Source organism: Ambystoma mexicanum, chromosome 6q (assembly GCF_040938575.1).
Source record: "Ambystoma mexicanum isolate Mex_15411 chromosome 6q, UKY_AmexF1_1, whole genome shotgun sequence".
NCBI lineage: Eukaryota > Metazoa > Chordata > Amphibia > Caudata > Ambystomatidae > Ambystoma > Ambystoma mexicanum.
The window spans coordinates 811,498,160-811,570,248 of NC_090937.1; the positions used below are offsets into that span (position 1 = coordinate 811,498,160).

Consider the following 72,089-nt stretch of genomic DNA (forward strand, 5'->3'; position numbering starts at 1 on the left):
ATAGGAAGCACCATTCGACAACGCAAGACAAGAATCAGCGCACATATTAGAACAATTCAAAATAATGATCTAAAATCACCCATAGCTATGCACTTTTTGGTAGCCCACAAACCAGAACAGTTGAAAGATCCCAGGTTCTTCCGCATCGAAAAACTATGTCCCCCCCTCAAGGGGGCAACATAGAACAACTTCTCAGAAAACGAGAAGCGAAATGGATCTGTAAAACAGACTCCTGCCATTCTGCTTTGAATTCTGATCAGGAGCTGTTTCATTTTCTGTAAAAAACAGCAAGCATTAAGAGCATTGCTTACATTTTGACTTGACTACTCCTCTTTTGTACACAGGATATACTTCTGTTAAACAATGTACAAACATAATTTTTTGATTTTTGTATATAATATTATCATTATGTTACACCATGTTGACCTCTATCTAAGTTCAGCTTTTTTGAACATTCATTCCACAATGGTCTTTCTAGCAAACATGTAATCGCGTCTCATTCTGTTAAGCAACATTTAAGAATTATCACACTGTTAATCCCAGCCCATGTCCTTGCAGCATCAGTTCACTGGTAAGTGCGAAATCGATAGGGAATCCTTCCTGCCAAACTGGTTTGACTGGAATTCCTGGGCCTCAGCCAGGCTGATTGAAGTCTTTTTCGGGGAAAAGAGCATAATATACATAGCAGACCCTCCACCCACATACACAATTGTGGTTCTGTGCGAGCCACGGAATTATTTATCATTCAGTTTTCAAATGGCATTTTCCTGCTTTGCAAAGCAGATTTACTGTGTGTTTATTTTCTTTCATGTTAATTTCACAAATGCGGTTTCTTCTGCACACAGCTACTTTTGAATTAACTTTCTGGAAGGCTTTTAAAGATACGGTCAGTTTCTGGACACAAAGATATGCTGCAAAGAGTTTCTTTGTAATTGACACGAGGCAAGAGAGAGAGCCACGCTATTGCTTTCCTTTGCAGTAATTTGTGTGCGCTGGTTCATTTTAAAAGTAAATCATAGCCGTGTGGACTTAAACAGAATTCTTTGCTCTTCATGGACTTTATTAATGAAACGAATGCCATTCTGAGAAGCACTGCCTTTCTTTATGGCAATCAGATGAAATGCACATGCAGGGCTGTGTTTAATGGAGCAAAACTTTGTGGTGTTGAAATGAAAGGAGGAACAAAGTGCAATGTCGTCTTGAATGCAGGTCATTTGCTTGATTTGACTTGATTTGACTTGAATGCAGGTCATTTGCTTGATTTGAAGCAAAACGAACGCAGCCATTCTTTGGAGTGGCAGTGTTCAAAAATCTGCAACACATGTGCCAAGAAGAACACAACACAGCTGTTTTTGTGTAAATGTTGAAATGCGGTTTTGTGATTAAGGGAATTTCTTTTGGGGCTGGTAAATGTACCCCACAACATTGAATGTGGCAAAAATAGGGGGAAGGTCTATGTTGTAAATACTATATATATATATTGGTAAAGGGACTTTATGGCTAAGTTGCAGTAATAAAAACCCATGAAATTCAATGAAAAACTTTGTTAAAGGGACGTTATGGTTAAGTTGCACTAATAAAAACCTATGAAATTCAGTAAAAAAACATTGTTAAAAGGAGGTTATGGTTACAAGTAAAATCGAAAAACCCCTGAAATTCACCAGTTATGGTAATCTAAGCAACCATAACTCGCGCAACCACCATGCACTGCTAAGACTAACACCCAGGACATCAAAGATGACATCACAAATATCATTGATTGTCAAATAATAAAACACTGGCACATTTGCAAAACCATGCTTGTAGGTCCTTGCCAATGCTCCTTACGCAAGTTTGCTGGAAATCCATCCATGGTTTAGTTTTCCAAAAGTGTCAAATGTATGCACATACAATCGTCATATAACCTTGCCCCACTTGACAAAATCCATTCAGACTTCACGAAAACATCTAAATCTAGATCTATAATCTTTTTGCAAACCTTTTTGTAGATTTGTCAAATGGCACCACATTTATAACCCTTTACAATGTTTTGGGACCCCCTTCTAATTTTGCTCCCTCTTGACAGAATCTCACCAAACATTGCATACTCACCCAGAATCAGCTCAGACATATACATGCAAAATTTCATGCAGTTCCATTACGTGGCGCCAAAGTTATAAGCCATCCAAGAACTTCATTTCACCAACCCTGTAATGCTGAGGTGTTTGTGGACTTTCGCTGCAAAAAACACCTGTTTTTTTGCTTCTTGCAGCCATATCCCATCCCATCCTCATCACCCCTCACCTCCCCAGAGATTATTTGATAAGTTTGACAAGTGCAATGTTGTGTTTTTTAGCATGTTTTTACTGCGATGTTCACGGACACTGGCAGATGTCCGTGAATTCAAGATGGCGGGCGTTTCCAAAAATCTGACGCACTTCACGCTTTTCACCATCCAATCAGCGAACACGTTGCATGTCCGCGGACATGGTGCAAGCCGATTAGCCAATCAGGACACAGTCCGCAGAGCGAACAGGGAAGTGTGTTCGCGGAGCAGACATAGATATCTCACATTTTTATGGTCTACTTTTTTTTTCATTTTTCACCAAATTTACAAAAGCACGCTTTCGGGACCAAGCCGCTGCTCCTGCCACAAATTTGGTGAAAATCTGTCAAGCGGTTTGGGTTGTAGGCGTGAGCAAAGTTTTTCCCCATTCAGTCTATGAGAAAAAAAGACATTTTGCGACCCCCCTATAACTTTGCCCCCCTTGGACCAAACCTCACCAAAGTTTATAAAACAATTCAGAGTGGGCCATATACTATTTTTTGCAAAGTTTGGTGAGGATTCGTCCAGGGAGAGCAAAGTTATAAGCTGCCCAAAACGTGCTCTTCCTATGTATATATACAGCCACTACTGTATATATACAGGCCAAAAAGAAGAGTGTGTATTAAGCTCCAAGATGGAGCAGAAATGAGATACATTTATTAAAAATTGTAAAGGAAGGCGCACACAGAAGAATTAAAGAAGTGCACATGTGTATGTGGTTATAGTATGTTAGTATAAAGCTTTCATTGTATTTGAACTTGTAGATATAAAACTATAATAAAAAATCAAGGAAAGAATTTACAGAAAATGTTGGCTGTTTTAGAGCTATGGAAGATGTACCAGAGTGAGAAAGAAGATCCAGCGGAGTAGGAGTGGATGCTTAATCAGCAAAAAGGGATGAATAAAATGCCTCGGCTCCCCTTTCCCCTTAAAACAAGAGTGTAGACACAGAGGAAAAGGGATTTTACCCTTTAAAGGAATTGAAAGCAGCAGTTGGGTATGTTAATTCGACATCAGCGCCCCCGCCCCCCCGTTTATAACAGTGAGGACAATGTGGAAGAGAGTTAAAACAGAGAATGCAAATATACCTTGACACGCGATGAAAGTAAACAGCGTGATTAGAGGAAGGACAGGCAAGATAGACAGATGAAGACAGAGGAAGAAGCAAGGAAGCAGAAAGAAATAAAGGATAACACTAAGGGAATAACAATAGTACAAAACGAATGGATGAGAGGACAGATATTACTCAAGCTGTATGATAAGGGCATTGATGAGGTTCGAGAAAGAGAAGAGAATGAAGAGCGGGTAAAGAAAGAAAAGGAAGAAGAGAGAGCTTATATAGAAGAGAACAAAAGAGAGTGTAAGTGAAGGGAAGAACAAAGAAGGTATGAGATAAGGAAAGAAAAGTGGAGACTAGAAGACAAGAGATGAGGAGGTAGAAGCATAAAAGAATGAAAGAACATAGGTTGCAAAGAAGACGAGGGAAAGATGAATTAAGAGAGATGAGGAGAAGGGAAGAAGAAATTAACAGAAGTGGAAGACTAAAAGATGACATAGAGCATAGTGCCGATCAAAGCACAAGAACAACCTGAGAGAGAGAGTCACAAAAGCCTTGCAGGGTGCTGCAAGGAATACCAAGAATACCAACATGGGCTGATGAACCCAAGAGAATTTAGAAGGATCTTGTTTGAAGAAAACTGGAGATAGGTCAGATGATGTCATAACAGACAAGCATAGAATACTGTCTTTAAGTAGACTAGATCTTTATGATGCAGAAACAGATGACAGTCATACAAGCTGAGGCATAATAATGTCAGATGAAGAAAGGGAAGAAAATTAAAGAGCGCGAAGGAGAGCGCATGCACATTTTCAAAATTATTGAGTGTAGAAAAAGGGGTAAATTTGTCCCATTTAGAGGACCCCAAAGAAAGAACATCAGAATCAACTCTATATACTGAGCGACCACAAGCACGATCACACAGTCAGGGGGTGTATCCTTTCCTTATGTAAGCAGTTTAAGGTCACTAGCAGGAGAGAGACAAGCGGGCAAGACTAACCCCCACCTGGAAGATAAGAAATGTCGATGAATGCAAAAATTAGGAGGTTTCAGAATAGAAGAGGCTCATTGCCATCAAGAAAATCAATGAGGTTGCATGGAATAATAATTGTGCATTATGATTTGTGTTTTCCTCCTGATTATTATGACATGTGGATATATTATAAGAAACAATACAGACATGGGGGATGACAATGACACATTTACTATTGCACCTAAGGAAATCACAAATAGCATGTTTTATAATCTTGCTGGGCATTTATTTTGATTTAAAATGGATGGTGGGGAAGATCATGAAGATATAAATATGTATCTTGATAATTCGGCTCATTTAAAGAATAGCCTATGGTATCAGCACATGAAGAAGGTGGGAAGAAGTAGGTCATATAAAAGCTGCTATGTGTGTTCCCTTATACCATATGCTTTGGGAACCTCTAAAATATTCATAGCAACAGAAGTTTTAGCGACAAGGGTACATTGCCTGAGACACCTTGCACATTGGCTAAGCAGAGGACAGTTCCAAGGCAGAACAGCATCCATACTGTGTGTGAATAAAGCAATATCTCAAAGAGAACATATTATGTACAAGACCCTCATCACGAGTTTGGCTGTAGCCCTTAAATGAGGTGGTAACGGTATTACAGCCGCATTTAAGGGCTGGCCCTATCACGAGTTGGGTGCTAAATCGACTGTTTTACCTCCAGCTTTTTTCTGGAGGTGAAAATCCCTGTTTTCGGCTGTATTACAGCCGGCTGTATTAGCCCGCACAATTAGCGCCGAAAATTCCCCATTGGATCCAATGGACCCAATCAGGAATAGGGATTTACTGTTAAGGCCCAACTCGTGATCCGGTGGTAATACCACCAGACTGGTCGGTGTTAGGGCTATTACAGCCGGGAATACAGCCCAACTCGTGATGAGGCCCAAGACAATGCATCAAATAATAAAATATGTACAGTCTGGAATAAATAGATAAGGAATCAAGATTGAAGAAAATAAAATGTTACAATGCAGTGATAAGAATGGGAAGCAAGTAAGAGAATGCTGTTAAAGTGGTCAACTACAAATTAAAGGAACAGTGCTTACTCCTGAAGGATTGGTTGTGTACAAAGCAACGGCAATGGGAAGTACTTGTTGCAAATGCAGAAAAGGAATGCAAAAACCAATGGCCTAAGATTGCAAGATTGTTGACATGGGTCGATGATGAGTGGGGACCATTGCAGCTATTACCCCTGAAGAATGCGTCTTTATGCTTTAGAATTAACGGGAAAGTTGGAAAAAATGCAAGTGTGGCTGAGTTTTTAATGTACCAGACATGAAGGAAGGAACAGAAGTCCTGATGGACCATTACTGGGCCTGTGGATCAAGAGCATATTTTATTAATACATAATTTGCTTATATTTAAATTGGTTTAATTATTTCTATTTTGTTGTCCTGAAAGGGGAGGGAGGTTGTTTGGAATGAATATTATTAGATTGGTGGTCCCAGATCTACTCAATAAATATAAAATGTGTGGCCTGGTTTGGGGTGTGTGGAACTTTCCCCCAAATCGGATGTCATCCGATTAAAACTGAGCATGCTAACATTGTTTAGTCAAAATACTTGTAGTGAAAGTTTGTGGTGAGGCACACTGGAGCAAAAACCTTAAGAGTTTTTATGAGCCAGGAAATTACATTGAATGGGTGTAAATGAATGTGCCAATATTTCATGATGGACGAGACCAAATTCTGATTACAGAGACAAAATCTTATAATTTACACTATTTACAGTTAAATTCCTGCCAGGAATTCAGACTGCAGTAAATGCTAAGTGGGTACAGATAACCAAATGGGAACTGCTGCAAACGATCAATACGACAATAAAAGGATTTAAAGCAGTCAGAGAAGAGTTGAGGGCAATCAGGCTCATGGCCCTCTAGAACAGTTATGTCCTTGACTTAATTACAGCAATGGAACGAGGTGTGTGCACCAAGATCGGGCATTCTTGATGTACATTTACACCTGCCCATGATGAAGAGAATGGGACTTTGACAGAAGCAATAACAATGTTGTCAAAATTGCACACATCATTGGTGGATGTGGTAGCCAAGACCCGGGAGGGTGGCTGGTTTTCATCTCTGTTTTCATGGATTCCAACTTGGTTGGCAAACTGCTTCAACTTACTCGGAGCAGTACTATTGTTGGCATTGCTAAGATTTTGTCTCATAAGGATCATCTTGGGGCAATGCTAGAAGACAGCCAAGAAAGCTATTGAGATGAAGATCATGATTTATATAGACACTGGAACTGGTGAGCAAATGCAAAATGAGGAAAGTACCCATGAGAATATGAAGACAAGTACCCTTCCACATCCAGGAACGAAGTTCTAGTACCCTAAGGAGCATAAAGAATATGTAGGATGATGGATATTCTGGCCACCATCAAGAGATTGCTGCCGCATGACGTAGAGTGTGGATGAACATATAAAGAATGCAGGTCATCTGATGAGGATGGCAAAGATATGGGCCCCAAAGAAACAACAGTATAAAGAGATGAGAAAGGAAAATGGCGAGAAGAATGTGGTGGAGAACACAACCTGAGGGGGGAATGTAGAAGAGCAGTTGGATGCATTTTCCCTAACTCCTGCCCCCTACCCACCATCATACTGGAACGGCAGGAGAAGTGACCCATATGGAACTCCATGTGTTATGCTTATACTGCATCAAGTGTACGAGAGACAATATGCACTCAGACAACCGTATCGAAGGTACCCTTGACCTGAAAGTGTGGAAGGATGTCAGCACGCATCATTGGACATCCTGGAATGCTGAGTGAAATCTGATGTGGGTAGAGTGATGTCATAAAGAAGAGGTTGGTTTGTTATTGTAATAATGCTGGGAGAATTATTTAATCTCTAGAAATTTACAAGACAGTCATTGCGAAATAACAGTGTTTCAGGCAGGTGAATTCCAATTGCTTTGCTTTGTTTGACTTAACAGGGAAATATGTATTGCAAACATACTTTAGAAAATTTGAGATTCAGAATAGTATTGGCTTTTACTTCTTGACAGCAGCAGCTTTCAAACACTGCCGGACTGTTTACTACTAAAGTGTGTTGTGTGGATGCAGCGAGATAAAGCACTCGCAATTACTTTTGCTTTGGCACACACTTTGTAAAAGGGAAGCTACACTTCCAAAGATATTTGCGCAGCATATATTGAAACGTCAGGTGCTTCAGCACCGGCGCTTCAGTGGCAAGCCAGTCTGTGCCAGTTTGCGGAGGTCCTCGCCGTCATTGACGTTTGAGGCCCAGAATCTCTCATTTTCCCCTGTCGCGGAAGAAGACGTACAGTAGAAGTAAGTCATGGGGTACCTAAAGAAATTGAAGCTCCTGATAGAAATGGAAAGACTGCAAAGCCTGGGCATGGTTCAGCAGTGTGTACAAAAAGTAGTGGGGGAATTTAATGTTTTGTTTTCAGATGGCAATATATCAAACACATTATGCCACACAACGTTCACCACAGGCAGTAAAAATTCAGCTCAGATCGAGACAGAGGAGGCCAATATTAATTAGCTCCTGGAACAAGGAACAAATATACCAAATCTAAAATTGAATCCAAAAAGAGTCAGAGACACGATTAGGGTCACACAAGTAGAGGACTCACCAAACAAAGGAAGTAATAGCCCAGAGATAAAAATGTGTTTACTCAACACTAGGTCCATAAATAATCATGCACATTGCATACACAACTATATTAGCGAGGAAAACATTGACATTCTATGCCTGACTGAAACGTGGCTGCAGGACCCAAGTGGCCCACCATTGACACAGCGGTACCCGAAGGCTTCACAATTCTTTGGAAGAATAGAGAGCAAGGGCAAGGTGGGGGAGGGGAGGCAGCAGTCATAGAGAGAAATAACATACATATGTTTCCATCGCCCATTCAATGCCAGAGATGCAAAATCCTCCTCCTCAATCGTACCCCTACAAATAATAGCTGTATCATCATCATTGTGTTATACAGACCTCCCTTGCTGTTCTCCGACTTCAACAATGAAATCATCCAATTGTTAAACAACTTGAAAGACCTAACACAGGAACCCTACTATTAGGGGACTTTAATAGATGGAGAGGAAAGGACAAAGACAAAGAAGCACTGACATTCGACAAAGGTCTAAATGCCATCGATTTCATAGTTATCAACAAAGAACCCACTACATCGAAAGGTAACCAGTTCTGTGAATACAAAATCAAAATATCGAGGCTGAGTACCCCAAAAGGAAATACACTGAACACGGGTTACAAAGGAACATACAAAGTACTTTATTTTATACTGAATCCAGTTATAAAAACAGACCAAAATCAGATAGCTATCGGCCCTCAGTACAACACAGCGAACTCCAGCGTTGTTCAGTGTGTTCAGTGAGAGACGCTGTACATTAGAATGCCTTGGCTTTTTATACACTTTGTGAGCACGATGTCCAGCCCCACTTCGGGTTAATGTTCCACTTAATACATCACCGATCTAGGGTTCATGCCAAGTCTCAAACAACCGCATATAACTGGTTTGCTTTTAATACATGTATCAACAAGCCTAAACAGCAACTGTGTAATCTGGGATGTTCCATGTTAGTCTTTTTAAACATTAATACAATGTGGTTAAACAAGTGTTCTATGTTCAGCATTTGAATACATTGTTTTTATAGTATACTCGTGGATTAGTTTCTTTACACGAGTAATCCCTTACACACAAGTCAACGAACGGCAAGGTCTCAGTTCACGACATCAACAAGTGGCCTGCAGGCATGTTACATATTAGCTATGTACAGAGGTCAAGACGGCCATGTTGTATTTTGGAATGACATCGTCCACCATTTTAACTCACAGGGTGACTTTTACAAAGCGAATCCTAAAATGGCGGATTGGCCTAAAATGGCGGCTTACATTGATTTAAGGTCAGGACCTTGCAACACAGATTCTTTCGCAAGCGACTTTCGAGCAGCTTGGCATAGGCCAATATACATATATTTATTGCAATAGGAGGCACGATATAATTTCTCTTTTGACAAACCCTCCTTTTGGCCTATGCCAAGTGCTAAAACTACTTTGGATCTCCTTGCAAATAACTCCATGCATCATCGTCCATGCACCCCGAATCACTGTCGGAAATATCTATAGCCATTAGGTAATTTGCTAAAATTTCTTTCAACAAATATTCTTTGGATGTTTTATCTGGGGCATACACTTTATGTCCTATTGAACCTATCGCTTGTGCGCAACATCCCCCAAGCATCGAACACATACCAGGCAGACACTGAATACAGCAACAAAGAAACAACAGGATTCCCAAAATAATTAGCAAGACCGAAAGTACCTTCCAACCCCAAGATCGCAAGAAGTCCCATAACCAAGCACTTAGATCCCAGTTTCCCTCGGGAACATGCACTTCGGAACTAAGGACGTGCAGATTCTGTATTGCCTTGAAGATAGTTGGGGAGGAATCTGGTAGGAAAACACAGCAAGAGGACCCCACTAATTTACACACTCCACCACGCTCAGCCAGAATGACGTCTAATGCCATTCGGTTTTGAAGTGCTACTAGTCTTTTCGCCTTCTGTTCTAAAGTCATATTAAAGAGTATGTCCGTGGTCCGGTTGATGGTTCTCTCCAGTACTCTCGCTAGTTTTCTGATATCTTCTGAATTAGCTATCTGCCCCTAAAATGGCACAACTGATTTAGCTATATCTCCCAAGATTTGTTCTGGTGTGTCACCATTCTCGTCCCGCCGTGGACGAGCCTTTGAAACTTCTCTTGTACTAGCTATAAACACCCCAGGTAACAGGATTCCTAAAGAGCATGTTCCCTGCCAATCCTTAGGCAACCATGGGAATGCTACATTACCACAGACAAAGTAGACAGGTTCGCCTACATATATAGGTGTTAAGAAAGGAAGAAGGCAATGAATATGGCAAGAGAAATGTGCAGGGAATCGCACAGTGAACAACTTTGAATCTAACAACGTGCATACAATACCCAAGACTCGTGTATACTAAAACCCAGGAGTGCAAATAGAGTGAAACAATAATACCAATATATGAAAAGGGATGTGGGGTAAGCACTTAGAACCTCCTTATGACTGAAAGGAAAGTCGGCAAACTCCTTACCCACTATGCTATTACAGATACTGACAGCGCTAAACCCACGAACCCAGTTGATCAAACAGGGACCCAGAAGGCTATAACAGCAATGGGTTGAGGATAACTAAATACATAAGACCCAAGTCAAGGAGCAAGTAGGAATTGTGATTATAGAATAGTGAGGAAAACAAAAGGCATTCACACAGGGACTAGTTACAACAGCACCCCACACCTAATAAATGCAGAAGTGCAATGGAAAACAGGGAATGGATCCCAATAGAAAATAAGGATCAGGAGCAGGGAAAATGATATCACAAAAGGAAACCTTTCCCACCCATCCAAGGAGAAAAGGCAGGAAGCTAAATCTAAAAAGGGAAAGACTAATGCATCAAGTTTTTCAGTAGCAAAGGACAGCATCAAAGAAACAGAGAACACAGGCAAATTGGGCTGCATCAAAGGGTAAAGCACAGAGAAAGGCTGCCTGCAGACAGAGGAAGACAGAAAGGGAAATCCAGAAAGCAGAAATCAATTAAGCACATGAATCCGAAATCCAGGGCAGTGGAACAAGAAACAGAAACTAGGAACTAGGCACAAAAGCTAGGAGCAAGGAACAAGGGACCAGTCACAACAGGAACACTGCAACAATGACCAGCGCTGGACTGAAGCAAACTGAGGCTTTTAAAGCTGCTTAACGAGCACACCCCTCAGGTGTGCCGCCTGCTGCACCTGCAGCCACAAGTGTTGCCTATCCTCCACCCAACCATGTCCTGCAAGGGAGGAGGTGAAGCAGTGAGCCAGGCATTCTGGGAAACATAGTCATTTGATTAAAGTAGCATGCTGGCTGCCAAAAACCTGGAATGGATCCGGAAGGGAAGTAACTTGGAAAATAAGGTTTTAGCGCTCCCAATTCATCACAACACTGTAGCATAAGGTTCGGAGGAAATGTCCAGTAGAGAATAAACCCCAAAACATGCCCCCAAGTGGCGGGAACGGGAGCGAAGGGAGCGAGCCGTGACAGTATACCCCCTCCCACGGCCGACTCCAGGCGATCGTCGCCCGCACAAAACATCTTCCTTCCATGACAGGAGTGCTTTGTCTTCGGAGGTGACGGAAACGATGACCCGCGGGCAAAAGCAGAAGGACTGGAATGAATAGAATCAGGCCGCAGTCTAGAAGAGCCATAGGCAGGTTTTCGGTGAGGAAGAGACTCATGGGTCGAAGAAAGGCATGATGGACTTGCAGGACCCGAAGCAGAGTTGGAAGGTCCAGGAAGCTCAGACACTGGGAGCCAACACTCATACATCATTGAGGAGGGAGGCAGGCTGGTGCAACATGCTTTAGACAATGGTAGATGCTCTGGTAGCCTCCCTGCCGAGAGCGGAGACACAGGAGGTGAGAAAATAGCAGGTTTCAGGAAATGTTCATGTTCAGAAAAAGAAGGTGGCGGCCGAGGTAGAGGTTCGGATCTTCTCCCGTCATCCATCAGGGTAAAGGCCTGTGGTTGAGGGTGACCAAGGTTCGACTGCATCTGTTCCACGCCTTCGGGGCCTGGAAGTCCAATGGGTTGTACGAGGCTGGCACTCCTGGTGTCAGTCATGTAGCCACCTTGTTGCACGTGGGATACAACCGCAGGGACGTTTGGCATACCGATGGGAGTGATAGACGCAGTACTTGGTACATCAGGCACACTCGCAGCAGGAGCAATAACAGGCACATCTTGAACTGCAGCAGTCATACCCTTCCTTTGGCTACTTGCACCCGACTGGTGCTGCAGCTGGGGGGCCGTGCCTGTCCCCTCCCTCAGGCTCATGTGGGATCCGGCAACAAGAAAGCTGTCAAGCGGCTGATCCAAACCGGCCCCCAAATGCGAACCGCCCAGCCCGCTATCCTAGTCGGCTACTTGTTCAGTGACTGGGCCATGGCGGATGGTATCCGTCTCCCTCTCGTAAAACTCCAGGTAAGTCCAACGGCCTTGCATGTAAGGCCCTCCCGAGTCGTGATCCAGCTTGATGTTTCTGAAGAGAGAGCTGGCAGAAGTCTCAGACTCAGATGTTGCATATTCGGGAGGCGCTAATGCTACAGTCAAGCAGTTGGGAGAATCAACTTGTGTAAAAGGCAGGCATTCTGGTGATCCCCCTGAAGCATAAGAAGGGCAGGCTGGACGTTCATCCGTAATAAATGGTTGGGATTCAGGAGGTAACTCTGAAGTAGAAGAATATGCAACATGATCAGACAGAGTAGACAGGTGCACCTCCGATATTGGCAGCGAGGCTGAGCAGGATACAGGTCTCTCATGAACTGAAGTCAAACTAGCAGTAGGCTCTGGGACTGAAGACATGCACTCAGGATGTGCTACCAAAGGCTCCATGGCTGAAGGATAATCCGCTGGATGAGTCACTGTAGCTGAAAACAGGCATGCCTGAGGAAATTCTGAGGCTAAGGGCATGCAAGCTGGAGCCGTCTCGTTAGCTGAAGACAAACTTGTCAAGGTCTTTGGCTCTGACCACATACATGGTGAAGGCTCTTGAGTGACTGGCAGACATAGCAATTGTTCATTGATTGAAGACAGGTGTGTCAACGATGACTGCAGAGCCGTGGACTGGATAATCGAAGAGTCAATGGTTGTAGGAGGACAGACTGAAGTCCCAGAAGTCGACAGACACATTTGTGGCTCAGGAATGGAAAGCACCTTTAGGGCGGTTGACTCCTTGGCACCAGTAACCAAAGACTGAGCTGTACCCATGCCGTCCCTCTCCTTAGTGGATGACACAGAGTCTCTTCCTTTGAAGAAGTCAAAATCAACCAGAGGAATCACCATAGTAAAGTCTCTGTTAATCAGGATTTCGTCAAATGTCCATTCCTCTGTCTTAGCTTCTGAAAGTGGCATATTAACAATCAACAGTTCAGGAATCGCCTCCCGGATCTTTGGTTCAGTATACTGTGGAATGAGTCCATCAAAACAAGAATTCTGTACTGTCTTTGACTGTTCGTTGTGACAAAAATTGGCAGAAGGAGGAGCGAACACAGAGGTAGCATCGTTTTCCACATCAGCTTGAATGTCTGCTTCAGTCTCAGCAGCTAGATCAAGGGCAGAACCTAAGCCTACAGTAGTGACTGATTCTGTGTATGCCACCATTGTGGATTGTGTTTGGAAATCAGAAGCATGTATGTGTTCAAGCTCAGAATTATGACAAACTGCTACACAGGAAATCTTAGGTAAAGGAGTGGCTTGTAAATCTTCAGCTAACAGCAATTCCTGACAAACGGTAGAACAATTGTCAGAACCTGTGCCCTGAATAAGTGCTGTGCTAGAAAAAAGACTTTCACTCCCAATAGATTTTACATATTGACAAGTATCATGACCTACAAAAATCTCCGCACTCAGGGACTGAACAGTATTCACTTCATCAACGGATAAAGTTTGAGGTGTATTCAGAAAAGACTGTAAGGTTTTATTCTCCTCTAGTAAAGTAATGTATTCTTGTTTTAACTGCTCAAATTCAGCTTTTAGCATGTCCCGCCTTAACTGTACATCCCCATCAGTAGGCACAGGGGAAGGCATGGTGGCATCAGGGCTGCATCCTGCCCTAGCCATCCGGATGTGCACTGATTGTACATTGTCATTTACTGCTTGCAGGTTTTGTAATCTATACTCTCTCTTACCGACTTGGTCTGTGTTTCCCTTAAGCAGACTATTGACATCAGACCTCTTGGCATTAGGGACTACAGTAAATACTTGTGCAGAGGAGTAAGCTGTAGACTGAGGGCTGAAAACAGAAGATATGCAAGGAACCCCTCCATTCTTTATGTTTGAATCATGAAACTGTTCAATCTGAGATAAAGCACAACCGGAATCATGGGGTTCAACAACAGAGGTACTCGTGTGTAATAAATCTAGCAGTGTGTTGTTTTCTGCTGCTAAGGCTTGTGCGGACATAGAATCTGGATCAAAATTAAAGACAGAACTAGGATCAGGCAATGTACGATGGGCCATCCTGTGGGAAAAATACTTTGCACGTAAATACCCATTCGTGACAAGGAGTTCATTTAAGTCAGGATCAGTGATTTGATTGTCACAGGTAAAGGTAAGGGAAGCTTTCTGTACAAACTTGTTAGTGGCCTTGCTGCCTTTCTTTCTTAAACTGGCCATATTCAAACGGGAATAACGGCTGGTCATTCTGTTAAGAAAGGAAGAAGGCAATGAATATGGCAAGAGAAATGTGCAGGGAATCGCACAGTGAACAACTTTGAATCTAACAACGTGCATACAATACCCAAGACTTGTGTATACTAAAACCCAGGAGTGCAAATAGAGTGAAACAATAATACCAATATATGAAAAGGGATGTGGGGTAAGCACTTAGAACCTCCTTATGACTGAAAGGAAAGTCGGCAAACTCCTTACCCACTATGCTATTACAGATACTGACAGCGCTAAGCCCACAAACCCAGTTGATCAAACAGGGACCCAGAAGGCTATAACAGCAATGGGTGGAGGATAACTAAATACATAAGACCCAAGTCAAGGAGCAAGTAGGAATTGTGATTATAGAATAGTGAGGAAAACAAAAGGCATTCACACAGGGACTAGTTACAACAGCACCCCACACCTAATAAATGCAGAAGTGCAATGGAAAACATGGAATGGATCCCAATAGAAAGTAAGGATCAGGAGCAGGGAAAATGATATCACAAAAGGAAACCTTTCCCACCCATCCAAGGAGAAAAGGCAGGAAGCTAAATCTAAAAAGGGAAAGACTAATGCATCAAGTTTTTCAGTAGCAAAGGACAGCATCAAAGAAACAGAGAACACAGGCAAATTGGGCTGCATCAAAGGGTAAGGCACAGAGAAAGGCTGCCTGCAGACAGAGGAAGACAGAAAGGGAAATCCAGAAAGCAGAAATCAATTAAGCACATGAATCCGAAATCCAGGGCAGAGGAACAAGAAACAGGAACTAGGAACTAGGCACAAAAGCTAGGAGCAAGGAACAAGGGACCAGTCACAACAGGAACACTGCAACAATGACCAGCGCTGGACTGAAGCAAACTGAGGCTTTTAAAGCTGCTTAACGAGCACACCCCTCAGGTGTGCCACCTGCTGCACCTGCAGCCACAGGTGTTGCCTATCCTCCACCCAACCTTTTCCTGCAAGGGAGGAGGTGAAGCAGTGAGCCAGGCATTCTGGGAAGCATAGTCATTTGATTAAAGTAGCATACTGGCTGCCAAAAACCTGGAATGGATCCGGAAGGGAAGTAACTTGGAAAATAAGGTTTTAGCGCTCCCAATTCATCACAACACTGTAGCATAAGGTTCGGAGGAAATGTCCAGTAGGGAATAAACCCCAAAACATGCCCCCAAGTGGTGGGAACGGGAGCGAAGGGAGCGAGCCGTGACAATAGGTCTGTTTTCCCCAGTCAAATTTGCAACGTTGGCACAACCTAGAAAATTTCCCATTGACTGAGTTCCATTCCTCTGTATGCAAAAAGAAACTCAATCGGGGCTATGATTAACAGTGTAAGAAGGAGGCATGGCATCCTTATTGCCTATTGGAGCCATTTTAAAGGAAATCTAAGATTGGAAGGGATGAGACAGTCTGTCGGAAGGCCTAATAGAAGCAACGTTAGGTGTACTCCTGTTTGCAAAAAGCGCGCATCCGAGGGGAGTCAAAACACGTTTCTCAAAACTATTCAAATTGGTGCCATCAAAGTTCCCCGAGATGCTATCATTCCATGGGCCAAAGAACAGTGCTCTAAGAGAAGCACAGCAAGCAGTTGTCAAAGGTAAAGGATGATTATACTAGGGGTGTACCGAACTTCGGCTTCGAGTAAGTATTCGGCCGAAATTCGGCTAAAAAGTAATTATTCGGTTTCGGCCGAATGTATACTTGAAGCCTTACTCGAAGCCGAAGTTAACACACCATAAATTCCTGCACTGAAAAGACATGCTCCCATATTAAAGCAACATGTTTGCCTTGGATGCAGAGCTTAAACACAGCAGTTGCTGCACAAACCATATGAGCCACTAGATGGCAGTCGAGTTGCACACAAAAGAACGTGCATTGCGTGAAAAACCGAGCTGCTAGGACTATGAGCATGAACAGTGTTTATATCGCGTCCCTCCTGTTGCCAATCCAGTCACTTTTAAAATATGGATTTTATGCACAACTCGCTTAGAAGCGCCTAGGAGCAAGGCCACATTGATTTCTCCAAGGCACCTCCTGCACCTGGGAAATCGGATCGGAGGGCTGAGGAACATCTCTCTCACTCTAAACAGGAGTCACATGCAACCAGTTAACATTGCTTTGCTAAGTGGGGCGGGACGGGCATGGTAAAGGAGGGGAGGGACACTTTGGATTTCAATGGGCTGGGAGGATATCAGAATCCTCAGGAGGTTGTTGTGCTGGGGGGGAGGGGGGAGAGATGGGTCTCAGTCTCATTGCACTGCATAACACCTCAGGGCTTCAGGCTCCTGATAGGCGCTGTGTTCACAGTGACTATCGCCCCCCTGCAGGTGTGCCCACTAACAGCTAATGCCGCCCCCGCCTCAACGGCGCTGGGCAGGCAATGATTAATGGCATCTCTTTGTGTGGCTGTACAAAGAAGTGGCCCCTTAAGCTTGTGTTGCTGGCTGCATTGTTAGCCTACTGAACGTTCTTCAGTGAATGCAGGCTTGCTCTGCTAACAAGGCTGCAAAGTAAATGTGCACAATGCTGCATCTCTGTGGAGGGGGGTTGACTTGCCATTGTCCTAACAGAATTATGACTAGATGTGAAAAGATATTTCTTCATAGAAGATAATGGGCCTCATTACACGGACGGCGGTAAGGGTTAACGGTCACCGTTAATGGCAACGGTGACCGTTAACCCTTACCGCCGTACTACGAGGTCCCTTTGCGGGTTGGAGGATTTAACGCCTGCTTCTTGCAGGCGTTAAAATCCAACCCGCTAAGGGACCTCGGAGCTAATTACGGCACCGCAAAATTGCGGTGCCGTAATTAGCGCCTTCCCCATTTCCATAGAGCCCTATGGGGCAGAAATGGGAAGGGGGAAGGGCAATGGCGGAAAGGGGATTTACCGCCCCTCCAACCTTGGAATGGGGCGGTAAATCCCCTTTCCGCCAAGGCGGTGCCGGTATTTTACCGGCATGAGCCATGGCGCTAATAGCGCCATGGCTCACCGCCTACCGTGTAATGATATCTTTGAAAGGGAAAGAATGGCAAGTCACCCTTGTAAAGGTTTAATGAAAGGTCTGTTTGTTGCAAGTACCTTGGAACAATGGGCCTGTGAAAGAAAGTTCTCATTGGGACAATTTATAAGCGCTATGATATGATATGGCATTTATAACGCGCCCATACACAAGTGTTTGTATACACTGTGCATGTCCTTCACTGAAGTCGTGTTAAAACAAGCATTGGCAAATCCAACAGCTTTTATATGCCTAGTTACTCGCACCATTTTGCACCTGCAACCATCAATAGCCAGTTAATAACACTACGACGGTGCAGGGCAAGAGCCTTTCCCATGCCTACACAAAAGCCAAAACGACTATTCGGCTCACTATTCGGCTCACTATTCGGCTCCGGCCGGATAGTAAATTTACTATTCGGTATTCGGCCGGATAGTAAATTTACTATTCGGTACACCCCTAGAATATACCAACCTAGCCCCTTTTCCCTGTGTTGCGGTAAATGTGAGCAGACTCAACAGTTAGACTTATTAAAAATGGCATGCGTAGAGTTCATGATAAGCAGTAGAGTGTTATTGTGGTACCTTTGTCTATGCTGAGAGTCCCTAGGGGATAGAGTATGCAAATGTACAAAGGAAGTAGGAACAATAGGTATACTTTCAGTAGGTAACAAAAGTTCTAAAGAATGAGTTTCCTCAAGGTACCACAATCTTAAGGTAGCGACTATTAAAAACCCAAATATCATTATAAAAATACAGCAATACATTTTCGGGGCTCAGGCATTTTGTCCATTGTCCCGGTTGGTCACCCCCTTATTTACAAGTCCCATACGAGCGGTAGCGGTAGCAGGCATTGTAGTCTTCAAATGGATACCCCAATGTTCGTTGCTGGTGACCTCCCGGTCGAGCGACTTCTTAGTCCTTCCACAACCCTAGCCAACAGAATCCCCTTTCTCAAATTTGGGCAAAAACAAGCCCTCGATTATCCTTTTCTTCTTCAAATGCACAGCCGAACCGTGCCGTAAGTCTATCAGATGCACAGCAAAACCGTGCCGTAAGTCTATTTTCTTTGATGCAGATTGTACCTTACTTTCCCCGTTACTGATTGATCCGGAAACAATATGTCATCACTTCCTGCTGGAAGCAACGTGTCGGAAACAAGTGAAGATCCCGAATTTGAAATAGCAGTTTCCAGATGCAAAACTTTTGGAGAGTGTGGAGACAAAATGACAACTTCCCCAAGCCTCACGGGCTCAGAGAGATTCTCTGACACACTCTCAGTGCTACTTACTGCTTTGGGATTGTTGGTTGCAGTATCAGGGAGGGGTTCTGTTTCTTCTGTAATGTGTGGCACTGTGTGAGGAAGTTTCTTGACGGAGGATGCATGGATCCAGTTCTTTCTCCCAGAGACCCGCACCGCTGTCTGGGTGACCAACAGGACTTGGAACAGCCTATGCCAGCGAGGCCCAAGGCAGGAAGAGTGCTCAAATGCTTTGACGAGCACCTAGCTTCCAGGCCGTATGCTGTGTCCCGGGCCCTCGTATCGCACAGGTAGAGCTTCTGGTACCTGGTGATAAATCAAATACCGGTTTTTAGTCAACTGGCTGTAATAATCTGAAAGTAATATATTTTCAACATTTCTCAATGAATTACATTTAGGAAGGTTCCAAATATTGGTAGGTCTCCCCATTACCACCTCAAATGGAGAGAGCCCAGTCTTAGTTTGAGGGGTTGTACGCATGGATAACAACACGATCGGTAAGGTGTCCGGCCATTTTAGTTTGGTGCCGGCACACATCTTAGCGAGCTTGTTCTTAATGATACCGTTGTGTCTTTCTACTAGTCCGGCGCTCTGAGCATGTCTGGCCGAATGGAACCGTTTGTCAATTCGTAATGCCGTACGTATCTGCAGAATTACAGCAGCGACAAAATGTGGAGCATTGTCCGACCAGATAACTCTTGGTAGCCCGAACCGCGGGAAGTATTCCCTTAACATGATTTTGCAGTAGTCATGGCTGTAGCATCTTTAACAGGGAAAGCCTCAACCCATTTACTAAAAGCGCAGATAGCCACTAGCACATATTTTTTATTATCACATCGTTCCATTTCAATAAAGCCAAAGTGGATCACTTCGAAGGGGACAGAGGGTGGCCCAAAACTTCCCCTTGGAGTTACTGTCCCCTTTCCCACATTGTGTTGTAGGCAAATCATGCAATCCTGGACCTAGCACTTGGGCAATTTTTGAAATTTTGTCATTTACCCAAACTTTCTCTAACATTATTGTCATCTTCTGGGCACATACATGCGTAGGACAAGGGGCCATGATGACCATCATCATTACATACGCGTCAGGGAGTAGCCATTTCCCTTCCACCATATCCACCCAACACCCATCATCATCAAGTTTCCCCAAGCCTTCAGCCCACCTTTTGGATTCTTCTAACGTGGCATCAGCTTGGATATCCCGTACAGACCCAACACCCTCATCCATTGCATAAGCATTTACAATCTTCCTTGAAACGTACATCTCCGTAAGGAGATCAGTAGCAGTTTGTTTAGCTATCTGATCAGCGAAAGCATTCCCTTTCCCTATATCAGTATTCAGTAAAAACTAAAAACAAGCATTTTCAAATAAGCAAATATTTAGGATCTGACTAAGCAACCCTGATGTCTCGTAAAATGTGTGTACCTCTGTTGTCTAAATGTACGTGCCCCGGATCCGGCAGGCTTTCGGTGCGAAAAAAAAAAGAAGCTATACGAGGACATACTGAAACAATATGAAAATACTGAAGAGCAACGTTGTAACTGAAGTGATAAGAGAACCACATATGAATCAATAAAGTAATCATGAATGTAAAAGAAGACAAAGTAACTGGCTGACCAACAATTATAAATACACAGTAATGCAAGCATGATAAGAAACATAGAAGCTTGCTATAGAGGAATATGTAATGTGGCTAGGACGGCCATAATTGGAAAATGGATGCAGGCTTGGGTTAAGATTCAAATCAACTACCTCAGAAACAGATCAGGATTGCAAAGTCTGGAGATGCTGGAAGAACAGCTTTGTATGCAAATGAAAGAGGAGTCTATGTTGGCTTGGGATCAAGGATGCTATTTTTAAGTAACTATAAGCACGAAGGGAGGCATACAGATAAACCATGGACGAGACATATTTTTCTTAGATTAAAGAAGAAAACATTGGCAAGAGCCAGATATTGGACAATTAAAAGTGTATGATGTCTGTTAGGACAGTTTTTTCTGAAGTTAAAGTAAGGGCTCAGTAAAACCATTCAACTGAGGCAGTACAAGAATCCTCTCTAAGTATAAGGATGTACCACCTGAGTTCGGGTGGCGTAGACAGAGCAGCCAGGCTTATTTTAGGAGGGAGAGAGGGCTGTAAAATAGGTACAAATGAAATTGTAATACAAATGGTCCAAAGAAACACCGAAACACTATGTATTGTAAACATAATTGGTTTATTTAAATACAAGTAGGCGCAGATAAATATTGGGGGAAATAAGTACTATCACATTATATATAACCACAATTAAAAAAACACAACCGCTATGCTTGAAGGTTCACAGACCAAAGCATATAACATAATCTGGAACACCTAAAAGTAAAACCAGGGTAGTAAACCCTATCAGTTGACACTCAGCAAGAAATCACATAGTCATATCAACTGGACAATATACTTTTCTGATCTAGTGAAACACAGATTGTAGGAACAGTATAAACCTATAACTCTGATTCAGGGTAACACAGTTATTCTAGGGGAGTTGGACCTTGGGGTGTAATGAACAGTGGCTTTTCAGTTCAAGGACTAAGGGAAGCAATAACTCTAATGTATTTTAGCATAACACAGTTATACTAAAGGCAAGTAAAACCTATACACTTTTTACAGGAACTATAAGCAACTTAAAGGCAAGTCTAAACCTAAGACTCCTTTTGTGTCTGTCTACAATAGACCAGGGAAAGCAAAACCCATTTTTACACTTCATGAATGACTCAAAGTTATTCTAGGTGGGTAAAACCTAATGCAGACATATTCTGAACAGGCTACCAGCAAGTCAGGGGAAGCAAGACCCAGTTGGGGACACTCATACATGTATCCTAACAGTAATCATGAAGTGAAACCAAGTACATTACTTTTGGGAAGAGGTACAACCAAATCACAGGTGAGTAAGTAAACCTTATATATACTTTTCAGAATAGTGTAACACACATTCAAGGTTAGTAAGAACTTTTGTAACTGTGCACTCTCAGAGTTACAGTTACCAACCAACTTTGTTTTACAGGTAAGTAACTTTTAAACACGCATTCTCTATTCAAGGCAAAAGGCCCAATCCTTTAATACTCTTTCCCCTGTTCTTGGAGCATGAGTGTTCTTATTTGCAGACAGAGGGTCACTAGGGTCTACTGTCCAACAGGCAGTGTCAGGATAGGTTCTTAGGTAGAAAAAGTCAGTGTTCCTAAGGAAGACTGTTCAAAAAGGTGAGTATTTTACATTAGAGTTTGTTCAGGGTCCAGGTGCTTCACAGAAGACACCCTGGGAGGATTCCAGAAGGGTCTGGGTGTACTGGATGAGTGGCCTCCCAATACAGAAACACCCCAAAACTGCACCGGAATCACAAGAGTCTTAAGGTAAGTAAATACCCAAGCCAGCACAGTATCTCAGCACAGAAGAGGATTTTGCAGCAGGAGGACTTCAGGATCTACAGCCAAAAACTGGTTGGTGGATTCCTTGCTGTGGTGATTGAAAACAGGACCTTGGAAGGGAATTTGCAGCAAGGATCAACAGGGAAGGCACTAGGCAAGGTTTTCCTTGTGTCTGGATGCGGCTCTGTGGATTTGGCACCTTTTTCAGGAGCACAAAAGAAGACAGAATATCCCAGGTCGGATTCTCATTGTTTGCAAGGTCCAGCACTCAGGTGAGGGGAATATCCACACTGGAATCGTGTCTCTGGAGATCCATCAGGATGTCCACAAAGTTTCAGCGAGATTTGGAATTCGGAAGATTGTGCACCGCACAATGGCTCGAGTTCCCAGGCTATTGGGGTATTGCAGCCCTGCAAGGTCGAAGCAGTCGCAGCATGGCGTGGGATGGCTCAAACTGCTGGTCTTCTTGAGTCTAGTGCATCTCACTAGGCTCTGGATTGGGGTTGTTGTTCTCGGAATCCCAAGGTTGAATGGAAGGAAGGGCTACAGCAGGCTCCGGTTACACAGCAGGCTCTCCGGTCGCTGGAAATCGCTTTAGCCGTGAATTCTTCATCTTCCTCTTTGATTTAGGTTCCAATGGTCGACTGCTTTTCAGCTTCAAGGTTAAAACATTTTTTCTGCAGGGATCCAGCCAATCAAACAGCCTTGCAACATTCAAACTTAGGGGGTTGCAAATCTTTTCAGAACAGCCATCCTTCCAGCTTGACTGGAATCTCACACTCAGGCTGGAAGACAAAGGGCTGCAGAGTTTTGGACTCCTCTCCTGCCTTCACAGACACTCTGGAGCCTGTGCCTGGAGTCCACAGTACTCCCGCCGAAGATAAAAATCACACAAACGAATTTCCCACCCTGGATGTCAGGGGAAGGAACAGGAAAGGACAGGGGATACTAAAATGGTGAGAAAACAAAGCAGGGACCATTTTGGTAAAATGAGCACCCATGGGTGCCTTTGCGAGGGTTGTGCAAACAGCCTGCAGTAAAGGTGCATCAAATTAATAAAAGGTATCACTGCCACCAGCCATTGAATGTAAATTTGTTCCTGTAACAGAATTTTTACAGTTTTAGTGTGAAAGTGGATACACTGTATCTCCCCAGCACTCCACATAAGGTGGGGTGTGCTGGTTTCACCAAATAACATGTAAAAGGGATCCAAAGATCCTTTCTAGCCTTGAGAACTGTAGTTCTCTCAAGGTTAGCCAGAGAAAATTAAAATGGGTGCCCCTAGGGCAACCCTGCAACAAAGGCACTTATTGCCAAAACGTTGTCAAAGAGGATAACTTTTAAAAGTCACTATGGAGAGTCTAAAAAATGACACCCATAAAAAGAGTAAAATATTCTGTGAGTGTGGGAAACGGTTCCGACTCACAGAGATATAAGGAAAAATAATCCACCAGTAAAGTCAAAAGGTTCTGGGGTTCACAGAGGTCACGAAGATTTATCATTAATATGAAAATCTTACCTAACTGTCTATACAAGGAAGAGTGAACAATTCTCTAGAGGTCAAGAAGAGCAATGACACTCAGTATAATTAAATCAAATAGCAGTAAATAAGAGGCCAAAATGGCAAAATTCCTGTACTCTTCACATGCGACTCAGAAGTTGAAAACAGGGCTATTCATTACGCCACGGATGAAGATAGTGATGTGCTTGCACTCCCTTGAATGTCCCAGAACAGAGAGCAGGCTACAAGGTCAACTATAGACAGGAAACTTGGCTCATGGCTCATGGCCGGAATTATGAGAGAAGATGGAGTAATTGGGAAAGTGGGGAGTAATCTGATGTGATACAAGCATCTGGCTTTCGTTTCGCTTACTTGCTGCTACCGAGACGAAAGTCTTCGGGTGGGGGAGAATGCCAACCAATCAGTGGGTCTATGTGGCAACCTGCTATACATTGTTGCATAGACCAATTGGCTGCAATTTGTTTGCTATAATCATTATTATACAAATTTAGAGGTAGTTGGAGGCATGCCTCACAGATACGAGACAGCTAATGGTGAACTAAGCCCTATGTATTCTATAAGTAGATATATCCCATAACCATTCCCTCCCGCTAACAGGTTTTATTCTTTGCCTTGGAGCATGATGTCATAGATGACGTATATTGGGGTATAATACCTCTCTGTAATCAAGTTTGTTTGAGTGTGCAAGGATCTGTCTGATGTCTTCCAGTTGACCCTGCTTTCTTAAATAGAGAATAACGTAGAACGTTGCTATATTCTTTGAGTCTGTCTGGTTATTTGGTCGGAGATCTTTAGCAGTAATTCCATCTAGCACAACAGACGCTTCAAGGTGCTAGAGCACAGTGCATTCCATCCAATTATTGGGGCCAAATCAGATTGAATTAAATGTCCATTGGTGTTTTTTTTCTGAATGCTGCAAATATTTGGGATGATCAGATTACACTAAAATACCATACAACCGTCATGCAATGGTGCATGTATGTACACATTCCACCTACAGGTGGAGCCTCTAACCAGCCACACCTAGGAGATTAAAGTGCCTCCCAATCAATCATAGCTATCAAATAAAACATTTTGTATAATCAATGCGGTTTGCCACTGCTCTTAGAAGTCACATGTAAGCACTAGGAAAGCAAAAAAGAAAAACAAGCGACACTGTTCAAAGCTACTAAATAGAAATAATTCAAAAGAGTGTGAGTTTGCATTTATCTGTATAATGTGATGGCAGCCCACGACCTACTATATCTGACTCGCGTGTTTGAAAGTGAGAGTTTCCTGCTAGGTATGGATAGCTGGCAACCGAAACAGGTCCTCTTATTTCTCATGTATTGCGAAACAGGACCCCTTATTTCTCAGCTATTTCCAAGTGTAAGGCCGCTAGATCAGCAGAGGCAACATGTCTACATAGAAAGAGCTTCATTTGCTAAATCAATCAGATAGACCGCGCTGTCTGTTTGACATGCTTCTCCTTGCTTCGTGTGTAGGCCAGGACACCTCGAGAATGCTCAAGTGTTCTAGGAAACCGGGCCTGCTGAGGCAGAAGTGCGTATTTCATTACAGATTCTTCTGGGTAGACCGCAATCATAGATTCTTGGAGGTGATCAGGATGAGCAAACATTTAATAGAGATTACATCAAATTGATTTCAGGAACATTTGTCAAAAGGTTTAATTTAGCAACAATGCAATTTTCTTTCCTTTCACGGTATTGAAATCTCATCATCTGAGCAGATTGAGAAACCCTTATTTTGAACAATATTTATGTGCAACTCTGTACAAAATGTTTGTCCAATCTCAATTGCCTAGAGACTCTGACAAAGCTTTGAACCGAGGAGATTAGTTATACATTTCTCATAACAACCTGAAGCGGTAACATCGTCTCCTGCATACATTCTGTGTTTGGAAATGCGAGTCAAGAGGAAGATAATGCAAAGGTCAAGAAAGATTGACTTGTGCAGTCTACCTATATATTGCTGCATGGTGTTAAAGCTTGTAATTCACAGTAGTGGAAAATTACACCTTGCCACTATTAATACCGTATAGAGGTTAGCAATGAGTCCATAGGAAATAAGCACCACTTTAGCACAGGATTTCCAAAGACAAATGGATTACTATCACCTGAAAGAGAAAATAAAGCAATGCCTGGCTGAGAAGATGGCAGACATTATAGAGATTTCGGTCTGTGTGTCGGTAAACACTATTTGAACATGGGGAAGGGTGCTTAGCCAATCAGGTGGCTGGAAATGCTGGAGAGAACAGAGTGTACTGCCCATGTTTTCCAGCCACTTGAGGCCCTTCGACGTGTGCTGCCATCTTGATTGTGGGGAAGCAACAGGGAGCATTTCCCTGTTGCCTCCCTGTTTTACTTTTCAGACACATGTAAAGTTCTCAGAATTACTCATCCTATTACACAGACTAAACGTTCTTGGACTCAGGAAGGCAATAACTTACAGTTATACTAGTAATTAGGAAATAATTGGCTCTTTACAGACCCTTCATTCATATTTCATAAGCATGCAGAGTACTATGAAATAAATGCAACTAGTTATACATAGATGCATGAACTAGGACAAACACAACTAGTATACATCACTGTTGGGGCAGTTGTAGAACAAAGCTTCATCTCAGCCAAGGCAACACGACCCAGTCCCAAGGCAGGTAGGCATAGAGATATTTCTTTCACTAACAGGGTCTGGTGCGGAGCGTCCTCCCTCTCAGCATGACTTCATCACCCAGGGGTTTCAATTATCTTTCTCTTCATTGGGATACCTCTCTTCTTAAGCAGAACAAATCCCTGCCCTCCATAGGTTACAGACTGCCCCGGCCGAAGGGCAGACAGCAAATATTGGAGCCAAGAGTTGAAAAATCCAGACAGTGGAAAAACCCAGCTTGTCTCTCACGCTCTCGTTCCCTGCACCCCTTATCAATGCACCTGCAAATCTCTGACTCCCCTCTTGGATCGCCCTTGAGCGAACAATGCGAAGACTATCCTACAAAGTGAACTCATCTACTTCACACTAAAATATTGCAATCACTGCAGAAATCATGTCTGCCTCCTAAGTGAGCTTGCAGTAATGTAGACTTTCATTGCAATTTGGGAGTGAATGTCCAAAATGGCCACACACCGGTGCCATGTTGTTTAGCCCATTTTCGCACATGCACTACAATACACCCCTTGGACAATCAACTACCATATCCCAATGAAACAAAGGACGGTTTCCAAAACCGCTGAAACAACCCTACGAAATTGGGAATACTTGAAATACAACAACAACAAATCATAAAAAACAACAAAACAACAAAAATACATACAAAAACAATGCTTCAACAATCCATAAAAACAATTGATCCCACAAGCTCCCGCTCTGATCTTGAGTTACCCGGGAAACTAGGTCATTCAAATTACTTATATGGGAATGGTCATTCAATTCAAAACAGCACATCCCCTCAACAGCATTACAACCCAAATTATGCTTCAAATGCAAATAATCTACAGCAGCCCCGTTTTTCAAACTAGCCTTTCTAAAATTCTTGCTCTCCAAAAGCAGTTTTGTCAAAGCTTGAGGGGTTTCATGAAATCCCTTAACACTACTCAAGCTAATCTAATCAAAGATTTATAACCACCAGCAGCCAAACCCCACACACCCACCAAGGAAAATGCAAGTGCTAAAACCTCAGGTTCAGATAACAAATGCACAGTAGAATCACAACCAGGCGATAGACCAATATGATGAACGGAACGTGTAGCTCTATGATTCACAGGCTGTAAAGGAACATCATCAAACCGAGCTGAGTCAATGCACACGGTCCACCAGAAATATTTGCAGGAATGTAGGTATAGGTAAAGTTACCACAGGAAAATAGCCAACCTGTTGGAAATTTCACATGTCGAAGATGGCTGGCGGCCACAACAGTGAAATTACACAACATTGAATTCGAAACATCAGTGCATGCGCTGTCAGAACGCGCCCATAAACGCTTCTCAAAGTCAGTCTTGGTCACGCCATTTGCCAAGTGCAATTGCTGGCATTTGCCAACGTGTCGAGAATGACAGGATATAAAACACATACCGGCTGGAGCAATGTCGTGGGTACATTTTGTGTCATATTCCTCCACTTGTGATCAGTGTCAGTGTCAGACAGAATTTGCAGTACTCATAAACGGAAAAAGAACTTCTGACATCCGAGCCCTCAACCAGAGAATCATTATGCAGTACTCTGAAAACGTGTTGCAGCACAGGTTCCTGCTTTGGCACAGCCACAAGCCACGTTGAAATAAAGTTCAAAGCATCATGAACATCAGCCAGGCAAAAGCGTGAGATGTTCAAAACACGGTGAGCCAGAAAAGCCCACATATTCTCAGGTTGTTTGACAATTGTAGAATAGCCATGCCACACAAAAGAAATGGATTTTGTGCAAGAGGTCAAAACATTACATCCAAGGTCACAACGTTTCCTACAAAAACCATGGTACAGTGCAGTCGAATGGGTGTTAGGCAATGAGGTAACAGGAAAGCCGTTAGTCGTCATCCAGATCATCGGAATCAGTTACGCAATGGAAACATTCACCACATCCGTTTGCATGTCCACGGACCCTCCCGAACAGACTGCACACAAATCCACAAGCGCACACACCACAAACAGGGTCTGGAAGAAAATAAATTACAACAAAAACAAGATATCAGTGAAGTAATTCACTCAAGTAAATAACATTTGTCAGCAGGAATGTGGCTCCATTTCCTCTTTCCCGGTTCCATTTCTAGAACAACCTGATCCTCTCCTGCTGCAATTACATCTGCCAGAACCGGCGGGACACTAGGTTTCTCAACCCAAACTTTTGCCCCGGAACCATTTTGTCTGTTGAGCCAAAACCTCTGTCCCCACGTGTAGTTACCATTGTGGGCGGCTCTCGTTTTTTTACCATGGAAAATTTTACAGGGACAATAATCAGTTGTGCCACTCGATCCCATTTATGAATTGGTCATATTTTCTCTCCAATATTGATTAGAATTCCTTTCATTTCTCCCTGATAATATGCATCCACCATCCCTCCCAGTACTGCACTCCAATTCCAATGTCAATAACACTGATTCCTCTTGGTTCCTCATAGCATGCAAATCCACCCCTGCGGACTGTGGTGTTGCTCGATAACGAGCTACAGCCCAGGTAACATTTCCCAGTACATCAATGTTTCAAATGACCGGTTTGGTTTCATTTGTAAAGCTGGTGTTAGCATTTGCATTAATGGAGTTTCACCATTTGCAATTGACCTGTTATTCAACAATTGCACTGCACTGCATCTAAAATGCACTCATGTCACCCTTTCAGGTTAACACTCCCAGTCTTTCGCAACTGTTCTTTCAACAAACCATTCATTCTCTCAATCAATCCCAAAGCCTCGGGGTGATAAGGGACGTGGAAAATCTATTTGATGCCCTTCTCCTGACAATAGTCCTGAATCAGCTTTCCTTTAAGATGTGACCCATAGTGACTTTGAATCTGTGAAGGTACATCATAGTATGCTGCCACTTGATCTAACAATTTAATGGTATTCAACTGCGTAGCTCTTTTGCATGGTAATACCATCAAGTGTCCTGAATATGTGTCCATATAATCCGCATACTGACATCCTCTGCTGATTGGCATCGGACCGATGTAATCGATCTGCCAAATGTGTCCAGGTAATTTGCCTCACTTCAATGTGCCTTGGATCACATGTGGAATAGAACTCGGTTTCTGATGCTGACACACTGCACATTGCCAAATCACTTTTTTCACTACTTCTAAAGAGACGCTAATTCCTTAATCTTGCACCCACCTGATAGTATCCTTTTCTCCAAGATGCCCACTTTTTTGGTGTGCCCACTTAGCAATCCTTTCCAGATCATCTTCTTCGAACCTCGTGTCCATACCTGAAATTTTGGCATTTTCATCTGCAACAGAATTGAACCAACGTTCCAATGAGTCTGTCGCACAATGTGCATCCACGTGATGCACGGTCACTTTATTATACATCAACATTTCTGCAATATCTTGCCACAGTTCTTTTTCCCATAATTCTTTTGCATGAATCTTCCACCCATTATTCTGCCATGTCGGCAGCCAAACAGCTAGTCCATTAGCCACAGACCATGAGTCAGTGTACACAGAACATTGACCCGGTGCTTCTTGTTTCAATGCTTGATAAACTGCATATAACTCCTCAAACTGACTACTCTTTCCCTTGCCTGATGTTGTCAATATTTACTTCGTTTTGGGATTGTACGACACTGCCTTCGAGTATCACTCGGTCCCCACATATTTAGCTGAACCATCAGTGAACCAAGCATTTTCAATTTGTTCACTTGTCAAATCCCCATAAGGGACTCCCCATTTTAAAGGAGACACAGATTTTTGTTATATCTGGTGGTCCCTGATTAACTAGCGGAACCCCAGCCACTTGCTTGTCTAATGAAATGAAATAAAAAGATATTTTGTTTATATCGCGCTCGGACACAAGTGTTTCAGAGCGTGACCAGGCAAAGGCAAAGGCAGGGGAACAGGGAAGAACAAAAACAACGATTTACTAGGCCCAGTGACATTGGGAATGTGCAAGTGCATGGGATAGGGGAAGGGGGAGAAGTGGAAATTGAGGAACGGAGGAGAGACAGAATAAATAATAATAAGAAGTTAAATAAATAAATACATAGATAAATAAGGAAATAAACAGTGGCAAGCGCTAGGTTAAGCATAAGGTATATCTGAGAAGTGCAGAAGAAAAGTGGATGGGGGACTGTATGGGTACAGATACAGACCACAGTGCAAGGGGTGGCGCAGAGGCAGTGCAGGAGGGTGGCAGTGTGAGCAGATACCTGAGCCTGAAGGACAGAGTGTGGCCAGGTGCACGGTGCAGGGAGTGAAAACAGATCAACAAGGGAGAAGAGGGGCAAAGGCAGAATCAAAGAGGAAGGTCTTGAGGTGCTTCCGGAACCGGAGATGGTCCTCCTCAAGTTTCAAGGTGGCAGGAAGATTGTTCTAAAGGGAAGCCCCAGCCAAAGACAGAGATCTAACCCCAGCTCATTTCTTTGTAAAACGACTGACCCTTTGGGAGTTAGAAATAGATGAGCGAATGGCTCAAGAGGGGAGGAATTTATGGAGGGATAGTTGAAGGTATTTTGGACGCAGGCCCCAGAAAGCCTTATAGACAATGCAGAGGGTTTTAAATGTAAGCCTTGTGTCCACTAGGAGCCAATGAAGGGGTTTCATCACAGGGCTTGAGGCCAAGGACAAGTCTTGCAGTCCTGTTATGGATTAGTTGTAGAGGGCGGAGAGTGGAGGCAGGTAGAGTTAGAAAGAGGCTGTTACAGTAGTCCAACCTAGAGAGAACCAGGGTTTGGGAGACAGTGAGCTTCTGAAGGAAGGAGAGGAAAGGCAGAGTACCTCTGAGGAGGTGCAGTAAGAGGTTTGACTTTTTTAGAGATGTCAGAGATGTGTGCGGACAAGGAAAGTGTGAAGTCAAAGATGACCCTGAGGTTCTTAGCCTTGCAGGTAGGGGTAAGAGGAGGGCCAAGAGAGGCCAGCCAGAGAGTGAGGGGAAAGGATGGTGAAGGTATACCAATGAGGAGGATCACAGTCTTGTTGGCATTTAAACAAAGATCGTTGGCGGCACACCAATTTTGAGTGGCGATTAGGCAATCAGAGATGAGGGAAGCAGAGGAGGTGGCTGAAGGAAGCCTAAAAATGTGTTGGGTGTCATCAGCATAGCACTGGGAATTTGAGAAGAAAATGGAAATGCAGTAGGTGAGAGTTGCCAGGTATTGGTTGAAAAGCCAGGGCGAGAGGTTAGACCTCTGGAGATCACCACAGGTAGAGAGGGAGATAGAAGATAGGATGGACCCAAGTTGTACCTGGGAGGGTCAATCAGAGAGGAAGTAGGTCATCCAGGCCAGAGCCTGATCAGTGAAACCCAGGTTGTCATGGAGATGGTTGAGCGGGGTGGTATGGTTGACCGTGTCAAAAGCAGAAGAGAGATCGAGCAGGATGAGGACAGAGGGAAAGTTAGAGTTAAGGTTGGAGAGCAGATCTTCACGGATGTTCAGGAGAGCAGTTTCTGTTGTTCTGGCAGCTCTGAAGCCAGGTCATGAAGAGTGCCAACAGAATTAGAATGAAGGTTAAACTGAGTGATGGCTAGCTTTTCCAGGAGCTTAACCAAAAAGGGAGTAATGGAAATTGGGCGATAGTTAGCCGGACAAGAAGGATCAGCTGTGGGTTTCTTGAGGAGAGGATGCACAAGGAAGAAATTCTGAGGGGAGGGGGAAGATCCAGAGGCAAAGGAGAGGTTGCAGAAATCAGCAAGGGCCGGAGCAAGGGTAACAATATGGACCTTAATGGTTTCAGAGCAACAGGGATGGACCTGTTTTGATGAGGCTTCCATAGATCGGACTTGTCTAGTGACCTCATCAGGGGAGAAAAGAGAAAAGACGGAGAAAGAGGGTGGGGGTAGCTGAAGGAGGGTCAGCAAGCAGAGACAGACAGGGGAGAGGAGGAGGAGCAGAGAAGAGGGTGAAGAAGATGTCCTGGGTTTTAGAAATAAAATGAGAGGCAAGGGCATTCCAAAGAGCCCGGGAGGCAAGAGGAGGGGTTTAGACTGCTGCAGGGTTGGCCAGCTCCTTACAGATTTTAAAGAGTTTGGCTGAGTTTTTAGGTGCCGCAGAGACAAAGGCTTGAATGTGGACTCTCTTCTTGGTGCAGACAGAGAGTCGGTATTGCCTTTGGAGCAGGTGGCAGGCCAGTTTGTCAGAGGATGAACAAGAAGCCCTACATTTCCTCTCAGCTGCTCTACTCTTACGTTTAAGTGTAGCTAGGTCAGATTCATACCAAGAGTTGCAATTGGCTTTGGACTTCAAATGGATCCTCATGACAGGGGCACCAGTATCAAGAGTAGTAGAAATAGAGGAGTAGAGCAGGGACAGGGCTGTGATCACTCCAGGAGAGAGGAGTGGTGTGGGGGATGGAGAGGGGGAGGCCAGAGGAGATCAAGACATCAGCAGAGTGAGTCGGGCCAGAGGGGAAGATAGAGAGGGAGAGTGAATCGCAGATGTTGCAAAAGAGCCCAGATGAGAAACAGGGAGAATCAAGATGGATGTTGAGGTCAACCAAGAGGAGGATTTGAGTGGTTGAGGCCAGGAGGGAGGCGGAGAGGCCTGCCAAATCAGAGAAAAAAGATGTGATTTGACCTGGGGGGCGGTAGAGAGTAGCAACAGTAAGAGTGGCTAGGAGAGAGGGAGAGAGCCTGCAGACAGGGCCTTTGAAAGAGGAGTAAGTCTGAGTGGGGATGATAGAGGCAGGAATTCACTCAGGGAAGATCAGGGCTATACCCCCTCCAGGCTGGGTGGATCTGGGGGTACAAAGGATCTTGCAGCCATCAAGGAGGAGAGTGTCAAAGCTTATGACAGAGCTGGCCTTGAACCATGACTCGGTAAGACTGAGGACATCAAGGTCGAGTTCTTTTAGGAGGTGGCAGATGTTAGAGGAGTGTATGACAGCAGAGCGAGAGTTGAGAGTTGCAAGATGAAGACTTCTGTGGAGGGGTACATATCAGCGGTATGCCCTCCGGAGGTGTGGAGGGAGCTTGAGATGGGGCAGAGGAGGAAGGAAAAGAGGGCCAGGTAGCTAAGGCAGGAGCGTAAGGGACAGCTTGAGATGAAAGGAAGTTGATGAGGTGAGGGAACCACATGTTAAAGAGGAGAAGATTGGTCTGAGGGTCTTGCACCATGACAGTGCCATTTAGGTAGACATTAATGATGACTCTGGAGGAGTCGAAAAAATCCGTGAGGACTTCCCAGAGGGCTCCACCATTAATGGGAGAGGAGGAGACAGGACAGAACTTAAAGATCATATGAGGGGTCCATAGATCTGGCGAAGGAATGAAAAAGAGGATGTCAGTGAGGGTTTTTTTGGCAGAGGTGCTGGAATAGGTATCAGCAATGGGGAGACCTGGGTTGGAGGCCAAGATATCCTTTTTAAATTTCTTCTTAGAAGACTTAGTGAGAAGGGAAGGATAGTTGATAGAGAAGCAGTTGAAGTAAATAGGAGAAACAGATAACACAATGGCCAGGTAGAGAGAGCAGGCAGTGGAAGAAATATGCAAGTACAGCGGTATGGAACAGTCATTGGGCTAGCAGGTTACAATTGAGGGCTAAAGTTAAATGAAAAACACCCCCAAATTTGAATTTCAAAAACACACCCAAATTTTACTTTCAAAGTTAAATGAAAAACAACCACAAATTTGACTTTCAATAACACACCCAAATTTGACTTTCAAAAGCACCCCCAAATTTGATTTTCAAAAACACACACAAATTTGACTTTTAAACACCCAAATTTGACTTTCAAAAACACACCCAAATTAGACTTTCAAAGTTAAAATTAGGTTTTCAAAAACACACCCACACCCAAATTTGACTTTCAATTAAACACCCAAATTTGACTTTCGAAAACACACCCAAATTTGACTTTCAAAGTTAAATGAAAAACACACCCAAATGTGACTTTCAATAACACCCAAATTTATCTTTCAAAAACACACCCAAATTTGACTTTCAATAACACCCAATTTATAATTTCAATACAACACCCAAATTTGACTGTCAAAAACACACCCAAATGTGACTTTCAAAGTTAAATGAAAAACACACCCAAATTTGACTTTCAATAACACACCCAAATGTATCTTTCAAAAACACACCCACATTTGACTTTCAATAAAACACCCAAATTTGACTTTCAAAAACACACCCACATCCAAATTTGACTTTCAATAACACACCCAAATTTGACTTTCAAAGTTAAATGAAAAACACACCCAAATGTGACTTTCAATAACACCCAAATTTATCTTTCAAAAACACACCCAAATTTGACTTTCAATAACACCCAATTTATAATTTCAATAAAACACCCAAATTTATCTTTCAAAAACACACCCAAATTTGACTTTCAAAGTTAAATGAAAAACACACCCAGATTTGACTTTCAATAACACACCCAAATGTATCTTTCAAAAACACACCCACATTTGACTTTCAATAAAACACCCAAATTTGACTTTCAAAAACACACCCACACCCAAATTTGACTTTCAATAACACACCCAAATTTGACTTTCAAAAACACACCCAAATCTGACTTTCAATTACACACCCAAATTTGACTTTCAAAGTTAGATGAAAAACACACCCAAATTTGACTTTCAATAACACACCAAAATATATCTTTCAAAAACACACCCAAATTTGACTGTCAATAACACACCCAAATTAGACTTTCAATAACACACCCAAATTTTAGAGGCAAATGCTAAGGCAACAAGAGGTAAAAGAAATGAGGTATGAGTTAGAGGTGAGTGCTGAAACGCGTGCATTAGAGAACATAACGGGGCGATCAGTTGGAAACAGGCAGAGGGGAAAGCGAAGGTCCATGAAGGGGAAAAGAAAGGCTAAACATAAGGAGAGAACTAACCAATGGTGAGGGGAGTAAGAGAGTCTTGGTAGTCCAGTTTCATAGTTAAGTGTGCTGGCAGCCCTAGAGAGGGTCAGGTTGTGGTAGTAGAATCATGTAGCATCCCGGTAGCAGACAGGGAGAAGACGGGGCCTTAGAAAAGGCCTTTGAACAAAGGGCCAGCTCCCGCCTCCCGGTCCAGCCAATTGGAAGATGAATAAGAGGTAGCCAATGGTCAGGGGGCCGGGTCAGGCTACAAAGACAACATGAAAAAGCCCACAGCCATCTTGGAATGGGTTGATGTTATGTTATATTATGTCTGCTTCTATTGCGCCGGAAGCCCAAGGGCATCAGGGCACTTTGACAAAACAACACAATTAAACAAACAAAACGTGCATCACGACCAGAAGATTCTACCAATTCTAGCTCTATATCGGTAGATTGTCCAGACGGAAGAAACATAAATCACCTAAACAAGAAGGTTTTCAAGATTTTCATAAATTTTAAGTGGTTTTCTTCCAGTCTAAGATCTTGGGGAAGACTGTTCCGCAGCTGTGGCACCAGCACTACAAAAGATCTTCCGAAGCCTCTCTTCAGCTTATATTTAGGCACTGAAAGCAGCCCTTTGCCTTCTGATCTCAGCACTCTCTGTGGAATGTACCGTTCCAGATGGATTTTTAGATAGCTGGGAGCTTTTCCAAAAAGGCACTTATGGACAAGTGTCATAGTCTTAAACTTTATTCTCTCCTTGACTCTGAGTGAATGTAACGACTGTCTAGCAGAGGTAATGTGTTCACTTCTTAGTTTTTTCACTATCCTTACGGCATCATTTTCTAAGACTTGGCATCTCCCTAAGTCTTTTGCCATTGCTCCAACGAGGAGTGTGTTGCCACAATCTAGTCTTGATAGCACAATGGCCCTGCCTATTGTGGCTATGATCCTCAATCCAGGAAAGGGCTGATGGCCTTCATTAGCCACAGATAGTAAGCTGAATTTTTAAGCAGGTAGTTAACCTGTGCTTCTGCATTCAATAAGGAGTTTGCCATAATTCCCAGGGTTTTAACCTGGTTAGATACCTGAATTTTGGCTTCATTGATCCTGAAAGTCCCATACTCAGTCCCCAGTTTGTCGAGTGAGCTACTATGCCCAAATAACATGAGTTCTGTTTTAATGTCGTTGAGGCACATCCAGTTCCTCTGCTTCATTCATTTATTTTACTATAGACAGATGCGATCATCTCACTATCCTCAATGTATGATCCTTTTAATTCAATGACCAGCTGCGTATCATCCACATAATTCGTGAAAAACACTCCAGCTTTCACCAAATATCGCACAGATTACGCATGTAGATGTTAAATAACATAGGTGAGAGACTCGCACCTTGAGGGACTCCAAATATAATTGCCATGGGGTCAGAGAAATTATTCCCCCAGTGCACTTTCGCTTGGCGGTCCATGAGAAAGGAAACTAGCCACCTAAGGGCTACGTTGGAACAACCCACATTGTCTCTCAGTGCCTCTGCTAACAATTCGTGATCAACAAGATCAAAAGCCACACTGAGATCCAGCAGTATCAAGATCCCTGTTTTTCCGCTATCCATCAACCCCAGCATGTGGTTTTGGGGGTCCACATGGCTATCTCGGTGGTAGGGGAAGCACTAAAACCCCATTGTTGTTGGTGTAGTACATTCTGTTGTTCTACATATTCTTGTAGTTACAGAGTAGCAATTCTATCCATTATTTTAAGTATAAAGTTAGAATTTGTAATGGGACGGAGGTTCGCTGGATCCTTCGGATCCAGGCCCACTTTTGCCAGTGGTGTGATTGTAACCTTTTTTTATTTCTTTTGGTACTGTACCGTCCTTGAATGAGGCATTGATAATTCTCGCCAGGATAGGTGCAAACCGGTCCTTATTTTCAAGTATGATGTATGCGGGTAGAACATTTTCTGCACACGTCGTAGGTTTCATATGTCCCAAGACTTCCACTAATTCCACTGCTGTGATGGGAGAAATATTGAAATTCTCCAGTCCTTCCTCTGTCCTACTGTCCCTTGACCGGGATGCCTGTGTCAATGTGTTCCTGGCATTAATTAGATTTTGTCTTGCTTTGTCAATTTTTGCTGCAAAAGCTTCTTGTGCCACATCACATTCTTCCTTGGATGGGAGGAATGGTGGAGTGAGCATCTTTTGTTTCTCTATATTTTTCAGTATTTCAAATAATTTACTTGTTGAATTAGCTGCAGCTTCTATTTCCCTATTGAAGAAATTGGCCTTAGCTATTCTTATGTTGTCTCTGTATTTCTTATTGGCTAGCTTCCATTTTTCTTTGTTTTCCTTGGATTTGTCATGTTGCCACTTTCTTTCAAGTGCTCTTTTTTCATTTTTAATAGAGTCTAACTCAGAGTTAAACCATTTCTGGTTATTACTGTCTTTTTGAGTTATCTTGGTTTTAATTGGCACTAGCTGATCCACCAGCTCCTGGATTTGTTTTAGATATGTGTTTAACAAAATCTCACAACTATCCTGGGCCTGAAAGGACTGTATAATTTTATCTAGATAGGGCTGGATGTGTTCAATCTTGAGATTTTTGAAGTTTCTGCTAGTGACCTTTATGTGAGGATTCTGGAATTTTACAGGAGTCTGTAAAACAATGTCCAGAGTGACCAAAAGTGGTCACTCCAAGTACATGGTTCAGTCGAAATCATGTGAGTCTGCAGATTGTGGGATTCAAGCCAATCCAATTGGTTGCCTTGAGGTGTTGTGGGTTCATTATTGATAACCACAAACTCTAGGTTTTTAAGTGTTTTTTCCAGGGCTATGGCATCTTTATCTTTCCTGTTCCCTCTCCAATAATTAAAATCGCCAGCAACCAAAGTAGATACATTACTGGGTCTTAAGTTAATAAGTTGAGAGCTAAGCTCATTAGTGAACCCAGAGACCAAAGAAGGTGGCCTGTAGAGAAGCGCTATGTTAACACAATTGTTAGGAGTAAAGACTAACTTCGGCTGGATCGATTCACAGCCACTACAACTGAAACTGACCTTAAACAACTTCAGCTCTTCTCGAGCTATAATAGCTCCTTAACCTGTTTGACCTCCTTGACCTGTTTCTCTATTTACATTGTATGATGTATAGCCCTTGGGTACTGCTGATGAGCATGTAGGTCCTATAGGATCTTTCAGCCACGTTTCAGTTATGCATTGAATATCTAAACGTTTCTCCAAAATCAGTTCATTTATATTATTTGCATGTTTCACCATAGACCTAGTGTTCAACAAGCCCACTTTCAGCCTCTGACACAACCCAGTTGGTGTAACATCACTCTCTTCCATATCCATCTTATTGGGTCCCTGGGCCCCTGGGCTTTCTTTTACCTGCCGACTCTCCTTCTGCTCTTCATTTGCACCTGACATCCCCTCTCTGAGTATAACGCAAAAAACGTGAATCCGATACGTGTAGGAAGAGACAGAGGAAAGAGGTAGGGCAGAGCAGGGCACTCCCGGGGTGAAACCGGAGTAAACCGGCCCCTACGCGCCAGCGCTTACGCACCTGAAGTGTAGTTAAGTACGGTTGTGAACTACAAGAATTAGGGCTAATGTAGTTCGCGGCAAGTACAGGCACGTAATCAGACTTTAACTTCCAACAGCGGTAACACAAACACTCGTGCAGTACTGCTACGTAGTCTGTTTAACTATTTGTTGAGCTCTTGTTGTCAGAACAACGGTATCACAGCAATTATGCAATATCTGTGAACAAGGTATGACTAAATATATCTCACTTATACACCAACCTAGACGCTTCCCAACAAACACAGAAATATTCTACAATATTCTAAAATACTTGTAAAATAATTTTTAAAAGATTATAAAAATACACTTCAATTACACACTAAAACTAATCACCCTAGTCCTCTCCTAGTCTAATATCAAAGGAGAAGGCAAGGTTCAATTTCTTAAATAGTCCAGAGTGAACCGGCCCCTACGTGCCAGCGCTTACGCGCCTGACGTGTAGTTAAGTACGGTCGCGAAATCTGATGAGTGCTGCAGTGCTGGGCAAAGGTTAAAAAGTCCAGCAGAATTAGGAGCACACACAGTTATTGGCGGGAGAAAAAACATGTGCTTATGCACACATGCTTTTCTTAGGCAAGCAGCTGCATTTCAAATGTGCTAACTGAAAAAGCAAAACTTTATTTTTATTCTTTTCCCAAAAATTCTGCCAAGATAAATTGCACACATGGAAACCAAAAAGGGGCCTGTGGTAAGAGAGAATACCACAAGGCTTACCTTGCAATGAGTGGCTCTCTGCAGGAATGTGGAGAGGTTCTTCAGGATCAGCTGAGCTCATTAGAAATGTACACGTGCTGTGAGCATGAGGTCCTGAAGCCGTTAACAATGAAGCCAATCCAGATTGAAATCAACACACGCTGCGAGCGCGAGGTCTGGAAACTTTGCAAAACACATCAGATCCAGGTTGCAAATGCGCACGGAGTACGCGAGGCAGGAAGCGAAGAAATAAACAGCTTGAAATGTGTGTGCAGGCAGAGCGCAATCAGCAGGGTGCAGGAGCAGGAGAAAAATGGAGGAGCTGGGGCCAGAAATGGATCTTTGAACAAAGGGCTGGCTCCCGCCTCCCGTTACAGCCAATTGGAAGATGAATAAGAGGTAACCCATGGTCAGGGGGCCAGGTCAGGCTACAGAGACAACATGAAGAAGCCAGCAGCCATCTTGGAATGGACTGATGAGTGCAGCAGTACTGGGCAAAGGATCAAAAGTCCAGTAGAATCAGGAGCACACGCAGTTATTGGAGGGCGAAAAAACATGCGTTTCTACACACGTGCTTTTCTCAGGCAAGCAACTGTGTTTCAAATGTGGCAATTGAAAAAGAAAAACTTTCTTTTTTTTCTTTTCCCAAAAATTCTGTCAAGTTAAATTGCACACATGGAAACCAAAAAGGGGCCTGTGGTAAGAGAGAATACTACAAGGCTTACCTAGCAATGAGCGGCTCTCTGCTCTTGGCAAGTCTTACCTTGTAATGCAGGCTCTCCGTGTAACATTGCAATTGCTCCCTATCCTGTTTTGGCATGATCCTGAATGTTCCATTTCCATTTAATGATGCTAGCCTCTTGAGCGTGACACATTCGATGTGTTTAGGAGAGCTCAGTACCCATTGCATGATCAAAATTTCTTGTTGTATTAATACATCATGACCCACTGTCATTTGCTGTGTCTATAAAAGAGCCCAATAGCATGCCAGCCTCTGCTTTTTAAAGGGAGTTTATCTGGCGCCCATTTGGCGTAAATGTCATGTACAGACACATTTAATTCAACTTCTCCTACTCTCAACTGCCATAAGTCTAGCACTTTTTGGACCTTATCTTTCACTAGTTGAAATGATGTTTCCTTCTCATCACCCCATTCAAAGTCGCATTTCTTTCATGTCACTTTGTAAAGAGGTGCTACAATTGGTCCCAAATGTGGTATATGCTGTCTACAAAATCCAAACAACCCTATGAATTGTTGAGCTTGTTTCTTATTTACAGGTGTAGTGAACTCAAGAATCTTTTGTTTGGCCTTCGGCACCATTTCACAAGGACCATTATTTAATTATTGAACCCTCTGACCAACAGAAAGTGATCTGATGGAAAGCGCCCTAGAACTCCCCACTCAGTGGACTGCTTTGGAAAGTAAAACTAAAACGACATCACAAACTAAAAGGAAAGCTGAATCGTCTCTGTCCAACCCAGGTCAAGAGACTTCAGTAAAAAAGGTAAGAATACTGGACCTGGAGTCTCCAGTATTCTTCACCCTTGAAGAAAAGAAAGCCCTGACTTTGGCAAAGAAAGAGACTATCTACCGATATGGAAATCCAGAGTCCACAAAAAACAAGACACAGACCTTCGACAAAAAAAAATAGGAGGCTACAATAAATGTCCAACATCAGGAAATTATATAGACAGAGAAGCTAAACATACCTGCATCTCGAGAGAACAGAAAAACTCAAACCTGCACTTTTACTATGGAACCCTGCCAGAAAAAGGGGAATGACATCGTCCTGAACAGAACTTTCATACTAAATCTGTTCCAGCACATCCCCTCACTTCGGTCTTTAGACACTGATGACATAGACGTCATAGAATGTGTTCAACCCAATTCAATCAACAGCGTGTATGTCCACATCTCATCACACACAGTCAGAAGAATGCAAAAAGAAGAGATCCATAAATAATGGCTATATTATACAACTGTACCTATGCTCACTGTTCCCATGTAACCTCAGAACGTTAGCTATGTCTGTAACCAAGTTCCCATTGTCTTTGTTATATTCACCTTTGCCAAGTAAACTATCTTGTACCAGTGCCACGATGCCCAAGGGCAGATGTGCGCTTTAAAAATGCAAATAAATAAACTCAGAGCTCTCGGCTGCGATTTAAGAGAAATCAACAACTACGACTCCAGAATAGACAAAGGGAACACAAGATTCAACTCACCCAGGAATTCTCAAAGCATTCCTCGGGGGAGTCGAAGAATAAGACAGGTCTCAGCAAAAAGAGCTACTAAACCGAAACACCCAAGATCGATAAACTCTCAAGTACCACAGGGATCGGATCAGTGGAGAAACTCAATTGGCAAAAAGAAAGGCACAGATTTAAGGAGAGGCTCACCTCGGAATCACTATAACAAACATGGAAATAAAGCCCCAAGAGACAGAAAATATGGATGACTAGAGGAATTCAGGTCTAAACAATCTACTCAGCAACACAAAACCAAAGGACCTCTGCAATCAACCTTTATGCGAAGTACGGAGCGCAAGAACTCGTTCAACCAAGATCGACTTCTGCTCGGCCCGCTGCCGAATTGGAACATAACAATAGAACAAGACCTCTCAAGACCCATAGTGAAAGAACCATACAACTACTCATGATTCTCCCAAAAAGACAATGAGCAAAGAAACTGGGCTTGGCTATCTGAAACTCTGGCAGCCCATCAAAGTTCATAGCCACTAATACACCCAAAAAGACAGAAACAGGAGTCTTCGAGAACATCATAAGGTGACACTCCGATTAAACTGACCATGGGATCATGGAACATGCAGGGCTTCACCCACCTGACTACAAGATCCGATGTGAACTTAAGATCTTTCGACGTTCTATGCCTTCAGGAGACTTGGCTTCTAAGAAAACTGACAACCGACGGCTTCCAAATTGCCTTTGCTCCGGCAACCCAAGGATTGCTAGGCAGGCCTTGTGCTGGTCTGCTGTCCGCAATCTGATTATGCAGCTGACTACAACTGGAAAAAACACTTGTCAATAATGCCTTCATTTTGGCATCCTTGATCTCGTGGCATCCAAGCCCTGCTTCAAGAGACTCAACCAAACCCAGCTTCTGTTTGATTATCAACATATACCGGAACCCGAAAGTCCTTAAGGAACCAGCCTTCATACTCAAAATGGAACAAATAATCAAGGCCACTACACACTCAACTGAAATTGACTACATTATTATATGTGGAGATCTAAATGTAACGATACCAAGCCTCGACCTGAACAACAAGGCTCCTCATAGTGCCTCAGATGACACAAGGACGGGCGCCAGATCGACAGTTCGAAACTCAGATCAGAGAGGAAAAAGCTGGGTGGCTCACATGGAGGGAATAGACTTACATAACCTCCACGTCCTAAACTCTACAACAACATCCACCATCCCTACATGGGAACATATAAGTATCCAGAAACCTATTCGCAAGAGTCACTTCATTCAAGGTGATCAGGGCTCAATACAGCGACCACAACCTCTTGTTGGCCACCTGGTCACTTCTAGAAACTCTAACGCAGTGCAGAAGGAAAGTCATGGCACACACAATCAACTCTAACAATGCGGGTTCCAGACTGAGACTCACTTCTGAATAAATAAGAGCAATAACAAAACAATACGCAAAGTCAACAATTGAAAACATGGTGAAGTCAAAACCACCAAACTCAGACTACTGTCCTCTGCTGACCCCTTACCAACAACAAAGGAAAAATCCAATTACACTCAAGAATCATTTACATACTACAAACAAGCAGCTAATCGAAAAAAGGAAAGAAATGCAAAGGGCCATCAGGAGAGCGAAAACCATTCCCTTAATGACTAACGATGAAGCAGCTAGGAAAGCGAGTAGGTACTACACAAACTGGGTTACACCATACAAAATCAACCTCTACCAAGGAGACTTAGAAAACATGCTGATAAGCCTAAACGGAAAACAATCCAAGGCTTTCTGGTCTCTCATCGATTCGAACGGAAATAGCACGCAGGACACGCTGATCAACAGCATCGGAGAGAAACATTGGATAACACACTTTTCCAAAATGTTTGCACCAATTGTGGACACAAATCAGATATGCTTAATGGAACTGCACTGTTGGGACGTTGAACAAAATAAAACTGAGATCTGTCAAAAAATACGAAAGCTAAAGAACTCTCTAGCTCCAGGGCCGGACTGGATCACCAACATGGACCTCAAAACTAACACCGAATCCTGGGGGGACCTAATTGCACAAATATTTAAGAACTGTGCCACCACCTGCACGATCCCAAAATTATGGAAGACAGCCAATGTTGTCCCTATCTACAAAAAGGGGAACAAGGGCGGACCAAGAAACTATCGCCCTATTGCCCTACTGGACACAATTGGACAACTATTTGGATCCTTCCTTCTTGACAAATTGAAGACCTGGGCTGAGAACTCCAAAGGCCATGACCACTTACAAACTGGTTTCGTCAAGAACACAGGAACAATGGCAAATATAATGCTCTTGAGCATTTTAAAAGCAAAGGTGTTGGAGGGAAGTCCCAACATATATCTGCGTTTGTGGACCTCTACCAAGCATTCGACACAGTAAACAGGGAAAAACTATGGTCCAAACTGAGGAATTGGAAATGTCCCCCACTATCCTCAATCTGATAATTGAATTGCACTCCAGAACATCTATGATAGTACGACTGAACAGAGCTGGCCAACTTTCTGAATCCATTCAAACGTGAGAGGTGTCAAACAAGGTTGCCCCTTGGCGCCGGCTCTGTATAATGCATATATTGGAGATTACCAGATATGGGAAAACACGATCAGAGCCTTCCTACCCTCTGTCAGGAACAAAAGGATAAGCAGAATGCTGTATGCTGATGATATTCTTCTGCTAGACCAAACCCTGGTCGGACTCCAAAGAAAACTGGACGCCTTGCTGGCTTACTTGCAGACAAATGACTTGAAAATCAATTTCACAACAACCAAGGTGATGACACTTGAAAAAATCTCTACCAGAATGGTAAAAACAAAATGGCATTTAACGGATGACATCCTAGAAAAAAGCAAGGCTTTTCGATATCTGGGAGTCACAATCAACTCTAACCGTCTCCAACTTCCAAAGCGAAGGCTGTGCCAATGATCGTTTACAGAGCGGAAGCAATGCCAATGATACCTCAAAACATCTGGGTTAAGCTAGAAGGCCACTTTTGGAGAAAAGTGCTAATGCTGCCGCAATCTACTCCCATTGCCTTGATACGAAAAGAACTCAGCCTGACATCGCTAAAAGGAACAGTGGAACTGAATGGACTGATGCTACACAGAAAAATTATTCTCTCAACTCAAAAAACCTATGAGGTAATCCTAGAAGAATTGAATGAAGGTACTAAGAAAATGCTGACCAAACGGGCAAACAAAAATTGCCTACTCTGGAGGAAATAGAAATTCTTGGTTGGAATTGGAAACCAATCCTAATAAAACTGCTAAAAAACTCAAAGAAATTGATTGGATCAAAACCCTGGAAACTGCCTCAAATAACAAGTTAACCACTGACCTTCCACTCAATTTTCAAAAAGCAAACAAACCCATGGAACACTTGCTGAAATGCCCAAGCAAGAAAATGTGATCTACTTACATGAGGGCAAGGCTTAACCTACTCAAAACCAAGGAAATACTTGTGATCAGAGGACTTGTCGAAAACAACATCTGCAGATTCTGCGACCAGTCAGATTCCATCGAGACTCTAAGACATCTCTTATTAACATGTTCAGGCTTGAGATCAAAAAGAATGTTATACATGGGACACCTGTTTAAGAACACTCGATGTTGGGAGGAAGAATACTGGTGGCACTTACTGATGTCAGGAAAAGACACTAAAACAGTAATTGCAGTCACGCAATACCTCCAGAATCTAAACCTAAGCTCTGAAGATAGTCGGTCTGCTTAGATAAACTCAAACAATAGGCCAACAGATGACTCAGAGCCAAACGAAAGACGTATGGCCTCTTGTAAAAACTGTCTAACAACAGTTAAACCAAGTTAAAAAAAAGAAGAATGCCCATTATGCCACTGAATTCCCAGAAAAATCAAGGTTTCTGCTGGACCCTGAATTTTACCGTAATTAATTTTCTAACCTTCTTTTCTCAGTCCTTCAACAATTAGTACTGGGTGCATCCGCACACTCTGCTCACCGTTTCCCTGTATTAATATGTCATCAATATAGTGTGAAATCTGTACATCAGGTTTGCACAATATCTTATCCAAATGCTCTGCCACCAGCCGGTGACAAACAGTCGAGCCGTACACATATCCCATAGGCAAACGCTGAAACGTATACTGCTTCCCCTTCTAAGAAAATGCAGACTACTCTTGACACTCTTCTGCAATTGGCATGGTAAAAAATGCATATGCCAAGTCTGTCACTGCATACCAAGTTCTCACAAACTTCTGCACATTCTCAATCAGAGTAACGCATCCGGGACTGCAGGTATTAATGGAGGAGTGTACTTATTCAACTCGCGATATTCCACAGTCATTCTGTAACTTCCATCTGGTTTCTTAACTGGCCAGACCAGATTGTACCAAGCCATAGTCACAGGATGTAAGATACCCGCTTCAACGTATCCCTTGTATTTAGACTTCCTTATGCCCCCCAAGAATACAATATTGTTTCATCCACACATATTATGTGGCCAAAGGAACATGCACTGGGGGCATGTTCAATTTTCCCACAATGATGGGGGTACAAGTCAATGTACGCACCCCAAAATGATAGGTCTTACCTCCTAGTCCTACAGTCAATCCCTCCAGAATATTAAATCCAATAATATATTCTGGAATGGGAACAATCAACACTTGATATTTATTCCTTCTCAAATTACACATTTTCATATCAACATTTGTTTGAACTGCGGGTGTATCTTTTCCTGCCAGTTCAGTTATGGTAAAATGTCTGCCCTTAAATCTTGAGGAATTACCATGGATCAATGAGGCCTCTGCTCCAGTATCAATTCTTCAACCTCTTTCGTATTCCCTGATCGCCAGAATAGTTTCACATCCACATGGGGTTGTCTGGCTACCTTAATCCGGGCACATGCTGCCAGAGTTTGATCACAATCGTATTCGTATTTTGAATGAGTACATTTGGACTCTGTCCCCAACATCGCACTCACCAGTTTTCGCAGCTTAAGTCGGCTGATATGGTGAAGCCATCCCCATGGACCCCTCATCCATCTCCTAAACAGGCGGCACAGAAGGGGACTTGTCCCCTGCTGGCTTATTCACACATGTCTTTTCACCTGTTTGTACCACTTTTTCCCTTCAAGCCCCTGCTTTTTATATAGCTGGTACATTTCCTGGGTTTCAAACCCGTCAATGTCTTCTCGTTGTACTACATCTTTACTTAGCACTAAGAAAATGTCTTTTCTCGATACATGAGAATCCCTGCTGTCGGATCTCTTTCCAGGAGTCATTTTATCACTATTCCCCTCTCTCTCTCTCCAACAGGGCCTTTCTTCAACTTTGTCCCATTCCCCCACGTCTGCTAACTGTCTAATAGCATTGACCACCTCATCCGTTAATTTACCTGTCATCCCCACCAGCAAAGTCGTGATTACATTTTTATAAGCCAGTGGAGCAGTTTGAATAATTGTGTTTTGGGCTGAAACCGATAACGCCACCACCCCCGTATGTTCTGGAACATCAATATGGATGGCTTCTTTCATAGCATGCTCCCTAAGCCTTTGGATTGCCCCTCTCACTGTGTACCACCTCTTCTTCTCCTCGCTAGGCTAGTCCGACATAATCAGATACTTGTGATTACACACTTGAGCAGCTAACTGTAGCAATGACAGTGTTGAATATCTCCCTTGGGCTTCAGGAGGCGGTCCTGCACAAAATACCTTCTGAATATTATCTCATGGGACAATGGCAGAAATCGTGAAGAATCTGTTGAATCCACCAGGAGACCTGGCGTACCTCCATCAAATAACCTGACCATCCATGATAACAGAGACTCACCAGCTCTCTGTTTCAATCAATTAATGATTCTCCCAACCTCTTGTTGAGAATAATCCTCCAACGTTGTCAAAGTTACTAGCCCACCCCCAGGATTTTGTGAATGTGGCCCAGCTTGTCTATGCATAACTGGTTTAAAGGTCAGCTCTTTCCAGTCAAGCTCTGTTTAGGCAAGGTTTCTCTGTCTGAACCACTCTCTGAACTAGTACTGCCAAATATATCCCCATCCCATTGGTCAGGGTCCCAATCAACCCATGCAGAGGCAATCTCGTTGCCACTTTGCGGGTATTCAATATGCCTCTTCTCTTTCGATATTTATATCAGGCAACTTTTACAGCAGCTCGCTCGGACCCTGCCTGATATTTATCTTTCTTATACTGATACAATTTCATCTGAAGTTGCTGCATCAGCGCAAACAGTTTCTCAGCAGCTAGCACTTTTTTGAACCTCAAGACATTCACCTGCAATTCTACATTCTGCTGATGCATCTTTTTGAACGCATGCAACAAAATCCAACCTCTTCTGCCCAAACCTGAGCACTCCTTTCCCTTCTCTATGAGTACCTGTTGCAAACAAAATGCCACCTCGGCCGGACTCGCCTCTCCTATACTCGTGAAAAATTTGGCGATGAAATGTCTCACGATGAAAATCCATTCGGCGACATGCGTGTATACCCTATACACGTATCCCATGTCTCACTCAAACCTGCGCCACATGCCCAAGTTTGTGCAAGTTTGTCACATGAACTCTTTGTCCACCCTGGGATCATCACTTCTAGACAATCTGCGCCTGCAGAACTTCCCTTTTTCCTAAATAAGGAACTCATTGTTTCAATGGATATTTCTTGTCCTTTTCAAAAGTGATGCAACAATTAATTTTCTTTCGTTTGCAAATATATTCTAACAAACTGCTATTCACTGTGTAACTTAAACTGTTGATATTTACTTGACGGTAAGTACCACTAATTACTTTATTTGTGCAAATACGTGTCAACATGCATTCATTTGTATATAAAAAAAGAATGACAATGTGTACAAGCCCTGATTTGAGAAAGGCTGCATAAACCGAAACACGTGTTATCAGAAAGGGCAACTGGACAATTCAATTTATCAGTAAGGGCAATTTTGACAATTCTATTGAACACATTTTTGCCAACTAATAACTAACTATCTGTATAAGGAACTGCCACAATCTAATGTCTGAGAAATTGGTGGAATGTCACAATATGCTACTCTAGGACATCACACGTTTATGTACTGTAATAAAACGAAATTGTGTAAACACTGAATGCCTATAAAATATAAGAGGCAACAAAGTCTGCATCTGAGTGTGTGACGGATGATACTTGTCCTGTTCAACCTGTAATTGTTGAACAAGCTACCTTAAAATTGCCTGTAATCTTGCCTCAAAAGAAAGATTTGGAGTCAAATAAATTAGACGTGCTGTCAGCTGAAGTGACTAAGTCGGCCGCTCAAAAAATGTTCTCCAATGTATGTGAAAATCAGATCCTGTCAGTGGCTTCCCAGCAAATACAATGTACCTTGCCTGATATATGGGACTTAACTGATAACATGGAGGGGACAGGTGCAGTAGTAGTCAAATCCAAAATGATTATTGATAATGGGAATTTTGTAAAAGCTTTGCAATTACAACAGTTCCTCCATGACGATAAGCAAATCCCACCAAATCGGAGTGCCGCCATATGTATTCTACAGTCAATTGTTACACTTAGAGTTGTCACTACCAAAGATATTAGGCTTGTTGATCAAGTTGAAATAGCAAATCAATACACAAAGAATATATATTTCTATTCAGAGTCTACTTTAAATTATATAATGGGCAACCAAGTAAACCTACTGAGGTTAATGTTTGATGAGGAAAGTTTGGTATTGATTATACCTTTCTCACAGTAGCCTTGCAAGAAACATGTCTAACTACGCAAGTATTATTTGATGACTGTAGCACTGTACATCAGGTTGCGACCCAAGGTCCAAAAGGGAGACTGAATGATTGGCTATTAATAACAGTTAAATCTCTGTGGACCATACACAGGTTGAAACAGTCCACTCCTAATGATCTTGTCCCCAAGCTTTTCCATCAAAACATTGTGATTATTCTTTTGAACATATATGATCCTCTGAATATGGTCTGTACTAAAGAGAATGTGAAGGTTGTGGGACAAATACTGTGGTATAATCATCGACATCCAATATGGTTGGTAGGTGAATTTAATGCAAAGATCAGTGCACTTCCCTCAAATAATAACTGTACCACTAATAATCCCACATCATCTGTATACAGTAATAGGAATAACAGGCAAGGAAAACGGTGGTACATGGTCTTGGCTTCCCATGATTTAATAAAATTGAATGGGTTTGCCCCATGTGATGCCGCTATGGCATTCACAAGGATTGATGGAAGGTTGGCCGCCACCCTTGTTTATGTGATTTCTAATATAAGTGGCCTAGAGTATATTAAAGATATGCGTATTGTAAGTCGTGATAAGAGCGACCATCTCCCCTTCTGTTCCTTATTGGTATTTTCCACATCTGCTCACTGAAAGGGTGAGAGGGCTGGAGCCACCATACGGGCCCTGCTGGCCACCATAGCCCCACCGGTGCAGTTGCACTGATCTGCGTTGGTGATCCACCATCTTGTCTCGACCACGCGGCCTGACCCCAAAATGGCGGGCGCAGCGCGGCCCGAAAACGAGGCTGCATACCGTAACTAAGCAACCTGATTTCCTTTTGCCCGATCCCCGGCACCAGTAGGCGGGAGCCGGCATTCGGGAGAAGGCCCAAGGGAAAAGGCTCTGTTCCTCCCCTGTTCGCCCCGGGACGCTGCTGCTAGGCGACGCCATGATGCCCGACACCTACATCCTCAAACACTAACCCAGATACAACTGGCACTGCCTGTACTATGATCCAGACCTGGAAAGCCGTCTGCCCGGACCCCTGCCCGTCTCCTATGCAGTGCTAGCGCCGCCTTGCAGCACACCACAGGTACTATTTCATCTGACCTATTCGCCTCACTGTTGACAGACATTTTGTAGATTACCGCATTGCGCAGCCTCACTGGCCCCGGCGACCTGACATTTGTTTGATCACACCGCTCGAAACGCAATACCTCACATTTGTTACTAGCTTATGCAAACTGCAAGCACTATCTGTGTTTATGTGCCCCGTTAACCAGTTCATTTTGTATTTTGTATATAGCATGCTTTCGCTATGACGGTGCTGCCCATGCTAGTTAACCGGAACTGCCTACCGAATAGCATGGTCACTGCGCTACTTTGGCCGGCTGCCACTCTGTCTGCCCCATTTGTGCCCTGCCAGCCATATTGAACTGTATTGACTATGCCACTATTGGTCGCTTGCCATCCCCTTGACTGCTGCATATTGCCCATGCTAGTCAATTAGCATATCTGAATTGCCTCTTGTTTTGTCTGGTCTCCAGGACTCCTGTTCGGTTAATACTCTAGGCCTGTTGCCCATGTGCCCGCCCAACCAAACTGATCTGTATCTACTGTGACCTACGAATCATCTGACATTGCATAGCCTACAAACTGCACATCTACTGGCCACCTCTTTATGCTGGCACTTGTACCTACCTTCCAGCCTATCTTACCTCTTATCGCTCTCCTGCCCAATTGGTACTGACCCACGGTCTAGGTAGATAACTTCGGTTCCTCCCCTACCTCACTTCACCTTGACCTAGCCCGTAAAATGCATTGCACCTTTGACACTCACCATCACCACTTACCCTAGCTTGCTAATGCACCAAAGCATGCACCCCAGTCCACTCGACATCTGATCACGTACTTATTGTTCACCTTTCAGATCCTAATCTGGTCACCCCTTCTCACCTGCACCACACAGCTCTACGTCTCGCCCACTTCCACAATTAGTATAACATCATCTCCTGAACTACCTCTCACTCTCATCATGACCGGTCCTAATCCCTATTTAAACGCGCCAGCCCTCTGGCTACTACATTTTGTCACCAAACCGACCCCTAATCAACCATGTCCCACTATCATTAGAAATTCCAGGCTCGGCTCGCGCCTGCGCCACCCACCTCACCACCATCCCACAACCATCAACAACCTGGTTACATCCGCCAGACACCACACTAGGCCTGGCATAGGCACAGTCAATCCGGTGGCGAGTTCCTCTCTATCACAGGCACACACTGTTGCCAATTGTCCACCAATGCCTCATCATGCCATATCGACCTCACCCAACCATCCCAGTCAACCATGTGCCTCATCAGTTAGAAACCAAAGATTAGCTTCCAGATGTCTTCACTGGTCCTACCACCTGAACAATCCCACGCTTGTCAATATCTCAAACTCCAGCGATAACAAAACCACGGCCCACTCGGCTCCTAAAATTGACTCACCTTCCTGTTCACATTGCCATCACTGTCCCTAAACTCAATAATGCACGCTCCATCCCTGCACATGCCCTAGATATTGCAGATTTCATAGTCACAGAAAACCTTGACTTTCTCGCAATCACGGAAACTTGGCTGCATGCAGCATCAGGCCCTTCTCTGACCCTGGCCATCCCAGACAACTATTATCAGGTGTGACAGGGACACCAATCAAACTAAGGGGGGTGGACTAGCCTTCATATTTAAGAGTTCGCTTAGCCTCAGAGCTGCCAACAGCCTGCAGCTACCATCAGCAGAACTACTGTCTATTAAACTGCCGATCACCCCTAATCCCACGGCCACTATACATCTCATTTACAGGCCCCCTGGCCCCCTGGCCCGATCTCTTCATTCGCAGAGGACATTTCATCTATTCTAGCTACCAGTACTAAGCCCAACTCGCAAATCATTATATTGGGAGACTTCAATCTAGGCTACCACGATACGAATGACACCAAAGCCTTTGACCTAGAAAGAGTCCTGGCCGACTTCGGTCTCACCCAACATGTCAATGAGCCCACCCACATCAAGGGTCGCACACTTGACTGGGTCTCTGACTTGAACTGTGCGCTTAACGTCACCTCTTTGTCGCCATGTGCATGGTCTGATCACTACAAAATATCATTCTCCATTGATTCCACTCCACCCACAGATAAACCCAACCTTGCCCCTCCCACTTCCACATGCAACAAAAAGGATATTACGGTTGAGAAATTACTCCCACTTATCCTTCCTCTTTTGAACTCGGCGTCCACCACGTGCTCAGACCCCACAGTGCTAGTAGACACCTACAACCGCGTCTTGCTAAAAGCCCTTAATATCATTGCCCCCCTCAAACTGCGCAAACAAAAACCGCGGCTCCACCTTAATTCCTGGTTTACCCCGCACTTACGCGACCTGCGCAAAGAAAAAAGAAAAGCTGAGGCCCATTGGAAAAGCTCACCTTCTCTAGTCAACAAAAACAACCTCACCACAGCCTCCCTTACCTACAAAGAAGCCATCCTAGCTGCTAAAAAGGAAGGATATAACAAAAGGATCACTCAAGCCCAATCAAATACCAAGGAACTCTTCAAGATCCTTAAGGAAGTGGAGTCCCCTGTTGCCCCGCTTGATACATGCACCCCGGACACTGAATGGTGCTCCAATATTCAAAAGGCACTGCTTGATAAAATTGCCTTGCTCCAAGACAAGATTAACACTAAAAAAAGCCACCTCGCCGACTCAACGGGTAACACCCCATCATACAAAACCCTTTCTCCCAAACACTCCGTCCAACCTTTCAGTTTCTCACCCCTCACCATTAAGGAAGTCGAAAATATCATAACGAAGCTTAAGCCTTCCAATTGCCAAGGTGACGCCTGCCCTGCACCGGTCATAAAGGAAGCTGCACATGATCTTGCCCCTTTCATTACCTCTTTCATTAATGCCTCTTTCAAATCAGGCATTGTACCTGACAACCTTAAGGATGCTTGGGTCATCCCATTAATCAAAAAAACTAATCTTGATCCCAGTAATCCTTCTAACTACAGGCCCATCACCACGGTGCCTTACCTTCTCAAAATTCTGGACCGCGCAGCCTATCTCCAAATCCAAGACTATCTTGAAACCAACAATCTTCTAGGGTTTAGACAATCTGGCTTCCGTCCCAGACACGGTACTGAGACAGCCTTAATCGACTTGAAAACCCAAATTGAGGAGCTGAAAGACAAGGGCAAACTAGCACTCCTGCTCCTCCTTGATCTTTCAGCTGCCTTTGATTTGGTCGATCACCAAATCCTCTGCCACCACCTCAAAATTGCGGTCCACTTCTCCGACGCAGCCACATCTTGGATTAGTTCTTTTCTGGCAAACAGAACCATGAGGGTCTTCTCTCCCATAGCCGCAGCTGATCCAGCCCACGTCCCGTGCGGACTTCCACAAGGATCTTGTGTATCTCCCACACTTTACAACGTGTTTACTAAACCGGTCTTTGATATACTTGACTATCTGGGTGTCTCCTACACTAATTATGCGGATGACACCCAGATACTCATCCCTATCACTGGCGATTATGTAACAGATGCCAAAGCTCTCAATACAGTCTACACTGTCATTCAAGCCTGGATGGCTCATCATGGGCTCTGCCTTAATGATGGAAAGACGGAATTAATCATTCTTGGATCTCAATACAAACTCCAAGTTCAATTCCTTCATTATTGATGGGAACGATATTAAAGTCTCCAACATCACTAAAACCCTTGGAATATATCTCGACTCGACTCTATCCCTCAATCGACAAACCAACGCAGTTGTCTCAGCATCATCCTATACTTGCAAATTGATTACAGCATGTTGCCCTTTCTTGACTACGGAGAACTGTCTGATTCTCGGCAGAACCCTCATCATGTCCAAAATCGATTACTGCAACGCCCTCTACCTAGGGACTAGTCAAAGAAACATTGATCAACTCCAGGTCATGCAGAACAACACCATAAGGGCAGCTCTCAACGTTCCTAGGTGTTCCCACATATCTAACACGAGACGCAACTTGCACTGGCTACCCATCACTCACCGCATATCCCTCAAAGCACTTGTTCTAACACACAAGGCCCAGAACAGCGCAGCCCCGGCTTACCTTTCCATGCGCTTCATACAACACACAGCAACTAGATCACTAAGATCTTCTCAGGCTCATACGCTGACTATTCCCAGTTTCAAGCTACAGACAGCCAGAGGCTCTAGCTTCCCTGTCCTCGCGGCTAAGCTCTGGAACACTCTTCCCAATGCTCTCAGAAACGTTCCTACCATCTATGCCTTCAAAGCTAAAACTAAACTGTGGTAACATGAACGGGATGCCCTAGCCTCCTCTTTATAAGCCTTACATATATCAATTTCATTACCGACTGCTCATTGTACATAGACTGTTTTATACTGCATTCCTAGATTCGCTCCTCTCCTCTCTGTTGATGCTCTGAACTCTATGTAAATATGTGTAAAAATGTATAGTGTATCTATTTGCTGTAACTTGTAACCGCCTCCTTAAACATGCGCCCAGATGCCTCGGGGCAAGGGGCGCACTATAAATAAACAAAATACAAATAGAAATACAGTCATGAACTAAGATTGTAATGGTCAATTGTATCTCAATCAGGCCCTAAATCGCATTCATTGGCATCAGCAAAACCTTGACTCTGCTAATAAGGTTGTAAAACATATTGTGCCACTGTTTATGGCTGAAGAAATACACAGGTATACAATCAATGAAACAATGATGATCAATTTTACTTAAATGATGGAAACCATCCACACACAGGTGCAAGGGAGCACAGTTTATAAAACTAGCATAGAGAGATCGAACAAATGCATACCCATGAGAAAGAGCTATGATAAGTAGATTAGCTTAGCAAAAAAGAAAATGCGTTGCGCGAGAGCGATCAATGTTGCCAAACGAATTAGTGGGTGCTCGCCTAAATCTATCTCCATGAGTGTAAATACTATTACAAAGATCTATAGACGATGGTTGAAACAACATCGGTATCAGTATGAGAGAAAACAATAGCAAGAAATTGCCAATTTGGCACTTTCAAATAATTCAGCTGAGATATGGCAGATCTTGTGAAGTGGAAAGAAAAGAGATATATATATATATAAGTTGTACCTCTGAAGCGAAATGGAGCGCTCATTTGAAGCTAGTCTCGGTCGTTCAGAGGACACCAACAACATCTTTCCATTACCCAAGGATAGCTGGGAGTGCAAAACATCAATACTAGATATTATACTCATAATAGAACATCTAAATAATTCTCGAGCTGTTGAGGATTTCAATCAGGCGACACACATCTTAGTCTCGATCCAGTATGCAGCGCACGATTGAAATACTTATGTTAGATTAGATTCAATATTAAGATGATACACCACTCATATCACACACCCTTTTCAAATACCCCGGGTCACAATGGACCATGAACCAGGCTGGTGGATAAAATGTAATATTTATTTATTTATTTTAAAATTAAAAGAAATCATACCATTTTTAATATGGGGCAGCAATCAATCAAATGGGGTGAAAAGAACAACAGGAATGTAAGCAATGCACTTAGTTTAACCTTCTATTGACACATCTACAAAACACCAGGGAATAGGAGCACATTTCATTTTAGGTAAGATAGCACTTGAGTTAGAATTTCCCCCTGCAGTGTTCCATCAACCCACAAATAATAAATTTTAAGGGGTTAACAGAATCAGCAGGTAATCAGGAATGATAGATGGAAAACAGAATTAAAATCCAACTTTCCCTAACCAAACAAGAGAGAAAAAGGGATTTTAAACCCTGGCAATGCTAAAAATGACACTCAGAAATGGATGCATAAATGAGTGAATGTGTGTAAAACTCTTGAAACAAAAACAATTTGTTACTGGAGCAACACTGGAAAGATACTAGCAATCACCAGCAATGGATTGAGCCAAAGCATACAATTTGATATTGAATGAAAGATTGAAAACAGTTTATAAGCAAAATGACAAGTTGGAAATTTAGCAAACTTTCCCGCCTGAATTTACCAAAACGGTTTTGAATAAAAACGTGTGAAATATTGTAATATAGGGTTTTTGTGTTCAGGTGTATCTATGGATCATAGGTGCAATATGGAAGTGAAATGAGGTCCATAGCTGGTAAATTGAGTGAGTAATGCAAGATCTAGTGAAGTGCGTTTTTGGGAAAATGAAGGCGTGAAAAAAGGCAAAGAAATCAGTTTTGATAAGGAACAGTTTTACTCTACACTAGAGCTTTCATGCTAGACTACCAGATTGAGACACAGTAAGCTCTGGGGTTGACTCACGAGTTCAACCCTAGCACCTCCGCGCCCGTCCTGGCGGACCAAGTCCGATCACTCGAAATAGGATTGATAGCATAGGATTTTACAAGACAAAATTATTAAAGATGTTGGCACTAGCACAAGGAATCAAAGGCAGGGTCGCAAGAATGATTTTGACAATATTACAAGTTATCAGGATAAGTATAAGATGACCTTGAGAGTGGAACTAAGGACAAGGCAAGGCAAGGTATACTATGGTTTCTTTTACGCTCACCTGGTCTCCGTGGGGGATCTGGGGCACGGTTGGAGCCCTCCGTTGACTTCACTCCTCTGAATTGCCTTCCCCTCCAGATAGTGGTTGGGCCGGCTGCTCGGGAGATCGGTGTTGCCCCTGAATGAAGAGGAGAGGCAATGAAAATGGAGTGGGGATATTGTGACTTCCCCCAACCCTTTTGTGCCAAAATACTGTGTGCAAGCGCTTTCCCATATAACCTCACCTCCAGTTTTGTAATGTTGAGCTATCCGTCCTGCTTATCCTAGCATGGGCACGTAGAACAGACCGAGCTGCTTCACTGGTCCGTGGGAGTGTTGATCCAGACCAGCTGTGACCAATCCACTTAGAAGGTAAGTCGTTTGTTATGACTTTTGTTCGATTAGACTGTCTGTATTTTGTCTAATAATAATTCTTGCAATGTCTCATTCCCTTTCCATAGGTACGGAGAAGTAAATCAGGACCGAAGAGAGTCTGGAAGTCTCTAGAGGCTGATGGAGTTTCAACAGTGACAGGTAAGTTGGTCTTTATAAAGAAACTCTAGTCTCTTGTATGATGCGGCCGTGCGTTCAATATGCACATGAGTTCTAACCTGTTGTGTTCTTATTCCCTGGTAGGTGCAGGCCGACGATGAAGAATGGTGTCCGGATTCTCGATGAAGATTTGCGGTTGCAGGATGAAGACTCTGACTGTGACCGTGATGGAATACAGGTAAGAGGAAGACTCTGACACCGGCCGCGATGGGATGCAGGTAAGAAGCGATCTCAGTGATGTAGCGGCTGGCAGCAGGTAAGCTGCGCGCTCAGCAATGTAGCGGCTGGCAGCAGGTAAGGAGCGCACTCAGCGATGGAGTAGTTGGGTTCAGGTGAATGGCATGCACGGTGATGTAGCGGTAGGCTGAAGGTAAGGAGCACTCTCACGGATGTCTTCAGGATGGGGCTGCAGGAATCCAGTGATGCTCAGGTAAGCACAGCGGAGAGCGTTACGCTGCTGAAAGCAGAATAGCATGAAGCGAAGGCACCTGGATTGGCTGGCCTTATATAGGCTGGCTCTGGCCTCTCCCTTCAGCCCCGCCTACTGACTCCACCTTGCCTTCTTTGGGACTGTGGCACGTGCCTTCCAGTTCTGTTCTATGGCCACGCCCGGCCCAGCTGCACACACCATTGGCATACAGTGTGCAAAGCACACCTTTACCTGAGCCTGGCACCAGTGGCACCAGGACTGGGTCCAATGGGACCCTGGAGATGAGGAAGGACTGACCCCTTGTCTGGTGGCCTTGACAGCACTCCCCCACGAGGCCCCTCTCACGGGCGATCTTCTCCCTGGTCCAGGCTTGGTGGGATTATTGTGATGAAACCGCCTGATTAGTCGAGGTGCATGGATAAATTCCACAGGCTCCCAAGTCCGATCTTGAGGTCATAACTCTCCCAGTCGATTAAGTAGTACAGTTTTGACCGTACCATTTTAGAGTCCAAGATGTCCTTAACCTCATACTCGGGTTCTCCTTCGATAATTTCGGGTTCCGGTGGTTGTTTAATACTCGTCTCAGGCTTCACAGGCTTTAAGAGGGAAACGTGAAATACAGGATGGATTTGCATATTGTCACGTAGCTCTAGCTTTACCGCGGCTGGGTTGATGATGGCTTTGATGGGATAGGGCCCAAGATACCTGGGGCAGAACATATGAGGCCCTTTTAGTGGTATATTTCTGGCCACCAACCATACTTTATCTCAGATTTAGTAGTGTGGAGCTTCCCATCTATGCCGGTCAGCAAACTTCTTTTGTTGTTCTTTGCCTTTAGTTAAGCTCTTGGTAGCTTCCGTGAGGGTTTGCGTAATAGTCTTATGTAGGGAGGTAATTGCTGGCATTTCTAGCTCATCAAGTGGGTCAAAGGAAGTTGTCCGGGGGTGCCGACCATTCATGATATAGAATGGGGTTTGTCCTGTGCTAGTGTGGATAGAGTTATTGTAAGCACATTCCGTTAGCCAAAGAACATCCTTCCAGGATCCTTCGATCTGTTGCAGCATGCACCTCAGGTACTGCTCCAGCGTCTGGTTAGTCCTTTCAGTTTGACCATCGGTCTGGGGGTGGTGACTGGTAGAAAGGCAGAGGTCAATCTGCGCTATCTTGCAGAAACTCCTCCAGAATGCTGAGACGAATTGTGTCCTCTGATCAGAGATCAGTACTGAGGGGAAGCCATGTAATTTGACTACTTGTTCCAGGAACACGGTGGCCAGGATTCCAGCAGTAGGAAGTCCTTTTAGTGGAATAAAGTGTGCCATCTTGGAGAATAAATCCACCACTACTAAAATGGTGTTGAAGACGTCACAAGGAGGTAAGTCTGTAATGAAGTCCATGGACAAAGTATGCCAAGGAACCGGTGGTATGCTTAGGGAACGTAATAATCCTGCGGGATGTTGTTTTGGGATTTTTGCTGTGCGCAGACACCGCAGGTTGCAATTAATTGGGCCACATCCTTTCTCCAAGTGGGCCACCAATAATTCTTCCTGATCTTGGCCCATATTTTAGTAATCCCGGGGTGTCGCTCCATTAGTGAGTCGTGGTTGTTGGCGATGATCTTGTTTTGGGTTTCTTTATCCTTAATGTATAGTCTCACCTGAATAGGGCAAGTTGTCTGTGATGGAGTACTGTTCTCTCTTATTCAACAATTCTTGCTGGGCGGTTTGATCCATTTGCGATTGGAGGTCGGTCTTTATTTCTTCCCAACAGGCGGTTACTGCAATCTGGTTCTGAATTTGTTCCTCCGGAATAATGGGTACTGGTTCTGATGGTATAAATGCGTCCTGGTTATTGTCCATTCGTGACAGAGCCTCAGCTTTTCCGTTCCGCACTCCAGGTCGGTACATGATTATGAAATCATACTCTGCGAAGAAGAGAGCCCAGCGAAGCTGACAAGATGATTGAGCCTTGGCTGTCTTTAAATACTGGAAGTTGCAATGGTTCGTGATAACGGTGACAGTATGCCTAGCCCCCACGAGGTAATGTCTCCAGTTTTTAAGGGCTCCTTTGATTGCCAACAGTTCTTTGTCGGTTACAGCATAGTTCTTTTCAGGTGCTGTAAACTTGAAGGACGCAAATGCTATAGGATGTAACTGTCCGGTGTCTGTGTCTCTCTGTGATAACACTGCCCCCATGGCCACATTGGAGGCGTCGGTCTCAACCACATAAGGTAGCTCAGGTCGAGGATGCCAGAGAACAGTGGCTGAAGTGAAGGCCGATTTCAATTCCTGGAATGCCTTTTGAGTGTCGGAGGTCCAACAAAACATGTTATTCTTTCTTAGCAAAGAGGTAATAGGGTGGATGATTTGTGAAAATCTGGGAATTAACCGCCGATAGAAATTGGCAAACACGAGTACGCTCTGCATTCCTTTGATTGATGTCGGAGATGGCCATTGAAGAATTGCTTCCACTTTACGAGTATCCATGTGTACCCCTCGTGGGGTAAGCATAAAGCACAAGACCTCGACTTCTGTAACGTGGAAAAAACATTTTTCTAGTTTGGTGAATAATTGGTTCTTACGGAGCTCTTCCAAAACAACACTTAAATGGCCCACGTCCTCCTCCTTGGATGCCGAATAAATGAGGATATCATCAATATAAACAAGGACACAGACTTTTAGCAGTTTGTGGAGTACGTCGTTCATAAAGAACTGGAATGCGGCTGGTGCATTGCATAGCCCAAAGGGCATAACCTGGTATTCGAAAAGATCATATTTGGTTCAGAATGCTGTCTTCCATTTGTCACCTTTTTTCACTCTGACCAGGTAATGAGCTCCTCGTAGATCTAACTTTGTATAGATTTGAGCATTCTTTACGTGGTCGAGTAGTTCAGGAATGAGTGGCAGAGGATACCGATTTTTTACGGTAATTTGGTTTAACGCCCTATAATACATGCAGGTCCTGAGGTCCCCTTCCTTCTTTGGTACGAAGAAGAGAGCTGAGGAGGCTGGAGACTTGGATGTGCGGATGAACCCATTAGCTAGATACTGATCAAGATATGTTCGTAGATGCTGATTTTCCTGCTCAGTCAGCACATAGATTCTGCTGCAGGGAACTTGTGCCCCAGGGACCAGATCAATTTGACAATCGTAAGTTCTGTGTGGTGGTAGGGTGTTGGCTTGTTCCTTTTGGAACACATCCGCAAAGTCTTGATATTCGGAAGGCTATGAGCCTGACATTCCCAGGATGGGCTTCTCCTTGTGTTGTAATTTCGTCACATCCTTAAGGTAGCAGCTCTTGTTGCATTCTTGGGGAAAGGTTAGCTTTCTGGTGCGCCAGTCGACCCTTGGGTTATGGGTTTCCAGCCATGGCATTCCTATAATCATTTGGAACTGGGGGGCCCCTATGAGATTAAACAAAATGCTTTCCCGGTGACGATCCTGACATGTCAGCATTACTTCGTCAGTGTGTTGAGTTACTGGCCCCGAAGACAGCTGAGAGCCATCCAAGGTAGTGACATTTTCTGAGTGCATTTTTTTCTGAAGCGGAAGGCCTATCCATGCAGCCAACCCATGAGCGATGTAATTTCCCACCACGCCACTATAGATGTAGGCTTCTAGAGCCTGTACTCTCGATGGCTGTTGGTGGTGGGCTATTAATACTGGAATGACCAGGTGTGAGGTCGTTACAACTCTCTTGATTCTGCTCGACAAGTGGACCTCTACACTTGCCGGGCGTCTGAGTTTTCCGGCTTCTGTTCCTTGTCTTTGTTGTTGTCCGTGGCACCTACCACCTTCTTGGAGGGTTTTGTAGGGCAATCCCGTAACAAATGTCCAACTTTTCCGCAATATAAACAAAGCCATTGTTCTCTTCTTTTTTCTCTTTCAGCCTTAGAAATGGGAGCTCGTAATCCCCATAATTGCATAGGTTCAGGGGTTTCATGACCCCTGGCCTGAGTGTCCTGAGGCCTTGTGTAGACTGATCACCCTTCAGCTCTTGTACGGTCTATTTTTCAGTAACTGGTGGTCTAACTGCACAGTTAAGTTGATATAGTCTTTACAGCATTCGGGTGGATTAACAACTTGAGCTAGTACGTCCTGTCAGGGGTTTTTACCCATGTTCGAGTTATTATGCTGCAACATTTGGGGCTGTGGGCTCAGAAAATCCAAATTGGCCGAAAAAGCCAACATTGCACCAGAGCCCAGGAAAACCGCGCAGTTTTTGCGCACACCAAAATGGTCGTCTGACCTACCACCCACCAGTGCGAGCGTGATGGGCCAGAAACACCATGAGTGAAACGTGGTGCCAAAGGAAAAACAGCAGTGCCTGTTAGCTCAAAAAGTGCTTTGAAATCACCTTTGTTTCTCTGAAATGCAAGCTAGAAATGCCTATTTTAAACATTGCAAGATATTCAATAATCTCACTGAACACCAGCAGACATTTGGCAGAATGTAGTCTTGTGTGCATACAAAATCTGGAAAGATGAAGAGCCTAAAACAATGTTTATAACCAAACTGGCTGAGCTGTGGATGTCAGCAGCTGAAGTGAAATTGGACTTAAAGCCACTAAAATCGAAATGTTTAAAATAAATGAGTGACCTACTTTGAGTGTAACATAGGTTGCAACAGTTTAAATCTCATAGTTTTGAACTTAGAATCAGCGTTCTAGCTGCATGTGTAGAAATTGCAAGTTTGATTTGAATGAAGAAAACTGAGAACAAAAGTGACATTTGGCTGAAGCCTGGCTTGAAGAGATTGAATTCTGCCCAGCAACTACCTCCGACAGGAGTTGAAACTTGCTCAGCCACTGCATTTGCAGGCCTGGCTGCCCACCAAAAGGAGATTACACCTCTCTGATTGAATCAGGGGAGGAGCACCTGGGAGCAGGGAAACAGAACAATGAGCCTTCCTTGGCTCAGGCAAATGTTAAATTAGGGGGGGTCGTAAATGGCTTCCTCTTGGGAGAAACTGGGAGGAGCATTGCCTTTGTGAGCAACTTGAGTTGGAGGAAGTGGACAAACCAGAAATTCCACCATGTTCTTTGGGAAACCACACCCCTCTGGGCCAGAGCATAATTTTAAAAAGATGGATAATTCATAGTACAGACTTGTCAAAATTATATAATATCATTATTCTTGTGTTTTTTCTGTGCACATTTTAAGAGGTGTTAGGACTCTGTGGTATGTTCTGGGCGGTAGTAGCGGAAAATAAGGTATTACTCTGAATGTATGTATGTTAAAAATCTGACACTTTATCATCTGATGCCCATATTCCTCGTGCATGTTTGTGTAAATACTGGACTAGTTTAGAGGTTGTGTTCTGGATGAAAAGGGCAGAATTCTGTCATAAGTGGACACGAAATCTTACAAAGACAGGGATCGGATGGTTTGGTGCTACAGAAAATATGTTAACTGGACAGATAATATTAGAACAATGGTCCATAGATAAATATGTATTTGGATCAAAAATAGATTTGGGTGCAAATTGACAAGGGGAGTGTTCTTTCTGTATGCCATAAAATTAATGCCTGATGACACTCCAGTCCTTTCCCCAATCAAGGGAGAGATGAGAGCTTGGCCAATGATAAATTGTGAGGGGCAGGCTTAGTCATGCCCACGCACACACCCATTTTCAAAACACATAAAAAGAGATTGCTTTGGACAGGCAAGACATTCACCTTCCACTTTCTTGCGAAGCATTTTGCCGGACCACACAATATCCAGAAGGACCATCTCCAGAACTTAGAATCCAGACTTCAGAACTTTTTCAGCAGTGCCAAGAGCTTTTGCCAGAACCAGAGACCAGACCGCTGTGAAGTGCAGAGCAGAGCTGACCCAGAGAGCTGTGACTTCAGAACCACCCGCCACGAGTCCAGTCCAAACCTGATCAGACCTTGACGACCTATTTCAAATTTATAGTGTGAGTACTCAGCCAGAACTGTGCAAACCAATCTCTTAGTCTAAAATAATCTGATTCAAATCATTTTAACCTGCCCAGAACTGCATCATAGAATCGTGTGTCGCTTCTCCGATTTTAAACCTGTAAAAGTGTCAATTTGCCATTTTGAATCATTATTTCATTTCTGAAAAACTACCTTCACAAAATCGTCCGTATCTTTGGAACCGCGTGTGCTATGAACGAGATTTAACTTTCATTTGAAAGCTAAGATTCTAAGCTTTCCAACAATATATTATATCCTTATATTTATTCTGTAATCACACTCGACGCATTCAGAAAAATTGCCTCGAATTGAATAATTAGCTCCTGTCAAAGATAGCCGTCTTTTGCTTAAACTGATAAAATTTGTTTTCAACCTGATAATCCCTCATTGAGCATTGCCAGTGTGACTTGAACTAATCTTAAATAGCTATCACCTACCCTGAACCTCCTACAGGGAATTAAAATCATTTTTTGCATATTTTTCCATTCTTTGCGAATCACACTTAAAGTATTTTCCCTGTGTTTTAAAATCATCCCTATGATCTAAGCTTGCTAGGGGGGAACTGAACTACATTTGATTGTATTCCTGAAAACTGTGGGCTTTACTTCCAGCTCCTTATATTGTATAGAGGGGGGGAGTGAATTGCCACAAGGGGAAAAGTGAACATATTATCTCTTGTGAAACCCTCTCAGTTTATTTCTACACTGAATTCTTTCCATCATTGTTTTTCCTTGAAACCATAAAAGCATACTCAGTTACCTTTTCCTTCCTATACCAACTCCTAAGTAATCAAATAAGCGTACAATTGTAGTATTATCCATTGTTGATCACTGTCATATTCTTAAGTGTGATATCAAATATTAATTTATTATAAAAGTGTGATATATATATATATATATATATGTATATATATATATATATATATATATATATATATATATATTGTTTAATTTTTCCAATAAATCTTTTAAATTGCAAAACAAACCTACTTCTTGGCTCAGTGAGGTCAGGGGGATTCAAAGAGAGGGAGTTATATAAGGGTTTATCACCCAGAGTATAACTTGTCATAAAAATATATAAATAAGGGCTTCCCTTGGGCGTACCAGACGAGGCACTGACGTAGTGGGATTGCTGAATTGAAGTCACTTAACAGTCCATTAACTCCCACGGTAAAACAGTGTGGTCCTTTTCTACTCCGGCCAGTAGGTCTGTGCTACGAGGTTGTTGAAGCTGGCAATATAAGTCAATAAGTCATGGTTTCCTTGCCTCAGAGACAGTAGTTTGTTGTCTAATGCTTGTCCTTGAGTGTGTCTGGTAAAAAGTTTTTCCAATTCCCGTTGGAATTCTGCAAAGTTCCGAAGTATTGGATCATCCTGAGCCACTAACAGTATGGACCAATCAGCTGTGCAGCCTCCCAAATAAGAAAGCACAAAGGCCATCCTAGCACTGTCATTAGAGAAGGCTCCTGGTCGGCACAAAAAGGGGAGGCAGCACTGATTCATGAACACAGTTTGGGTCGCCAAAGAAGAGTTTGGGTGGAGCAAGTGGAACTGCCCCTGGGAGTACTACCTGCACTGGTGGTGAGGGCTGCGGCAACAGAGTTGGTGTAATTCTGGGTAACGGGACTTGTCCTGCGTGTGCCTGAATCATTTGTCTTGCCAGGTCATCTGTTCGTTCTCGGGCTATAATAAGGTCTCTCCTCAGGGAGTTAGTCTCTTGTCTTGAGGCATGCACTTGGGCCCATAGCTCTCCCAATAGTTGGGCTAACTGGTTGGTTTCAGAAGTTTCCATAACGCCCAGGCGGAAATTTGGAGAGGCTTTGCGTTCTGTTAAGCTCACCTGGTCTCCGCTGGGGCGTTGGGGGACGGTTGGAGCCCTCCGTTGACTTGACTCTTCGGAATCGCCTTCCCCTCCAGATAGTGGTTGTGCCTGCTGCTCGGGGGATGGGTGTTGCCCCTGAGTGAAGAGGAGAGGCAATGCAAATGGAGTTGGGATATCTTGACTTCCCCCAACGCTTTTGTGCCAAAATACTGCGTGCAAGCGCTTTCCCATATAAGCTCTCCTGTAGTTTTGTAATGTTGAGCTATCTGTCCTGCTTATCCTAGCAGGGGCGCGTAGAACAGACCGAGTTGTTTCACTGGTTCGTGGGAGTGTTGATCCAGACCAGCTGCGACCAATCCACTTAGAAGGTAAGTCTTTTGTTATGACTTTTGTTCGATTAGACTGTCTGTATTTCATCTAATAATAATTCTTGCAATGTCTCATTCCATTTCCATAGGTACGGAGAAGTAAATCGGGACTGAAGAGAGTCTGGAAGTCTCTAGAGGCTGATGGAGTTTCAACAGTGACAGGTAAGTTGGTCTTCATAAGGAAACTCTAGTCTCTTGTATGACACGGGTGTGCGTTCAATATGCACATGAGTTCTAACCTGTTGTGTTCTTATTTCCTCGTAGGTGCAGGCCGACAATGAAGAATGGCATAAGGATTCTCGATAAAGAATTGTGGTTGCAGGATGAAGACCCCGACTCTGACCCTGATGGAATGCAGGTAAGAGGAAGACTCTGACTCTGGCCGCGATGGAATGCAGGTAAGAGGAAGACTCTGACTCCAGCCGCGATGGGATGCAGGTAAGAAGCGCTCAGTGATGGAGCGGATGGCAGCAGGTAAGGAGAGCACTCAGCGATGTAGCAGCTGGCAGCAGGTAAGGAGCCACCTCAGCGATGGAGTAGTTGGGTTCAGATGAATGGCATGCACGGCGATGTAGCGGTAGGCCTCAGGTAAGGAGCGCTCTGAGGGATGTCTTCAGGATGGGGCTGCAGGAATCCAGTGATGCGCAGGTATGCACAGCGGAGAGTGTTATGCTGCTGAAAGCAGAATAACGCGAAGCGAAGGCACGTGGATGGGCTGGCCTTATATAGGCTGGCTCAGGCCCTTCCCTTCAGCCCCGCCTACTGACTCCACCTTTCCCTTCTTTGGGACTGTGGCATGTGCCTTCCAGTTCTGTTCTATGCCCACCCCCGGCCCAGCTGCACACGCCCTTGGCATAGAGTGTGCAAAGCACACTTTTACCTGAGCCTGGTGCCAGAGGCACCAGGACTGGGTCTAATGGGACCCTGCGGATGAGGAAGAACTGGCCCCTTGTCTAGTGGCCATGACAGTTTCTATGGTTCCTGTTGATACTCACAGTCCACTTTAGTTTTGATTATGGACAGTCAGCGGTCTGGTCACCACACGGGTTTGGTTTAACAAAGGATAGCCAGAAAAGATCAGTGGGACAGGATCAGCTGGACAGGGACTGGATACCAAAGGACAGTTCTTCTGGACTGGCAATTCTGGTTCATGGATACTATTGGTCATAAGGGTAGTAGAAAAGCAGCAGCATGCAGTGAGTAGCAAGCCAGGTTAATTCAGGATGCTTCCCAAAACACCACAGTGTTTCCCTTGGTTACTGGGATTATTTTAGAATTGAAGCCCAGCTGAAGCAGGATCAGCAATGCTTGGCCTTGTGGTTGGGATCTGGAGTTTAGATGGATTAATGCAAGAAGAAGACAGGAAAAGACAGTTGTAGGATGCCAGCGTAGGAAATCAGGAATCAGTGTGTCCCAAGGGTCTTGTCAGGGAAGCTTATTTATAATGACAAATGCCATCATCAAGGTAGAGGCTGGGTAGGGTTAACTATGCCCACCCCTAAACTACGTGAATTGGGCAGGGGAGCTAGTCTCCGCCTCGCTATCAGTTGGTTGGATTTCTAAGGGGATGATGTTAGGTTTATGAGGTCAGGTTTACAATGTCCCAACCCTCCCATATTTACTTTACTTAAAATCTGATTTTGCCAAAAACGTACATGTCTTCACTTGCAATCTCTTGGCAAATTATACACACAGTTCACATATTATGTGCATCACATTTCAGTTCAATCCTCAGGTCTGTGCGACCTTGTTTTGCCTTTCTGATACATTTTGGTAGTTTTACATATTAAATATTTGGCCTAAAATTCAAAAATTTTATACACAAATGTGAATTGTCCCCAGGGATGTATGTATGCAATTTTATGTTTGTCACATTAATACTTTCCTTGAATCTGTCAAATTTCATAACTTCTGTTCCCCATGTGGCAATGAGTTCTACCAAGTTTTGAAAGATAGCCCACAAAATTAGATCTAACACAGCAAACTTTAAAAAATGTTGCTAGTTCTTGCTGCAGAAATGAAAGTCTTTAAAGTTTCTTTATAACATAGTCTCTGGCACCAAAAGGCAGTCCCTTTGTTACTTGATCCTGTTTTTTTTCTTCCTCCAACTGCAAGCAGCTGTAATTTCCTTCCAGGCAAGGGTGTTTCCAGTCTTAATTGAAGGTTTTATTGCCCCTTCACACTTGACAGGTGAGTGTCCTAGGACTGCTATTGTCCCAGCCTTGAGCACAGACAAATGTCTGATGAGCATGTGAACTTTCATTGTCCTGTGCCATACAAAGTTTTTCAAGCTGGCACTTTGCACCTACGTGTCCTGGATTTAGGGTGTATCTCCCTTCCTTGGAGGAGTTTCAGGGCCGGCAACTGGAATAACAGGTTTTTCTGAGAGCTTGCAACTCCAGTCTATATGTTTTAAACTGTTTAATTTCTTACTTTGAGTCTTGAATTAAATAAACCTATGACAGAATAAATCCTATGTGTGTATTATCACCACTAACATAATTCATTTACATTGCTAAGTAGGCTTTCATCAACAAATTTAAACAGGTCATTTTTTTTCTCTTCAGTCAGCACAGCCCATTTTTCCACATGTGTTAAAAACTGCTATCATTTCTTTCTTTAATTCAGTTTGCAGCTCCTCAGATTGCTACTGTTTTGCAGCTGTAGTCATTTTCCTTGCAGCAGGACTCTTATCTAGAGTATAGATACATTTATCCTTGACCTGGCTCAGAGAGTAAAATATCTCTTTGAACTGCTGTGCCTGGATACATTTTGTCAAGAAATAAACGCGTGTTCCCGTACGGGTGAAAAGAAAGTTGTTTGTTGATTTCTTTCAAATCTACTTTGACAGGACCTGTCATTCAGGAATTATGCCCATTTTTTCTGAGGCCCAATGACTTATCCTGGGTCTGGCAGGGCCGTTTCAATCACATTGGTTTCAGAATGCACAGATGGAAATAGCATAACATAGCATTTTGAAAGGTTGAAAAAGGTTTCATTTTGAAGGGGAAATTCTGGCTTTTGCAGCAACTTTCAACTTGAGTCCATGTATATGTTTCAGAACAAACTGGCATACTTTTCCAGTGTTTCCCCTTGTTCCATTTTCCCTGAAGTGTGTGAGGCAACATGGTGTAGCCATTTTTCTGTTGCTGCCAAAACTCCGTTTTGAGGTCCAGGTTCACACGGGAGCCAGCACAGCCAGGTTGCTGTTTCTTGCGCAAATGCAGCTCAGTGATGTAGGGCAAAGCGTTGAGTGGGTAAATATATCCCACACATCCCCCCCGACTTCTCCTGGGCTTTCCAAGTCGAGGGGGAGTCGGTCAAGTGGGATTTCTGCATGGGCTTCCAACAGGATCAGGCAAGTATGAGTCCCTCTTCCATCAGAGAATGTTACGTCCTGCTCCTCTTGTCTCTGGACGGAATGTGGAACGATACTGCCTGCTTTCCCTGGGATCTTCATTTCATGATGTGGAGCGACACTCCCGGATCTCCTTTGGTTTCTCCCTTCCAGGCTGCCGGGGCGGTCCTCCTTGGTTATTAGATAGGTGTAACCAGTACGAATCTATGACAGAGAACACAAACCGGGTCTACGACAATTTCCCACTAACTGCCCTACAATTGGGTTGACAGCAGTGGGATACACAGGCATTTAATAATAACAATTGATAATGATGAATTTACTCCCTGTTACATAATCATATCTATAAATCCTATCGGCTCCCTTCTGGTTCTTCTTTTCCTCAATCTCATGTTTCCGATGTCTCCTCTATTTGATTCTCTCTGAGCTCCTCAATCTGTTGCAAAATGTGCCTGGGGTGACAGCTCTTTAGTTGAGTAATATGGACCCACTTCTCTTATGTCAATTCGCCTTTGGGAATGCAGATTCTGTAGGTAACAGGTGAGATTTTGTCTACAGTTTCAAAAGGTCCTCGCCAGCTAGGCACAACTTTGCGCTCTTTGGTCTGGTTCCTTTGGAAATTGTACAAGTAGACCCTGTCTCCTACTTGGTATTCCTTTTTGGTGGTCTTTAGATCATACCGAGTCTTCATCCCCTCTGCAGATCTTTCTAGATTCTGCTGAGCGTACGCTAAAGCATGTTGAAGGTGTTTTCTTAGGTTCTCAACATACTCATGAGTTGTGGAGGCGTTAATCAGTGTCTGCTCCTGGGTTCTATAGAGCAGATGCTGAGGTAGCACCATCCTTTATCCAGTCATCCTCTCAAATAGAGACATCTTAGTTGCAGAAGAAGGTGTAGATTTGATGGCCATCCGGACAAGCGGTAATCGGATACCACAACTTGGCCCAGATCCTGCCACAAACTTTTTTTAAATGCTCACAATCCTTTTATTGTACCTCTCAACTCCACCACTACAGGACCGGAGGTATGCAATGTGAAGTATCTCCCACATCTTTGTCATCACTTCGTTGGTGAAGTGACTACCTTGGCCTGACTCAATCGTTTGGTTGAGGCCAAAACGCGAGAAGATGTGATTGATCACCAGGGTAGCTGCTGTTTCTGCCTTGCAATTTGTGGCCGGGAGACATTCCACCCATTTGGTAAACAAACATGCTACGGTTAGCATGTACTTGTTCCCGATAGAGGAGCGAATCACGGGCCCAATGAAATCTACTTGTAAATCTGACCAAGGCAGTGTCATCCCCATCTTCTGTAGGGGAGCTCGGTGTGTGAGTGAAGTTGGCTGAAATTGTGCACACACAAGACACCCCTTCAAGTAATAGTCGAGGTCCTGCCGCATGTGTGGCCAGTATGTAACCTCTGGCAAGATTTCTAAAGTAGTATGAAACCCCCGATGACCGGCTGTGGCCGCATCATGGGCGTGACCTAACATCAGGCTTCGGAATGAGGTAGTGACCACCCACTGGTCACACCCAGATATGGATCTTCTTACCAACAAACCGTCTTGGATTCAGAGCATTTTTGGACATTTCATCAACACACTGAGGTCCTCTTTCCCAATGTAATCGGTATCCGTCAGGGGAAAGTTCTCAGTGTCCTCAATGTGTTGATAAAATTTACCAATGATTGGATACCCTTTTTGTGCCGTGATTAAATCAGCATCTGGGGTCTCCTTACTCCACTGGGCAGTTGAGAGTTCATTGTGAGCATTTGTCTTGGACCTAGTGATAGCAGTGACCTGGATTTCCCCCAACAGGGACTCAATCTCGAAGAACTCCCCCTGGATGGCTCCGGTTTTGGCATGCTGATCAACTAGGTTGTTTCCAGTTTTGTCTGGCCCATCTATTCTGGAATGACCCTTGATCTTCTTCCAACAGATGGTCATACCACTAGTGGTGACCAGATCATCAATATTTTGGATGAGTTTGCCATGTTTAAGGGGTTTGTTGTTAGCACATAGCATGCCTTTATTTTCCCAATTAACCAGGTGCTCCACAAACCCGTTCCAGACATAATCTGAATCAGTGATTATGACCAGTTTGTGGAGTTGGTGTTGGACAGCAGTGAGGATGGCTTGATGAACTGCCATCAACTCTGCCACCTGACTATTACGGGAACCGATTTTGTACCCAGTGGAGGGTTTTGGGGCATCAATTACCCAAGCATTCCCAACGCCGGCCACCAGTTCCTTTTCCCCGTTGTTGTCAACATGGTAGGAGCACCCGCCCACATACACTGTGGGCATTCTCTCGCACTTTTCTTCTTAATAGACTTTGTGCAGGGAGTTCAGGTACACCTCCATGTTGTCCTGGATTTTAAGACTTTCGTCCTCGAGACAGTTTTCGCTGGCACAATCATGCAAATCAGCCACACCTTGCGTGAGGGGACTCTTCTTGTTTTGGCCATATCTGACCTCCATAGGAAAGCCTTGCATTGACAGAATCCAGGAAGTAATTCTGGAAT

The 72,089-nt window shown here is 43.7% G+C and overlaps 1 long non-coding RNA gene across 1 annotated transcript; it reads right to left on the reverse strand.

The window, feature by feature from the left end:
• Positions 1 to 18,005: 18,005 nt before the first annotated feature.
• LOC138515559 (uncharacterized) lies at positions 18,006 to 39,835 on the reverse strand. The gene is made up of 3 exons (XR_011282075.1): positions 39,605 to 39,835; positions 29,659 to 29,773; positions 18,006 to 19,227 (listed from the first exon to the last, which is right to left on the reverse strand). It is a non-coding gene; the product is annotated as an uncharacterized lncRNA (long non-coding RNA).
• Positions 39,836 to 72,089: the final 32,254 nt, after the last annotated feature.